Source organism: Grampus griseus (genome assembly GCF_964374135.1).
Source record: "Grampus griseus genome assembly, chromosome: 8".
In the NCBI taxonomy this organism is placed as follows: Eukaryota; Metazoa; Chordata; class Mammalia; order Artiodactyla; family Delphinidae; genus Grampus; species Grampus griseus.
In genome coordinates, this window is record NC_139002.1 from 97158285 (window position 1) to 97216656 (window position 58372).

At 47.7% G+C, this 58372-nt stretch overlaps 1 protein-coding gene across 1 annotated transcript; it reads right to left on the reverse strand.

The window, feature by feature from the left end:
- Positions 1-209: 209 nt before the first annotated feature.
- On the reverse strand, positions 210-37252 carry LRP4 (LDL receptor related protein 4). The gene is made up of 37 exons (XM_082660693.1): positions 37133-37252; positions 35872-35988; positions 35320-35433; positions 34847-34963; positions 34383-34511; positions 34027-34146; positions 33501-33626; positions 32759-32884; positions 32435-32569; positions 31960-32085; positions 31411-31641; positions 30389-30545; positions 28549-28766; positions 28212-28388; positions 27703-27825; positions 25592-25800; positions 25337-25418; positions 24450-24555; positions 23477-23678; positions 21634-21823; positions 21418-21549; positions 20347-20487; positions 19895-19981; positions 19616-19787; positions 18817-18979; positions 18469-18694; positions 17809-18112; positions 16229-16447; positions 15932-16066; positions 14991-15099; positions 9664-9808; positions 9280-9393; positions 8287-8422; positions 5681-5748; positions 5023-5110; positions 3087-3228; positions 210-574 (listed from the first exon to the last, which is right to left on the reverse strand). Coding segments are annotated over exons 1-37 (5520 nt in total). The 5' UTR covers positions 37134-37252; the 3' UTR covers positions 210-241.
- Between the last annotated feature and the right edge of the window lie 21120 nt (positions 37253-58372).

The window sequence follows — 58372 nt, forward strand, 5'->3', positions numbered from 1 at the left end:
GAGGTGAAGTTCGTGGTAAAATCCAGGTCTAAATTCTCAGGATGCCCCATCATTTCTTGTGCACAGGTAGTTACGAACCCAGGTGGAAACAGCTCCAGTGGAGGGCTTGGGAGCAGTTACGAGGCGGGAGGAGGCGGCGCAGGACGAGCACACAGGAAAGGGGCCTGCTGTATAAGCGAGCTCAGGGACTGAAGCCCACCAAGGAGAAGGAGCAGGTAGGAAGGGAAGGGAACATGGGCGTTTAGACTTGGCTCTCTGAGGAGAGCTTGCGTTCGTGTCTCCAGCCTGTGTCTGGCAGGGAGCCCCGTCTTTCAGGAGTGGCTGCGGTATGGACGCTGCTGCACTCAGACTGCTCTTCCTGCAACAGCTGCTCCGTCTCCATGTCATCCAGGGAGCCAGAGCTGGCCTGGATGGACACGGTGTCTGTCTTCATGCATACATGATCCCGAAGGAGGCCCCCTCGGGAGCTGCGCAGTTGCTTGAGGTCATCCCACTCAGCATCGTCCCCAGACAGGAGGCAGATCCCCTCTACAATCTTGACCTTCTCCTTGGTGTAGTTATGGTCAGGTCCACCCTAGGGTGGAGAGTGGAGAGACACGGTCAGTTGGTTGGCTCTCTGTAAAGGATCTCATGATGAACTTAGAAAGGAAGTGGATGGGCTAAGAGTGGGCATGAAGAGCGCAAAAATCCCACAAACAAATGGGGAAATTTAATCAGAGCAAATGTATGAGGCTGAGCCTAAAAGGAAAGGAGCAGCTGTGATGATTATTACCATTATCATACAGGGAGGAGGGAGAACCGTGACTTCCGTGAGCCACTCACTGGCTACATCACCTCGGGCAAATTACTGAACATCTCCCAAACTCAGGCTCACCTCTTTAGAGTAACAATGTCCGTACCTCATAACCAATGGCTGTGAGAGTTAAATGAGGCAATCCACGCAATGCAATTGGTAGGTGCCTGACGCATAACATGCACTAGATCATGTTAGCTATTATTACATTGCTAATGGGGTTTATTAATGGGACAGCATGCTAATATACATGATCAGAAGCAATTGACAAAAGCAACTAAATGTGCATTTATTCAAGATTTTAAACTACTTTGGTGCTATTCCTTTTTTTTTTGAAGTATAGTTGATTTACAATGTTAGTTTCTGGTGTACAGCAAAGTGATTCAGTTATATATATATATATATATATATATATATATACACATATATGGTCAGATTCTTTTCCATTATAGCTTATTATAAGATACTGAATACAGTTTCATGTGCTATTTTATTCTTAATTCTCTTCTTTCTAACTTTCTTAAGAAGAAAAGTTTTAGAAGGTAAGACAGGAGGGCTCTAGAAAACCCTCTTACTTGAGTTCTGTCAATCCACTGGGGGTACTGTAACCTATAAGCTTTTGTGGGAGGTTATTCTGGCTCTACTCCCAGGAGCCTCAGGGCCATTTCCAAGCAACCTGCGATCGTTCCAAGGACAGCCTTAAGTTCCACTCAGGCTTCTCCCTTTATGGATTCCTCAAGGGGTAGCCGTACTCCTGGTTTCTGGGGGATACCAACCAACATGCCGCCACTGCCAAGAGAAAATGGGCCATGGCTTCGGCTCTGTCCCTGGGATGGTGTTCCTGCCAAGAGCCCTGCGACTGCTGCTCTACTTCAATAACAGTTCAGTTCCACAGATATTTATTGAGCCCCTTCCCTTCAATAAGCAGGATACTTTGATGATTAAACAATATAAAATATGGTCCCTGCCCTCTGGGAGGGACAGCTCCCTTGATCAAGGCACGCACACACATGCCCAGTCAGCCAGCACACCCTCCAAGCTGAATTAGTGTCAGATAAGATGCAGACCACTCAGTGTCTTCATCACAGAGACACGTGGGGTAAGTCAGGGAGATGTGGGTGACGTGGCACTAGCAATTTGGGTGATACCACGCCCTCTACAAACACACAGCAACAGGTACCTGAAATCAAGAGGAAATCAGAAGAGAAAGGGTGAAAGACTATCAGAGGGGTGAAAGAGCTGCTGAGGAAAAAGCATACAACAGGAGAAAGAGTCACATGATTTTAATTTCTAACCTAGGGCCCTCACTGGGGTTCTTTTCTGGGGCATCAGACACTCCAGGAACCCAAGAAGCTTCATGAGTCTTTCTCTCAAAGATATTCACAGAGAAGGGGTCTACCATCCCTAAATCTGCAAGCTATCCCTGCAGCTTTTGTGTTGGCTTGTAGTGGACGCTTTGTTTTAATAGGGAAATTCATGGATCCTGAAATCACATGATTATTGTATGAAGTGTATTCATTATGCCCTATAGGTGTGAGGGCTGGCTTTGACTGTGCTAGACAGGCCAAGAGAGTAGATGGGTTAGGTCTCATAAGGGATAATTTCTAATGAAGGGTTACAGGATTTTAGAAAAAAACAAGGGTCATACCAGACTAGGAAAATCTAAGTCCCAGGCTATATTCCCTAGTCAAAACGGGACTATTCTTCATGCCTAAACATTTAGCAAATAAATTTTCACTGCAGCAACAAAGGAGTTAAAAGAACAAAAGCATATAAACTTTCAGAATTCTAGAGAAATCCCTCTAGATTATGTGATAAGAGGAAGAATAGCAGAACTCCAGCCATTCCCAACCACAGGTGCCAAAAGCTTGGATCAGAGGTTAGAAAGGGAGAGTCCAGGAGCTCTTGGGTTTTTTGGTGTTTCCTAGGAGTTTGGGGTTATTTCAGAGGGGCACAGCCTCACTGCTGGGGAATGACAGCTCCAGAAGGGAAGGAACCCCTGAGCCTGGGAAAATATCTCCTGGCAGGGAGGTGCACACTCACATGCCTTCAGACCTAAACCTTCTGGGATCTGCTTTCTAACCTTACTCTCACTAGGGCCCCTCAAGCTGGTCCCTCAGAAGTTATAGACCTCTCCAGAAACCCGAATCACATCCCATTCTTCTGTTCACTATAACTTCCAAAATGGTAGATGGACTACGCAGCATCCCTTACTGATCTACTCAGGCAACTGGAGTATAATCCACCCCCGCCCTCCAAAAACAAACTCTTGGATATAAATTTTAATTTTTACCTCTTTCTTATAGCACAGTTGATTGTACATGGCTGGTTTGGGGATTGCTTCAATTTTCACTTCCTGAGTGGAAGTTCGGTAGGAAGGGTTGCTGTAGGTCAGGTTCCCCATTGCAGGATCAGTTAACTTGGATTTTTTGTGTCTTTAGGAGAAAAAGTGATGAGAAATTAGTTCAGATCTGTATGGGGATAATATCTGGGGAAGCTGTAACCCAAGTTGTGGCAGGCAGCCTCTAAGAGGGCCCAGTGGTCCCTGCCTCCTGGTACTCACACCTTCTGAATTCCTGACCCGTGAGTGTGGGCTGGTTCTGGTGACTCGCTTCTAATGAACAGAACATGCAAAAGTGAGGGATACTAGATTAGGTTACAAGGAAACTCCTAACAAGGAAACTGGTTTCTATCTTAGTTTGCCCTCTCTCCCTCCCTCCCTCCGCTCTCTCTTACTCTTACTCTGGGGGAAGCAAGCTGCCATGTTGAAAGCTGTCCTATGGAAAGGCCCACAAGGCAACAAACTGCTGAGGGAGGCCTCTAGCCAACATCCTGCGAGGAACTGAATCCTGTGCTTGGAAGGGAATCCTTCCCCAGTCAAGCCTCGAGATAAGACCACAACTCTGGCTGATACCTGGATTGCTGCCTTGTAAGACACCTTGAGGCAGAGGCACCCAGCTAATCTGCATCTAGATTTCTTTTTTTTTGTTTTTTAATTTTATTTGTTTATTATTTTTGGCTGCATTGGATCTTCGTTGCTGTATGCGGGCTTTCTCTAGTTGTGGTGAGTGGGGGCTACTCTTCATTGTGGTGCATGGGCTTCTTATTGGCGGTGGCTTCTCTTGTTGTGGAGCACGGGCTCTAGGCGCGCGGGCTTCAGTAGTTGTGGCGCGTGGGCTTCAGCAGTTGTGGCTCGCAGGCTCAGTAGTTGTGGCACACGGGCTTAGTTGCTCCGCGGCATGTGGCATCTTCCCGGACCAGGGCTTGAACCTGTGTTCCCTGCATTGGCAGGCGGATTCTTAACCACTGCGCCACCAGGGAAGTCCCTGCATCTAGATTTCTGATCCACAGAAACTGTGAGATAATCAGTGGTTGTCATTTTAAGTTGCTAAGTTTCAGGGTAATTTGTTATACAGCAATAGATAACAAATACACTGAGCTTTAGAGTCAAAACAGACCTACGTTTCAATGCCACTTCTGTTACTTACTGGCTGGGGTATTGGTGGACATAATCTAAACTTTCTGAGCCTTAGATCCCCATCTGTAAAGTGAGGAATAATAATACCTGTATTACAAAGTTGTTGTGACATTGATACATATTCATTAAATGGTAGGTGTTACTATTATTGTTGTTGTTGTTAGTAGAAGCTGCTGCAGTAGCAGCAAAATCCTGACATTTTTGCTGCAAGCTGCATACAAAGCATTTAGGAGAAAATATATACAGAGAGGGTCATAAAAGGAAGATTCTAAATTGAATACTACACATTCCACCTTCCCAGGATGATCCCTACCGAGCAATGATGTATCTATCACCCCACATTGTAGTAAAGAGTTGTGTTTGTGTGAAGAGAAGATCATTTCCAGCTTCAGTGGTTTGAGGTAGTGTAGAGTGGTGGTAAAAGCAAAGATGCTAGAGTCAGTACCAGCTTTGCCTCTTGCTGTGTGAACTTGGGTAACACCCTCTGTGTCCTTAGTAATATCCTAGTCTATAAGGAAAATACCAAGCGTTGCTGTGGTCATGAAATGAGGAAACTGCTTGGGCTGTGACTGGGGAAGAAGGGTACACATTCAGGTTTCTGCCCTTCCCTTCTGCTGCTCTGACCAGGGACCCAACCTTGAAATGAGGCTGGTCATAGGTGGAATCAGTGAGCTGTCAACTTCAGGAGGTCCCAAACGTGCTGATGGGACATACAGCAAACATACAGCCACTGCAGTGGGGCTGAGGTTACCTGTACAGCATCAAAGCCGCGATCACCACCAGAATAAGCAGAATGCTGAGGAGTCCACCGATGACATAGCTGACATGAAGTCCTTCCCCTAGGAAGAGCAGAGGGACGCTAGGTGGGGACCCCCGACAATCTTCTAGCTGGTGTGAGGGGTGGGAAGATGGAGGGCTCCTTTTGTAGCTGTTGCATCCCATACCATCTGAGGATGGCTAGGGGCCTCCTTCTCAGAGAAGAGGCCACAGCGGGAGGGGGGAGGGGGCTGAGAAGAAACCTATCACTATGTCAGCATCTCTAATCCCACTTCCACTACTTACTAGCTGTGTGACTTAAAGCAAGATGCTTAACTTCTAAGCCTGTGTTTTCTCATCAGTTAAATGTAAATAATAAATTGCTCATAGGGCTGGTGGAGATTGAAGGTGAGTGTGTACATACAAATACATATACATACACGCATGCGCACATAAATATGGCTTAACAAGTGCCTAGCACACAGAAAGCACTCCATAAGTGGCAGCTATTATGGTTATTCTTTTTATGGATTTAGTCTAAGAAAAGGGTTCATCAACCCCAAAGAGTTCCCATGAAGGTTCTGCAAGATATCAATGGAGACTTAGATTCCTTACATCTTGTTTTTCAAAACAGTTGGGCACTGAGGGCTTACCTGAAGCAGCAGGTACGGCCTCATTGGAATACGTGCAGAGGCCCAGCCGGGCATCCTTTTCAGAGCATCTGTGGGGCAGAGAAAACTGAATGTGAAGGCTACTTATATTCAGCAAAGATCTTGCCTTCTGCCAGGAAATGGGGACAGTCCTGTGAAGGACAGGGCTAAAGGCCTGGGAGTGGGGCTTTCAGATATGAGACTATACCAGACAGGAGATAGCAGAAGCAAGGAGAGGGCAGGACAAGAAAATACAGAGAAATCAGCATGAGCCACTGTCTTCAAGATGCTATATCATGTTTAAATGTGTTTTAAAATGTGTACTCTTTTTTGTTGTTGTTTTTGGCCGTGCAGCTTGTGGGATCCCAGCTCCCTGACCAGGGATTGAACCCAGGCCCTCGGCAGTGAAAGCGTGGAGTCCCAACCACTAGACCACCAGGGAATTCCCTAAAATATGTACTCTTTAAAGAGGATTCTTTAAAAAGGAGAAGCAGGTTTGGGAGTGAGCTGAAAGAATACTAAGGACATCAATAGCAGACTTTATTAAGCTACCAGCCAAGCAAACCTTGGATTGGATCAAGATTATCACAAGGTCTAGAGAGACTTAAAAAAATATATTGTTTTTCTTTCCTTCATTCTTTCACAAGGGAATATGCAAGACATCCAGAGAGAGGGCTTGGATAACTAACTTGAAATGCTGAGACGGTAACTCCTTTGTGGCACGTTATGAGCTGGCAAGTAAAGACATGTCCTAAAAGTTTAGAGAAGAGCTACCTGCAGGAGCATCCGAAACCAAGATGTACTGAGTCTTCAGATGCAACTCTGATAGGAAGAAAATATCTGAGTAGGGTTCAAAAGTTTTCTAAATAAACCTGAATAAAATCAGATTAATAATGATTGTGCTTAAAATTTAGTGAGAAAGGTACACGTTTATATCTGTTTGCTTTTCTATATAAACTCTTCTAACGAGAAAATGGGGCATATAGAATAAGTTTGATCATGTACAAATCTTATCATTTTAGGGACGTTGAGTCTAGTGGTCTTATTTGGAATTATTACTATGTTTCTGCCTTCAGAATTGAAATCACGTGTTAATTATCTTTTAAGCTACTGTTGATATTAAAAATAATATTACAATGAAAAATGTTCTAATAGAAGAATGCCTGGGAAGATAGACATCAGTATAGTAAGAGTAGGAAATGAAATCACTGTCTCAAAAAGATATCTGCACCCCCATGTTCAATGTAGAATTATTTACAAGAGCCAAAACATGGAAACCACCTAAGCGTCCATCAGTGGATGAATGGATAAAGAAAATGTGGTATAGGTATACAGTGGAACATTATTCAGCCATGAAAAAGGACATTCTGCTAAGTAAAATAAGTCAGACAGAGAAAGACAAATACTATATGATATCACTTATATGTGGAATCTGAAAAAGAAAAAAAAACCAACTCATAGATAAATTGATACCATACAGATTGGCAGTTGCCAGAGGTTGGGGGTGGACAAAATGAGTGAAGATGGTCAAAAGGCTCAAACTTCCAGTTATAAGATAAGTTAAGTCCTGGGGATGTAATGTACATCATAGTGACTATAGTTAACAATATTGTATGTCTGAAAGTTGCTAAGAGAGTAGATTTTAAAAGTTTTCATTATAAGAAAAAAAAAAGTATATATGTGTGGCGATGGATGTTAACTGGACTTACTGTGGTAACCATTTCACAATATACACATATATCAAATCAGAAAAAAACACTAAAGGTAATTACACATGAGTACTTATTTCTTTTTTACTCCTATCTGTATTTTCAGATGATTTTTTTGCAAGGTGTAAATAAAAAACATATTTATAAGACTTTCTCTAAATGGAATATAACATGATATTTCATCAATTTTAAGATGTGCATTTTTTCTATATTCTAATATCTCTGAGATAGGACTGTGTCTTACAATTAATGGCATCTCACAGTTGCTGTTGGTCATTTTTTCAGTTTAATCTCTCAAATCAGGATGCATTTTAAATTGACAGCACCTTCAGTCTAATGAAATATAATGTTTTACACTTAATTTGAGAGCCGTTCATGGTTATGCTTGCTTATTTAATAACGGGGTGTGTGTGTGTGTGTGTCTGTGTGTGTACACATGCACATACATGCATGTGCGTTTGAGTGTTACAGGTCATTATAAACTAAGGCCATCACATCCCTGGGGATGTCCCAAGTTAAAAAGCCACAGCCCAGAGACCACTATGACTTAGTGGCTTCTAAGTAAACTGTAGGACAAGACCACGTGCTAAACTTGTTCTGTGAGAGCAAACGTCACTGAAAGAAAGGAAGAAGGAGGAATGCCGGGCAGAACCTCCTCCTGAGTGATTTCTCTCTAAAGCTCGTCTTGAAGCTTCTTGCCTTCAGAGCTAAAAAAAAGAATTACTTGCAACAACCTGCAAGTCTAAATATCATCTCCAGTTCCAAGTAGCAGGGACAGGTGGCTAATGATGTGATCTACCTCCCATCTGCCAGAATCATCAAGCTGGGCCTACGGTCTTCTGCTGGCAGGGCATGGCGATTTGAATCAAAGAGCCCCCAATTCCATACTGACCCACTTACCTCCCTTCCACCTCCTCCAGAGATGTGCGGGTCCAGCTGGTAGAAGAACGCAAGGTCGTCGGTAGCGTGTTGGGTAGCACGGGGCTCCTTTCACTTACGCTGGTAGCCCTGGGAGCTGGGGGCACCAGGCCAGGTACTGGAGAGAAAACAAGGACTGGAGTGGATCACTGGAGCCACAAATATCTACATATGGTCCAAGAGTAGCATGTGGAGAACTTGATAAAGCAATTTTTTAGCTGCCCTGATCCTAGGCACCCCTGTTAGATGTCCTTCTTAATACTGTACATAAAAAGGATTTGGTTTCCAATATATATTTTTTAATAAATTTATTTATTTTATTTATTTATTTGGCTGCGTTGAGTCTTTGTTGCTGCTCACAGGCTTTCTCTAGTTGTGGCGAGTGGGGACTACTCTGCATTGTGGTGCGCGAGCTTCTCATTGCAGTGGCTTCTCTTGTTGCAGAGCATGGGCTCTAGGCACGCGGGCTTCAGTAGTTGTGGCACGTGGGCTCAGTAGTTGTGCCTCACGGGCTCAGTAGTTGTGCTTCACGGGCTCTAGAGCGCAGGCTCAGTAGTTGTGGTGCATGGGCTTAGGTGCTCCATGGCATGTGGGATCTTCCCGGACCAGGGCTCGAACCCGTGTCCCCTGCGTTGGCAGGCAGATTCTTAACCACCGCGCCACCAGGGAAGTCCCAGTTTCCAATATTAATAGCTCCGGATGGGCTAGCTGGCCCACAAAGGGCAAAAGAGAGGATAGTGCACAGGTCACAGTAGGGATCAGGGAATCAGGAGACCCGATTTCCATCCTAGTAAATGCCAGAAGCCAGACAAACCTGGGTCTGTACCATCCCAAAGCTCAAACCCATTGCTCCCAGTCACTCTGCTGTAAGAACCCCTGAGGGGAAATCTCACCCAGAAGAACAAAGCTGAGGCTGCTGATCCCCTGCCCTTCCAAGGGCTCTGCTGTTCCAGGAGGCCAATTAGTCCAACTCACCAAGGGAGCAGGGCCGGCCATCAGGCTCGTCAGGACAGGCACATACAAAGTCTGAGGCTCTGGCAAAGCAGAGGTGGGTGCAGCCGCCGTTGTTCACACCACAGGCATTGGTCCCTGGGGGCAAAGCAGATGTGAATGTCTGGCCTGGGGCAGAATCAAGTCTCCTAATTTGACACTTCTCAAAAAGGAGGAGATTTGGGGCTACCTTACTCCCAGGGACCGTGGGGCAGGAAGGGTATAACGACAGGGGGCTGAAAGGTCTAAGAACTTAAGATGTGAACCAAAAGGCTCTCCTGTGGCTCTGTCTTGGTTATTAACAGTCCTCAGGGTGACCAACCAACCCCACCAATGGTAAGGAAGCAGGCTCAGGACCCTGGAGTCCACCTGTCTGCCGCTGAGGGGAAACCACGATGATATCCATGAGTCCCTCCACATTCGCCAACACCGTCTCCTTGTTCCGGCCTGAGTACTTGTCAACACGCTGGATTGACTTGGTCTGCCAGTCTGTCCAGTAGATCCACCTGTCCTGCTACTCAATAGGGAAACCCCAAAAAGAGTAACTATTAATAGGCAGACCCTGGTACAGCTTCCGTGCCTCAGCCCGTGTGTTCCCTCTGTCCAAATGCCCTCTTCTTCCCTTATCCATGTCAGCTCCTGTGCATCCCCAAATATGACATTATCCAGGAAATCTCCCCCAATCCATAGAGCATTCACCATTTTCTCCATGCTGCTCTGAGCTTGTCCTCACTTCCACAGGTGAGTTTCGACGCTCTATGGTCATTTGTTTACATGTCTATCTGTCCTGCCAGATTAAGTTCTTCAAGAACAAGAATGTGGTTCATTCATCTCTCAATTTCCAGCACTAACACTTAGTCCTCAGTCAGTTGACCCAGTGGCTCAGTGAATAAATAAATTCCTGTACCTAGCAAACAGGAGTAAATTGCGGGGGCCGGGGGGGGGGGGCAAGTCGTTCTAGGTCCCTGTTCTTCTGGGCCCATCACTCAGAGCCCTGGCCCAAGTCCTCTGGTTACTTCTGCAGGCAGCTGCCCTCTAATGTAGTGATCCTGAGATTCTCTACCAGGCGTGGGGAAGGGCAATGTAGGTGGTTCCCCTCCCATCCCTGCAGTATACATCAGAAACCTCAGGGGAAACTTGTAGATTGAAAAACTAAATTCAATATAATCCTGTAGTTTTACATTTGGAGTACGGGGTGGGGAAAAGCCTATCATTAAGTAAAGCCAGACAAAATCTTACTGGCCGGTAGGATACAATGCAGAATACAGGTAGAGTGCATGTTTGTCAAAAAGGGACAAAGATTTTTTTTAATTGTTTTTTTTTTTAATTTACTTATTTTGTTTATTCCTTTTTTTTTTTGGCTGCATTGGGTCTTTGTTGCTGCACGTGGGCCTTCTCAAGTTGAGGTGAGCAGGGGCTACTCTTCATTGCGGTATGTGGGCTTCTCACTGCGGTGGATTCTCTTGTGAAGCATGGGCTCTAGGCACGCGGGCTTCAGTAGTTGTGGCACGTGGGCTCAGTTGTTGTGTCTCGCGGGCTCTAGAGCGCAGCCTCAGTAGTTGTGGTGCACCGGCTTAGGTGCTCCGCGGCATGTGGGATCTTCCCGGACCAGGGCTCAAACCTGTGTCCCCTGCATTGGCAGGCAGATTCTTAACCACTGCGCCACCCGGGAAGCCCGAGGGACAAAGATTTTTTTTTTTTTAACATCTTTATTGGAGTATAATTGCTTTACAGTGTTGTGTTAGTTTCTGCTGTATAACAAAGTGAATCAGCTGTATGCATATGTATATCCCCATACATATCCCCTCCTTCTTGCATCTCCCTCCCACCCTCCTTATCCCACCCCTCTAGGTGGTCGCAAAGCCCTGAGCTGATCTCCCTGTGCCATGTAGCTGCTTCCCACTAGCTATCTATTTTACATTTGGTAGTGTATGTATGTCAGTGCTACTCTCTTACTTCCTCCCAGTTTACCCTTCCCCCTCCCCGTGTCCTCAAGTCCATTCTCTATGTCTGCGTCTTTATTCCTGTCCTGCCCCTAGGTTTATCAGAACCTTTTTTTTTTTTTTTAGATTCCATATATATGTGTTAGCATACGATATTTGTTTTTCTCTTTCTGACTTACTTCACTCTGTATGACAGACTCTAGGTCCATCCACCTCACTACAAATAACTCAAGTTCGTTTCTTGTTATGGCTGAGTTAATATTCCATCATGTGTATTTACCACATCTTCTTTATCCATTCATCTGTCGATGGACACTTAGGTTGCTTCCATGTCCTGGCTATTGTAAATAGTGCTGCAAGGAACATTGTGATACATGACTCTTTTTGAATTATGGTTTTCTCAGAGTATATGCCCAGTAGTGGGATTGCAGGGTCATATGGTAGTTCTATTTTTAGTTTTTTAAGGAACTTCCATACTGTTCTCCATGGTTGCTGTATCAATTTACATTCCCACCAACAGTGCAAGACGGTTCCCCTTTCTCCACAACCTCTCCAGCATTTATTGTTTGTAGATTTTCTGATGATGGCCATTCTGACAGGTGTGAGGTGATACCTCATTGTAGTTTTGAATTGAATTTCTCTAATGATTAGTGATGTTGAGCATCTTTTCATGTGTTTGTTGGCAATCTGTATATCTTCTTTGGAGAAATGTCTGTTTAGGTCTTCTACCCATTTTTCGATTGGGTTGTTTGTTTTTTTGATATTGAGCTGCACGAGCTGCTTGTATATTTTGGAGATTAATCCTTTGTTAGTTGCTTTGTTTGCAAATATTTTCTCCCATTCTGAGTGTTGTCTTTTCATCTTGTTTATGGTTTCCTTTGCTGTGCAAAAGCTTTTAAGTTACATTAGGTCCCATTTGTTTATTTTTGTTTTTACTCTAGGAGGTGGGTCAAAAAGGATCTTGCTCTGATTTAAGTCATAGTTTTCTGCCTATGTTTTCCTCTAAGAGTTTTATAGTGTCTGGCCTTACATTTAGGTCTTTAATCCATTTTGAGTTTATTTTTGTGTATGGTGTTAGGAAGTGTTTTTTTAATATTAATTTATTGATTGATTTTTGGCTGCACTAGGTCTTTGTTGCTATGCATGGGCTTTCTCTAGTTGTGCTGAGCAGGGGCTACTCTTCGTTGCGGTGCACGGGCTTCTCATTGCGGTGGCTTCTCTTGTTGCAGAGCATGGGCTCTAGGTGCGCGGGCTTCAGTAGTTGTGGTTCGCAGGCTGTAGAGCACAGGCTCAGTAGTTGTGGCACACGGGCTTAGCTGCTCCACGGCATGTGGGATCTTCCCGGACCAGGGATTGAACCTGTGTCCCCTGCGTTGGCAGGTGGAATCTTAACCACTGCGCCACCAGGGAAGTCCAGGAAGTGTTCTAATTTCATTCTTTTACATGTAGCTGTCCAGTTTTCCCAGCACCACTTATTGAAGAGGCTGTCTTTTCTCCATTGTATACTCTTGCCTCCTTTATCAAAGATAAGGTGACCATATGTGCGTGGGTTTATCTCTGGGCTTTCTATCCTGTTCCATTGATCTATATTTCTGTTTTTGTGCCAGTACCATACTGTCTTGATTACTGTAGCTTTGTAGTATAGTCTGAAGTCCAGGAGCCTGATTCTTCCAGCTCCATTTTTCTTTCTCAAGATTGTTTTGGCTATTCAGGGTCTTTTGTGTTTCCATACAAATTGTGAAGTTTTTTGTTCTAGTTCTGTGAAAAATGCCATTGGTAGTTTGATAGGGATTGCACTGAATCTGTAGATTGCTTTGGGTAGTACAGTCATTTTCACAATATTGATTCTTCCAATCCAAGTACATGGTATATCTACATCTGTTTGTATCATCTTTAAGTTCTCTCATCAGTGTCTCATAGTTTTCTGCATACAGGTCTTTTGTCTAGGTAGGTTTATTCCTTGGTATTTTGTTGTTGTTGTTGCAGTGGTAAATGGGAGTGTTTCCTTAATTTCTCTTTCAGATTTTTCATCATTAGTGTATAGGAATGCAAGAGATTTCTGTGCATTAATTTTGTACCCTGCAACTCTACCAAGTTCATTGATTAGCTCTAGTAGTTTTCTGGTAGCATCTTTAGGATTCTCTTAGTATCACGTCATCTGCAAACAGTGACAGTTTTACTTCTTCTTTTCCGATTTGGATTCCTTTTATTTCTTTTTCTTCTCTGATTGCTGTGGCTAAAACTTCCAAAACTATGTTGAATAATAGTGGTGAGAGTGGGCAACCTTGTCTTGTTCCTGATCTTAGAGGAAATGGTTTCAGCTCTTCACCATTGAGAATGATGTTGGCTGTGGGTTTGTCATATATGGCCTTTATTGTGTTGAGGTAGGTTCCCCCTATGCCTACTTTCTGGAGAGTTTTATCATAAATGGGTGTTGAATTTTGTCAAAAGCTTTTTCTGCATCCATTGAGATTATCATATGGTTTTTATCCTGCAGTTTGTTAGTAGCTGTATCACATTGATTGATTTGCATATATTGAGGAATCCTTGCATTCCTGGGATAAACCCTACTTGATCATGGTGTATGATCCTTTTCATGTGCTGTTGGATTCTGTTTGCTAGTATTTTGTTGAGGATTTTTGCATCTATGTTCATTAGAGATATTGGCCTGTAGTTTTCTTTTTTTGTGACATCTTTGGTTTTGGTATCAGGGTGATGGTAGCCTTGTAGAATGAGTTTGGGAGTGTTCCTCCCGAGGGACAAAGATTTTTAAATGATTGAGAATCCCTGTTTTGGCCCCAGGCTTGGTATACCTTTTTTCCTTTCTTGAATTATTATACAGGATTAGAACTCTAAAATAGTGACAGCTAATACTAAATAAAATGATTAGAAATAACACGCACTGAGTGCCAGATACTCTGCTAATGCTTTGTGTATATTTCAGGAGGATACTATTAGTTTTTGTTTTTTGTTTTTTGCGGTACGCGGGCCTCTCATTGTTGTGGCCTCTCCCGTTGCGGAGCACAGGCTCCGGACACGCAGGCTCAGCGGCCATGGATCACGGGCCCAGCCGCTCCGCAGCGTGTGGGATCTTCCCGGACTGGGGCATGAACCCGTGTCCCCTGCATCGGCAGGCGGACTCTCAACCACTGTGCCACCAGGGAAGCCCGATGCTATTATTAAACTCATTTATTTTATAAGTAAGTGAAGCTTAGAGAAGTTCACTGTCTTGTCAAAGTTGCATAGTTACTTCATGACACAGGCAGAACTTGAACCCACAGAGCTGGCTCATGGGAGGTACTCACTCAGTAAACACTTACCGACCGGCTACCTGCCTGAAAACTCTGGCTTTCAGCCACTCCACACCTCTGCCCACTAAAGTAAGCTGCCTGAGCTTGCATGCTGGGACCACAGCACTGGGATCAGCTGGGGAACTTGTTAAAATGAATATTCTTTGCCCAACCTTCAGGAGGCAGATTCTTTATATCCAGTGCCCGGGAATATGCATTTTAACAAATTCCACAGTTGACTCCGTACAGCTGTTTGAGAGCCACTGCTTCGAATGTTAGAACATGGGACAGCAGGAGCAGCAGGGCACATAGTGGCAAGGCTTCAGTGTACAAGAATCACCCCTAAAATGAGCTTCCATAGCAAACCTGTTCAGTAGCACCTGGGGCTGAGGCTGCTGATGCAGAACCCCGAGGAAACACCCCTGGTCAAGGAGGTTTAGTTACCTCTCTCCTGAGCCAGTACCTGAGTGAGAGCAAAGGGGTGCGACACGTGGCTGACCAAGACCTGCCGGAGCTTCCCACTGAGGTCGGCGCTCTCAATCCGGTCCAGATGGGCATCCACCCAGTAGATCCTGTAAAGGAAAGGAGAAAAGGCAGCTGCTGAAGACACTTGCCAGGTAGCCCAGCCCTGCCCTCAGGGAGCTAGCTGTCCCCTCCTGAGCTGAACTGGCAGGTGCTGTGAGCAGTCAAGTTGACTTGATGAGAGGTCACTGGGAATCCCCCCAAGCTGAAGAGCAGAACTTGGTTGGTGACTCATAAGTGGGGAGGCCAGGGCTGTTCTGCGGAGGGTAGAAATCTAGTGACCTCGGAGGAGCCAGCCCCCAGTCTCATCTTCAACGACTTGATAACCCTTTGACTCCTACCCAAGAATCAAAGCCCAAATTCTTGTGAACGCCCTTCAAGAAGAGACTCAGTCTACAAAGAGCTCAGTGAAGTTAACGGAAGAAGGCATTCCTCTCCTCCAGTCCAACTCTCCAGGTGACTTTGATTCCCTTCCCTTCTTCTGAGAGCAGAAAGGAGAATTGACTGCTTTGGAGCCTCTTCCTCCCTCTTCTCCTGCCCTCCAGTATTTTTAATCTAGATCAGGAGTTGCAAATTCCAATACCTGATGGGATCAGGAGAGCAACAAATGCAAAGAATCGGTTAACTGGATGGGGGTGGTGGGATCTGCTCTGCTAAAGCATTCAAATGAAAAACATGAAAACCAGATAATCCCCGCCTGAGGGTTGAGTGCTGGATTCAGCAACACCTGCTCCAAGAATTTGTGCCCTCATACTTCTCACTGCTTGCTTTTCCCTACCTACCAAGGAGCTTTCTACTTGTTTGTTTTCACTACTTCAATCTCAACCATCCTCTCCTCTGCCCACCTGATTTCCAGGAGGCTGTCTGGGACAGGATTCCCACCTGCGGGTATCATAGTCCAGGGTAAGGCCATTGGGCCAACCCAGGTCTGTGTTGATGAGGACCTTCCGCTCAGAGCCATCCAAGTTCGCCCGTTCAATCTTGGCAATGTGGCCCCAGTCTGTCCAGAAGAGGTACCTGGGACACAAGAGCGCCATCAGCAAGGCATGGGAAGATGGCATCCAGAGGTCGAGAGAATACAGGGACACCCAGATACCATTAATATACAGGCATCTTTCAAGAGCCTCTTCATCAGGCCCTTCTTCCCTGGGTCTCTTTTCTGCTGGCCAAAAAACTTACCCCTTCCTGGGGAAAACGGCAATGGCCCGAGGTTCATCCAGGCTGTTGTTAATCAGCACTTTGCGGCAGGAACCATCTAGCCTCGATGCTTCAATGGTATTTCGGCCTGTATCTGTCCAATACAGATTCCTGGCCACCCAGTCCACTGCCAGCCCATCGGTGGTCTTCAGCCCACGCCCGATCACCGTCTCCATGTTGCTGCCATTCAGATCTGCTCGCCTTGGGGAACAGCCCAGGGTTGGATGACTGACCAGATCAGCAATAGGCTGATACCCCTTTCATCCATGTTCCCATAATTGGATTCCCACTACACTGTAAGCCCCATAGGGGCAGGGACCAAGTATGTATAAGTACATTCCTCAGCATCTAGCACAGTAGGTATTCAAAGTATCTGCCAAACTGAATAAATTATTGGGAGGACAGAGTGTTTCCTGCTGTAAGTAGGGGGCATCTGGGCCCACGTCTTGCCAAAAGACAGGTTAATAAACCCCATACACCTTAAGGAGGAGACAAGGATTGCTAGATAGTGATTATGAGAAAGGGCAAATTTTTCCAAAATCTACTGTGCATTTTTATAGCAGTCCTACACCAGGGAATTCAACCTCAGAATGGGGGGCATGTCACAAATACACGGGGGACTTTTGTAAACTACATATGCCCACCAGCTCCCAGATTCTAATACACCCCTCAGGGAGAACAAAAGGGAATGCTCCTGTTCTTCCACGTGAGAATCTCTGCCATGGTAAAACCCTCTAACTAGTGACAGGGTACCACATTCCTCAGCTGTGTCGGGGTAAAAAACTGGAATAATAATAAATAAAACAAAAAATATTAAAAAACAAAACCCAACACAACCTTGTAAATAACCATAAGCCTTGGCATTTGGCCAGCGTTCCTGCATTATAATACAGATACTTGGTTTGGCTACACGGCCAACTGATCAATGAGTCTTAGAGGATCACTGGAGCTCCTGCAGAGCCCAATGGTAGAGGTAGAAAGCTCCGGGTCCCCAGCCTGACTTTATCTGTTTGTTTTACATACTGGGCTTCTATTAATCTTTTTTTGTTTAATATTTATTTATTTATTTGGCTGCGCTGGGTCTTAGTTGCGGCATGCAGGATCTTTTTTAGTTGCGGCATGTGTGTGGGATCTAGTTCTCCGACCAGAGATCGAACCTGGGCCCCCTGCACTGGGAGTGTGGAGTCTTAGCCACTGGACCACCGGGGAAGTCCCTATTAATCTTTAAATAGATAAATTCCCTGGCGGTCCAGTGGGTAGAACTCGGCACTTCCACCACAGGGGACACAATCCCTGGTTGGGAAATCCCACAAGCCAAGTGGCGTGACCAGAAAAAAAAGAATCTTGAAACACTTCATCATCTTTAAATAAACAAAAGAAAACAAAAGTTTGAAACTCTGCTGTAAGTGATAACACTATAAAGCATACAGTTCAGGGTCAGAACTCACTATCCAAGTTGCGGAATCACTTAGTCCATTTAGAGGTCAACACAGACCATAACCTCACCCATCAAAGGTCAGAAGCAGGTCTGTGTCTTCTGAAGGTTTCGGGGACCCTCATACCTGATAACATCCAGGAACACATCTGTGTAATAGACCTTTCCATCCACACTGTCATAATCCAGGGAGATGACATTGTTGAGCTCGGGAACGGGCACGTGCACATCTGTGTGGTCGCTGGTGTCCAGTGAGATACGCCGGATGGAGCCGCGGCTGGAGAAGAGCAGGTAGGTCTCAGGAGAGGGGTCACAGGTCTTCCCATCTCCCTTCAGCTGGATGCCAGTGGGGCAGGCACAGGAAAAGCCAGAGGGCCGAGGCAGGCAGAGGTGAGAGCAGCCACCATTTCTCGAGCTGCACTTGTTAAAACCTGAGAAAGAGAAGCACGAGTTTTGACACCCAGCCTGGAATATGGTCTGAATCTTATAAAGGTCCTAGTTTTTTGTGCCTGATTGTCTGCTATTCTACATAACAGGATTCGGTGCCTGGCAGGGAAGAGGCAGAAGGAGCAGGGGTGTCTCCAGGAGTCCTTTGAAGGTGACAGCACCCTGCTGTTGCAGTACCAGCCATACCCAGAGGGAACACAGCCTGATCCTGCAAGGGGGCTTAGGCAGGTCCCTGTCTCTCGGGTTGTAAAGGCATCTCTGTGCTCTGGATATATCTCTGATGTTGAGATACCCCCAGGAAGTCAGAGGCTCTGGCGTACAGCCCTAGGGATCTTCTCACCCAGTGGCTGTGCCCTGTCCACAGCCTGGATGTCCATGAGGCCTGGCAGGTTGGACCTCACCAGGATGACATTGCTGCCAGTACCCTTGTCGGCACGGTGGATGCTACGGGTCTGCCAGTCAGTCCAGTAGATATAGGAGTCGAGCAGGGTGAGGCCGTATGGGTGCTGCACAGGTGACACCAGGGTGTGCCGACTGGCACCATTCAGATCAGCAGCCTCAATTCGCTGTAGAGGAAGGAGAGGGTGCGGGGTGGCTATCAGAAGACTGGGAGCCCTCAGCGGAGCTTCCAAATAGGCCTCTCCCATATCCCCAGGCTTCTGCAAAGCAGCAGGAGCAGGACCCTCACCTCCGTGTGGGCATCAGCCCAGAGCAGCTGGGAGCTGGCCTTGTCCACAGTCAGTCCATTGGGCCACCCTAGGTTGTTGCTGATGAGCACGGTACGGTCTGAGCCATCCATTCCAGACCGCTCTAACTTGGCATTCTCCCCCCAGTCTGTCCAGTACATGAACCTGGGCAAGAAACAATACTAGCTGGTTATTTCCACAGTTCCTGTCTACTGTGAGTACTTAACAATATGCCAAACACTGTGAAAAGTATTTACATGCACAAAAGGGAGTTGTTGCTTAATGAATACAGAATTTCAGATTTGCAAGATGAAAAAGTTCTGGAGATCTGTTTCACAATAATGTGAATATACTTAACACTACTGAACTGTACACTTAAAAATGGTTAAGATGGTAAATTTAATGTTATGTTTTTTACAGTTAAAAAAAAAGTACTTTCCATGCATTATCCCACTTAATCCTCACAAGGTCCACAGGCATGCATTTTCATTGTCGGCTCCATTTTAAAGGCAAGGAAGCTGAGGACCAGGGAGGTTAAATATTGGACCCAAAGTGACAGACGCAGCTAATAAATGGTGAAGAAATTTGAATCCTGGATTTCTGATTCCGAGGTTCATGCTTTTAACCTCTACACTATACTGCCACCCTGAAAGAAGTCACAAGGAAGTGGAAGTGCCCCAGAGAGGTCAGTCTCAGTGCTCCTTTGAAGCATGCTTGCTCTCCACTGCCCCCCTTCACCCCATCCTTCGCCCCAGCTGAGCCAGCCCATCCCGCAGCCTGGAGCCACAGAGCTGCTCTCACCCCATCTCGTGGTACAGTACAATGGCACGGGGGCTGTCAAGGTTTTGCCACACCAACACCTTCCGCATGGACCCGTCCAGGTTGCCCACTTCAATCCGGTTGGTTCCCGTGTCTGTCCAGTACACTTTCCGGCCAACGGCATCCACTGCGAGCCCATCTGTGGTCTGCAGCCCTGCAGGAAGTCAAGACAGCACACTGGCTCCTGCCTTAAAACAGATGGGATATCTCCCCCAGCTCTGTAGCCAGACAGGTGGTCCCTGGGCTGGGAGCAAGACCCACCTGTGGTGATGATGTCCTCATGCTGTGAGCCATCCAGATTGGCACGGCTGATCCTGTGCAGCGTGCTGTCTGACCAGTACACTTTTCCTGGAAAGGGAAGCCTTGGCTCAGCCTGGACTTTCACCCCGCCCCACAAAGGAACACACACAGCTAACATGCCCTGAGACACCAGGGCATGTCAGAGAGCCCTATACCCCTGAGCAGAGGATATCAAGGGAAATATAGAAATATCATAGCAGGATAGCTCTTGGCAGAGATGAAGTGGAAGGCTCCCAAACCCCATGCCCTCATAACCAAAGAGAAAGTGCTATAGAGATGGGGCAGGGGTCATGCCAGAGGGAACGGGGAGCCCCCAGGCTCTTACCAGGAGGCAAAGATGGTGGGAAAGCAAGGGCAGCAGTTGCTGTAAGGCAGGGACAGTGGGCCAGGAGAGAAGGGAGGGCCACACAGACCTTCCTGGGGATCCACTCCAATGGCAATGGTGTTCTTCATGGTAATGTTGATTGGTACCACCACATCGGCAAAATAAGGGATGTCCAAGGAGACCATGCGTATGTCTATCCTCCTGGCGAAGATGAGGAAACTGTTCATGCCTGCCCAGGTGGGGAGAGAAGGAAAGAGGACAGTCATCCTAGCACAGCCATTAAGAACATTTGGAGTAAGGCAAACTGAAGTTCATGCCCTGTCTCCATTAGTTTCTAGTTCTGTGATCCTGGGCACATTATTTAAATTGTTTAAGGCTCACTTTCATCATCTGTAAAATGGGGACAATAACAGGGTGGCTGTAGGAATAAAAGAGATCACGTACAGAAAACCCTTAGCATTGGGTCTGATACATAGTCATCACTTTATTAATATCATGAAAATGAATCTCTTTGAAAGACCTTTTACCATGAAGTTTAAGAAACTTCATGTTAGGTGAAGGAGGGCTTTACCCACAACCTGAGAAGCACAATTCAGAGCTTCTTTCTTGCTCTAATTCCCCAGGAAGTTAGGGTTCAAATGCAGCCTACCATGCAGCAGCCCCTAGGGAGAAACCTCAACATCCAACATCTGGGCAGCCAGGTCCTGCTTCTGAGACCTTTCAATTAAGGTTATACGAAGGTTGTGCTGGTTGTGTGTACTCACAAAAGTGCCATTTCCAAAGGAGGTACCATCAAATTGTAGATATCATATGTTCTAGTATTTACTATACCGATTTTGGGCAGAAGGAACAAAACTGACTTGTTCTAACCGAACCAGTATATTATGACAATTTCCCAACAGATAAAAGTAAAGTGTCTGAGAAAGGAGCATCTTTTTCTAATATGCATGAAGACACCATGAGACCTAGTTGGATCCTGCTTCTAATCCTGTCTACCTGCTCCTCTGGACCTCTTCTTTTTTCTAAAAGCTTCATCTCACCCCTAAGCCTCTAGAAGCTTAGGTTTCTCAGACCACACCAGAGTCCACTTGCAGGGAAGAAAGAGAGCCACTGCTCCTCCCAGAGAGGCTCTATCTAGGTCTGTGATGCTTAGACCTACCTGGTGAACAGGTCTTGCCATCAGGCATCAGGTTGATGCCTGTGGGGCAGGTACAGCTGAAGGCACTTGGATTTGGGGACCGAAGACACAGGTGGCTGCAGCCGCCATTCTCCATAGCGCATGGTGTGGACACTGGGTGGAGAGGAATGGGTCAATGGGAAGGACCATTGCAGAGGGAAGCAGAGGAGAAGCAAGTGTGGGCCAAGGGCTGCTTACCTGGGGGTCGCCGCCGGTGGAAGACGTGGATGTCCATGAGGTTTTCCAAGTTCTCCTGCAGGGTCTCCCGGTCCAGTCCCGTCAGCCGGTCGGCACTCTGAATACTCTTGGTCTGCCAGTCAGTCCAATAGATGCGCTCTCCGTAGAGGGTCAGCCCAAATGGGTGGGGCAGCTGGCTTCCAATCAGTACCTGCCAGGGACCCAGCACTTGTGTCATGCCCCAGCAAGTCCTGACAGTACAGAGCAGTGGTCAAGGGCTCAGGTGAGGAGGCAGGATGCAGCTCTGCCAGTACCACCTGCTGTGTAACCTTGAGCTAGAGCTGGTTATAAAATCTGAGCCTTGGTCAGCCAATCTGATATGATCGTGACAGTGCCTGGCTCCAAGGGTTGCATGATGATTGTAAAAGATCATGTATTATTTACATAATCTCAAAGTGTCTCTGCACAAATTACTTATTAATTACAAAAGGAGAAATAGCAACTTTACAGTGGACACCACCTTAACTGTACCACCAAAGTTGGTATCACAATGATGGGACAAGCTGACATCGGTGGCTACTGATAAGACACATTGAAAACTCAGGACACAACTTTACTTACCGTAGTATTTCTGCCCCAAATGCATAATCTGAACTTAATAATAAGGAAACATCAGACAAACTGAGGGACATTCTACAAAATAACTGGCATTTACTCTTTAAAGATATGAAGATCAGGAAAGACAAAGACAGGCTGAGGAAATGTTCCAGATTAAAGAGACATGATTACTAAAAACAACTGTGATCTGGGATTGGATCCTGGACTAAAAAAGAAAAATGAAAAAAAAAAAAGCTATAAGGACATTATCGGGGCAATTGGTGGTGAAATTGAATATAGACTGTGATTAGATAGTAATATTGTATCAATGATAAATTTCCTGGTATTGATCATTATATTGGGATTATGCAAGACAATGTTCTTATTCTTAGGAAATATGCACTGTACTATTATGGGTTCAACGGCAGGATGTCTCCAATTTAATCTCAGATGGTTCAGAAGAATTGTGTGGTGTGTGTGTGTGGACAGAGAGAGAATAAGAATGATATAACAATGTGGCAAAGCACTGAGTAGAGTTCCCTGTGCTATACAGTAGGTTCACTTTGCTGTACAGCTGAAACTAACACAACATTGTAAAGCAACTAACTATACTCCAATAAAAATTAATAAAAAATTATCTTCAAAGTTGCTATCAAATAGAAACAATGTGGCAAAATATTAGTTATTGGTTTTTACTATTCTTTTTTTTTTTTTTTTGTGGTACGCGGGCCTCTCACTGTTGTGGCCTCTCCCATTGAGGAGCACAGGCTCCGGACACGTAGGCTCAGTGGCCATGGCTCACGGGCCTAGCTGCTCCGCGGCATATGGGATCTTTCCGGACCGGGGCACGAACCCGTGTCCCCTGCATCGGCAGGTGGACTCTCAACCATTGCGCCACCAGGGAAGCCCTCTTTTGACTATTATTACAACTTGTCTGCAGGTTTGAAATTATATCAAAATAAACAAAACAAAGAGAGAGAGAGGTCATGGGCCCAATATGCAACTGGTGATTAATTAGCATTAGTGTTGATGGTTATCGGGAAAGCACTTATACCCTCAGCCCACAAGCCACATGATCCCTAGTTTCCTTTCTTCATCAAGGAGCAGGGACCCCGGGCTCTGGAGCACAGCCGCAGTTTCAGAGAAATAGCAAATGCACCATGCTGGATCACCCCTAGGCTTCCCTGGGTCCTGTTAGCTGCCAGCCAGGAAGCGCCACCCTGGAGGCTGTCAGGGCCGTGGGAGGATGCCTTAGCACCACCCTTACCTTCCTTTTGCTGCCATCCAGTCCGGCAAATTCAATCGTCTTCATGCCGGCATCAGCCCAGTATAGCCGCTGGGACCCATAGTCAATGGCTAATCCATTAGGCCACGTCAGATTAGAAGAGATGATGACCTGACGACCTGAGGCATCCATGCCAGCTCGTTCAATCTTGGGGCTTGCACCCCAGTCCGTCCAATACATGTACCTGGGCACAGGCAAGGGAGGTCTTACAAGCCTTCCAGTTAATACCCAGTGGGGATTCAGGGTTCCTAGGGTTTGAGGGTTTCTGCTTGCTATAGCTACCCCAGCCTCTTGCCTCAGTTCCCAGCCCCCTTCTGGGTTCTGGTCTTGTATCTCACATCCCTATCAAAAAGTACCCGAGGATCTTAATAAATGTTTCCTTGACTGGATGGGTTAAATAATTATGGTATATCAACTTAACAGAATTCTATATAACCACCAAGAAAAAAAAAATAGATCTATATAATCAAATGGAAAGATAGCTAAGATATATAGCCAAGTGAAAACCCAAGTTACAGAAGAGTATGCCATTGTTGTCAAACCAAAACCATCACCTCCACCGCTACATGTATGCGTACACATAGAAGAAAATCTGGAAAAAATACCCTAAACTGTTAACCTCAGTTATTTTTGGAGAGTGAGATTATAGGGAATCTTCACTTTCTACAAACTTTTTTTTTTTTTAAAAAACACAATGGATTACTTTGGTAAGCAGACCAAAAAGCCAACCAACCAACCAAACAAAAAAACAGAAAAAGAAAAAAAAATTTAAATGTAAAAGGTTTCCTTGTCCGTGAAGGAGACAGAGTTGTCACGATGCTCTGTGGTTTCTAGAGCTGCTCTTGCTTCCTTGGTGCGCCCGTGAGATCTAGCCACTCTCTCTAACCTCCAGACTCCCCCCTAGTACTCAGATCTGGGGGTGGGGGGAACTTGTTCCAAAGGGGCTGGTGCTCACCCGCCCATGGGCTCCACTACGATGTCCCGGGGACGATCAAGGTTTTCCCAGATGAGTACTGTTCTCATGCTGCCATCCGTGTTGGCCACTTCAATCCGGTCTGTCCCTACCAAGAAGTAAGGGGCAAAGACATTAACTAGTCTTGGTCATTCACCCTCTTACCTCCCATGCCCAGCACAGAGCATGGCATGCCGTAGATGCTCAAGCAATACTTTGTGATAAATGCGCAATGGATATTTAGTGAATTGAATTTCAAGAAGAAATTCAAGGAAGTGATCAGTTCCATTTCGTGGAAGAGTAAGGCTTCCTCAACCCAAGCAACCCACTCTGTCCTATAATTTTAGGCAATGCTTCTCAAACTTTAGTGTGCACAAAAACCAGAAGAGCTTGTGAAAGTAGAGATTCCTGAACCTAACCCCCGAAGATTCCAATTCAGCAGGTCTGACGTGGGGCCCAAGAATCTGCATTTCTACCAAGTTCCCAGGTAATGCTGATGCTGATTCTGCTGGGAACCACACTTTGATAGCTCTGGTTTAAGGCATTCCCCTTACCTCCCACATTTAACTGCCTAATAGAAAATGCCTCTTTTACCAAGACAGCGATGGAAGGAAAACCACAGGGCGTAGGTTCCTTATCTGAAATGACGCAAAGCATTCTCAAGCATCAGCTGCACAGCAGAAGTAGCCGCCACTTGAATAGCAAAGGCCCAACCCTCAGATGTGAGCGGCTAACTTCAGCTCTGCAGCAGCCCAACCACTCCTGACCTACCAAGGACTTCAGGTCAAGACAGAAATGGTCTAGGAGGGGCACTGGGCCCTTTGTACCCGAGGCCAGGGGTTTAAATAAGAGGATCCCAGAGAGCCAGGCCATAGTTGCCCTCTACATACCTGCATCTGTCCAGTACAGCTTGTTGGTGACCCAATCAATGGCCAGGCCTGCCGGGCTCTCCAAACTGGTATCCACTACCACCTAGGCAGGAAGCAAAGCTCTGTCACCAACTGGACTTACACCCCAGCTCGGGGGCCCAAACTCCACCAATTCACAGGCTGGCAAAGGTAGGGGAAGCCCTTACCCAGGAGAAGGTGAATTCCATCCCTCAATCTCTGCCCTCCCCAAGGGCCTGGGCCCACGCTGGGCCCTACCTCCTGTCCTGTTCCATCCCACTTGGCCCTGCTGATGGTGTCAGTGCTGACATCCGTCCAGTACACGTGGTCATCCCGGGAGTCCCAGTCAAGGGCCACAGCACTGCGCACGTCAGCCAGTGGGATGACATCATCGGACAGGTCCTCTGTGTCGAAGCTGATCCGACGGATGTCCATCCTTCGGGCAAAAAGCAGGAACTTGTCAAGACCTGATCAAAGGCCGAAAGGGGTCTTCTTTTAATGCTCTAAATCCAATAACAATGACAGACACAGACGCTCACCTGTGTGACATCTGGTTCAATCACACTTCCTGGGGTCTGGTGCCCTTTGTCCCCTACTCTTCACACCTCAGGCCCCCTTTGAGCATCGGGCAGCCCGTGCTGGCACAATCAGACTTTAAGATCCAATGGAAGTAGACTCGACCAGGGCCCAGAGGTGCATCCTGTTTAAGCGTCTGTCAGCTTCATCTCAGCTTGCCTCTCCTGTTACTTTGCTCAGGCTCCTCTGGTGTACTGGCTAGGTCACTGTCAACCCCACCCTGCCTCTCTGCCTCCGTGTCCGCTTCAGGACTTCTGCTCCACTCCGTCATCTAGATCCCTTCTTCTTGCTCTTCATGACTTCAGCCAATAATGACTATTTGCAGAGCACTTACTCCTTGCCAGGCACCAAGCTTGGTGCTTTTCTTGCCTAGTCTCCTTTACCCTCATAACAACACTTTGTGGTTCATGCCATTTTTATTCCCATTCTCTGGATAAGCAATCCTGAGGCTAACAGGGGCCAAGTAACTGGTCCAGGATCCTACAGCTACAAAGCACCGAAGCAGGGACTTGAACTCAGGTCTGACTCCAGAGATGGAGCTCTGGCCACACCTCTATAGAGCTTCCCAGCTGGCTCTTTTCCATCCCCTGCCCCTATTCTGGTCTGTCTGAATATTTCCCCATATACTATTCTGCTTGGAAAGGCACTTCCTACCTAACTTTATCAGCTATCTTCTTTTAAGCTCTGGGAAACCTTTAAGGGGAAGTTCCTTGCATCTCATTAAGACAACCTGGGAATAGCTGGGCACAAAAGAAGGCAAGGAAATGAGGTTCTCAATCAAAGTGTTGAATGACCACTGCCCCTGTTCCTCTGAATAGTTTTCCTAATTTCACTCTCTGGAAAAGACCTAGATCCCAAGAGAAATTTGATTTTAACCAGAGATAAGAGGATCAGTGGGCATACAGCAGTAAATGAGAAGAGCTGTGATGTGTGAGGAATTACCCCAGCCCCTTGCTGGTTGTGCTATACATCTGGATCACGCTTCTCTGGACTATTCTTAGGAAAAAGCACCTGCACCACCGAGCTAGACAAGGCCACCCTCTCAAGGCAATACACCTTCAGGAGCTCAAAGGAAGCCAGAGTAGCAGTTCAGGGAGCCCCCTGGGAATCCCATTATCTTTCACTCACTAGGCACTTATTTATCCAGGGCTCATGTATGCAGAGCACCATCAGAAGTCCTGATCTTACTCTATGGTTTAGGGGCTGAGAGAAAGTCTGTAACAGGGTGAGGCTAAAGGTAAAGAGCTAGGAAGCCATTCCCCTGCTTTGTAGAAGGGCCTGGAACCCTCTTGCTGCCTACAGACAAAGCGTCCTGGGTGAAATGATACACAAGCCTGGCTGCAAGAGTTCATACTTGACTGGGTGGTGTCACTGAGCCTTCAGGGACTACTGCTGGGCCCTCAGCCCTCAGCTTTTTTTTTTTTTTTGTGGTACGTGGGCCTCTTACTGTTGTGGCCTCTCCCACTGCAGAGCACAGGCTCCGGACACGCAGGCTCAGCGGCCATGGCTCACGGGCCCAGCCGCTCCGCGGCATGTGGGATCTTCCCGGACTGGGACACGAACGCGTGTCCCCTGCATCAGCAGGCGGACTCTCAACCACTGCGCCACCAGGGAAGCCCAGCCCTCAGCTTTGACATGGGAGCCCTCAGCCTCTTACATTCTTCCTCTCCAGGGGCTACCTGAGGAGCCCGGCTCCTCCCCACAACTGGCAATCCCTGAACTCCTATCCCTTGTTCCTTCCACCCACCCTCACAAGGCATGTCCATTGAGGCAGGTGCCCTAGACCCACTTACTCTGGGCACAGGCGTGGCTGCTGATCTTGCGGAAGCCAGTGGGGCAGGCACAGGTGTAGTTCTGTCCACTGGGAAGACACAGGTGGGTGCAGCCTCCGTTGTTGTCCCCACAGCGGTTTTTCCCTGCTCAAAAAGCCCAGAGCAAGAAGGTCGGGTAAGACCAAAGGTTGGGAGAAGCGGTCCCAAGACTAGTGAGTAGTGGTTTAGCAAGGGTATGAGTTCCCTCAAGGGAGGAACTATGCCTTATTAGTTTTTATATCTGCCCCACCTGTAAGCAGAGTGAATCCCTGACACACAGGAAATGTCTGCATGAATTAGATGGGGACAGTGAAATTGAAAGTCCTTCATGAGTCTCAACGTTGTACTACCCTAAATTTCCAGCAGAGGGAGGGATTCGCCCACATCAGTGCTAATCTCAAATTTCCCCCGCGAGAAACAACGGCAACTGTGACAGGTGCAAGGAAGGTTCTCAGAAGCACTGGAGGCCCACCAGGTGGGCGGTTTTTTACCTGCAGGCTGGCGCTGGGGGTGCAAGGTGTGGATGTCCATGGGGAAGTGCAGTTTGTTGCGAATGATCTCCTGGTTCTTGCCAGTAAACTTGTTAGCACTATTGATGCTCTTGGTGTGCCAGTCTGTCCAGTACAGGCTATCTTCAAACACGGTGATGGCAAAGGGATGCGGGAGGCCTGGGGGAAAGCCCAGGATGACCTCAGTCTAGACATGGCCCGCCTGGCCCCTGGGCCCAGGCCCAGCAACTGTACAAATCTCACCCTCTGCCACGGCTCCTGGGGGCCGGGACAGTGGAAGTAGGATGAGAGATAAAGGAGAGTGAAGGGAGGGCCTCACCCTGGCTAATGACAGCCTTGCGGTGACTCCCGTCCAGATCGGCCCTCTCGATGACGTGGTGCTTAGCGTCCACCCAGTACATACGACGCCCGGCATAGTCAATGGTGAGGCCGTTGGGCCAGAAGAGATGGGTATCGGCGATGATGCGGCGTCCAGAGCCATCCATGCTGGAGACCTCGATGCGGGGGGTGTTGCCCCAGTCTGTCCAGTAAATGGTACTGGGAATAGAAAAAAGCACATTGCGAGGAAGGCAGTAGAGGGTGGGTAAGTACCCAGGATAGTAATCAGGCAGGGGGCTTTTATTGGTTTAAACCAGGTGACTCCAACTGTTAGGAGACACATTGTTTGGTCTGCAGAGCATTTTTTCAATATTTGAATTTAAATGTCTCTAGACAGGGCATGTATTCATTTAACAAAAAAAATTTTGGAATACCTGCTACGAGCAGGGCATATCTATCTTGGGTATTGGGAGTGCAGCAGTGAACAAAACAGACAAAAATCCTGACCTTGTGGAACTGACAATATACTAGGGTGATACGACTTAGGACAAGCACTTTCTTCTTCGTCATAATGTCTACCACCGCCTTTTGTAATTTCACACATGCGCACGCACGTGCGCACACACACACTGTGTTTCTAAAACAGCTGACCTGCAACTGTAGGATCTTAGAGGACACCCCCCTTGATTGACTGCACTTAAATTTTTCTTTTTAATATTTATTCATTTGGCTGCGTGGGGTCTTCGTTGCGGCACACGGGAGCCTTCATTGTGGCGCTCGTTCGGGCGCACGGGCTTCTCCCTAGTTGTGGTGTGCAGGTTTTCTCTTCTCTAGTGGTGGCGCACAGGCTCCAGGGCGCATGGGCTCCAGAGCGCGTCGGCTCTGTAGTTTGTGGCACGTGGGCTCTCTAGTTGAGGCACGCAAGCTCAGTAGCTGTGGCGCGCGGGCTTGGCTGCCCCGCAGCACATGGGATCTTGGTTCCCTGACCAGGGATCGAACCTACGTCCCCTGCATTGGAAGGCGGATTATTTACCACTGGACCACTAGGGAAGTCCCTGCATTTAAGTTTTAAAATCCAGAGGCTAAGAACTTGCATTTCAGGAGACCTTTCTTCTAATAATAAAATTATTAATTTTTATTTTATTTTTAAAGTAATGCCAGCTTCTTGCCATTCAACTTTGCCAGGTTTTTTTTTTTTAAGTTATTTTATTCTGATTTATTTATTTTTTGGTTGTGCCGGGTCTTAGTTGCAGCTCGCCAGCTCCTTTAGTTGCAGCACTTGCGCTTTTTTTTTAGTTGCAGCCGGTGGGCTCCTTAGTTGTGGCAGGCAAACTCTTAGTTGCGGCACGCACGTGGGATCTAGTTCCCTGACCAGGGATGGAACCTGTGTTCCCTGCATTGGCAGGCAGATTCTCAACCACTGTGCCACCGGGGAAGCCCCCTATTAATTTTTATTAATTAGCTCAACCCTATGAACTAATAACAAAAATACTAAACATCTGCCACTTATATAATGTGTTATGCCATTTAAAATGCATCATCTCATTCAATCTTTAATCTTCACACAGCTGTGAGGTAGGTATATTTTCGATCACCAGTTTAGAAATGAGTAAAATGGAGGCATAGAGAGATTAATTAGCCCAAGGCCATACAGCCAATTACTGAAGAGCTGTAAATCCAGGTGTGTCTGAGTGCACAGCCAAGGCTATTAACATCACCCTGTGAGGATGCCCGCCCACCCCACCCCCTTCCAATAAAGTCTGGCCCAGGTGGCGGGGGGCGGGGAACTGTCCCTGGAGATTGCATGAGGAACCTGGGAGCTTGAGCCACAGCTCACTCACCCCTCCATGGGGTGCAAGGCAATGGCCCTGGGCTTCTCAAGGTTCTGCCATAGAAGCACCTTCCGGTGGGCCCCGTCCAGGTTAGCCACCTCAATCCTTGATGTCCCTGAGTCGGTCCAGTAGAGTTTGTCATGGACCCAATCCACAGCCAGGCCCCCTAGTGGAAAGAAGCCATGGGAAAATGTCAGGGGTTCAGCCCAGGCTCCTCTGTGCCGTAGAAGCAAGGGCAGCTCTTACACAAAGCTGCTTCTTGGGCCAGGTACTCTTCTAACCATGTTACACACACTAACTCATTTAATCATCACAACAGCTGTGTGAGCTAGGTACTATAATGCCCATGAAGGTGAGGATATTGAGGCACAAAGAAGTCAAGTAACTGTCCAAGGTCATGCATTTCCTCCTCGCAGCCAATCACATTCCACTTCACGAATCCTGGCTCCCTGACCCACACCCAGGGTCCCCGACTGCACTGGCCCAGGGGTTTACAAATTGTGGCTCAGGGGTTCACAGAGGAACATCAGAAGTCCCATAAGCATTTGAGTCAAATGTGCTCAATACCAAATTCTAACCCACTTCCCTTGCTTGTAGAATGGCCTGAGATTGCAAAGTGAGCTATTGTTTTTCTAATCTGCAAACATTTGGATATATTTATCTGGGTTGATCAGAATATTCCTAATACTAAGCAATCAAAAGTCAGAATTTAATTGGATGCAAGGCTGATAGAGAACTGTTAACGGTCATCCACACATCTCTGATTTCAGGTGGTTACATTCATCAAAACGGTCTCATTACTCTTGCTGATTGAGCTCATGTTTGCTTTACAACCAGCAGATGTTATAAACCTGAACCTATAAAATGAAGGTAGACTAATGAATGTTTTCCATATTAGAGTTCCATCCAAGATTTCACTGCGAGAAGAAGATGTTCCGCTGCCTAAGGTTTGTAGCCACTCGCCTGTTCTTTCCTCGATGGCTCTGCATGTGGTGTGGCCCTGCCCCTCCCCATGGGGCCTCGTTCCCTACCTGGGCTCTCGAGCCCTGTAGACACAACCTCTTCCACATTGCTGCCATTGAGGTTGGCGCGGAGGATCCGGTCCAGGGTGACATCGGACCAGAAGACAAGCTCACGCCGGTGGTGGAAGTCGAGGGCGATGGCGTTCTCCAGGTTGTTGAGCAGCAGTGTGTACTCAGAGCGGTGCGGCAGCACCTGCCGGATGTCGATGCGGTTGGCGAACAGTAGCACAGGCTCCGGCCCTGGGACGTGGCATAGAAATGGGGCCCCCGCCAGGCTCCAGAGCTGCCCCTGGCAACATCAGCATGCACCCCCAGCTCCAGGGGGCCCCTAGCCCTCTAGGGCACGTCCCAAGCTGTTAGCATCAGTGCTAGAAGGGTGGGAGCCTGCAAAGTGCACATCCCACCCCAGCAGGGTTTTGCTTGGGGCTCAGGATGCAATTCATAGCTCCATTTTACTGCAATGGAAACAGCTAACTCTCGGCAAATCTCCAAGCACCGGAGCACCTGGCTGCCAGGCTCAGTCCTCTGCCCACCCAGCCAAATGCCAACACCCCTTACCCAGAGCCTTGCAGCTGCGCCGGTCAGGCCGGAGTTCGTAGCCTGCTTCGCACCAGCACTGGAAAGCCCCCTCGCTGTTGGTGCAGCCCTGGCTACAGTACCCCTCCTCGGCACATTCGTTCACATCTGTGAGGACGGAACGTGGTCAGGAGATCTCTGTTCTGCCATCCTCCCACCCCAACTGCCCAGCTGATGAGCTGCTTCCCTGCCCACATACCCATCTACTTTCCAGGCCTAGTGGGAAGACTATATAACAAGCGGTCAAGGGCTTTGAGTTCACTCCGAGCTGGGCTGGAATCCCAACTCTGCTAACTCACCTCTCTGAGCTTCCGTTCCCCCACCTTTGAAATGGGAGGGATAACAATCCCTACCTCCCAAGGCTATTGTGATCATGATATGAGGTTACGCCCATCAAACGCCTGACCCATCGGAAACACAGCTGCCTGGCCCTGCTCCCACCCAGGCCCCAGCTCACCCTGGCACGTGCGTCCATCCTCGATGAGCCGGTAGCCTGTGTGGCAGGTACACTGCACTGCCCCCCGCACCATCTGGCACTTCTGGGTGCAGCCACCATTGTTAACATTGCAGTTCTCCTCACCCGTCCGGGGCCCTGTGCCAGGCAGGCCAGAGATGGGAGTTGAGCCCAGAATCCTCCCCCAGACAGCCAACTTGGCATTCCACCTGGACCACGAAGAACAGCTCCTGAGGCTGCAGGAGTCACTGGGGAGGCTTCTCTTTGAAGCACATGGGCGGGGCTCAGCCACAAACCACGGGTGGGCGCGCCCGGGGGGACACTCACGGCAGCTCTGCTGTGGGCTTTCGTCGCTGCTGTCCCCACAGTCATTGACCCCATTGCACAGCTTCCTCTGCCCGATACAGCGCCCATTCCAACACAGGAACTGGTCCGAGGCACAGTGGGGGCTTCCTGGAGAGGGAGGGAGGAAAATGGGGAAGGAGGGAGGGAGACCCAGGTCACATCAGGGCAGGGCTTGGGTCAGCAAAAGGATGGGAGCCTGTCATTTTCTAGGGTGAGCTGGAGACAGATGAGACTCAAGGTGGGAGGGTCGGGGTCCAAGGCAGGAAACAGCTCAGACAGGGCTGGCTGAATGTCTGCATGTGTTTTCTCCCCAGGACACCGCAGTGGGATGGTGAGGGGTGTGGGACAGAATGAGAGAGCACATCCATGTGTCCAGCACCAGTGTGGCTAGGGGAGGGGGCATGGGGGCTGTCAGCCAGAGAGCAGTCCTTGCTCACGAGGCCAGAGCACTAGGCACCAGCCATGTGTGAGTTAAGATGTGAGAGGCCATTGAAACTCCCAGCCCTGATACTGTGTTCCAGGCCATGAGACTGCAGGTCAACAGATGCACCTGGATTTGACACTGGTAATTGAGAAGAGCAGGAAAAATCCAGGTCATGGGCAAGATCTGACTAAAGCATCACCTTGGCCCAAATGGAAAGGCAGCAGTAACACCCTCTTCCCACCCCTATCCTCCAACCCACCTATGGATTAACGGGCCTGGGGTACCCCTGGGAGACTCTACCTGTGTTCTCACAGTTCTCTTCATCGCTGTTATCCGCACAGTCGTCCTCCCCATCACAACGCCAGGACAGACGGACGCAGCGGCCTGACCGACAGCGGAACTGTTCCGCCGTACATATCGAGGTGGCTGGGCAAAGCAAAGGTCTAATGAAAGCCGGGCCCCACATCAGCCCAAAGCACCACGCTGACACCCCAAAATGCGCTTTATGCCAGCACCCACGCCACTCTTCTTGACAGCAGTGTCACAGCTGGTCTATATGGCATCTCTGTGGGAATTGGAAAAAGGTGCCTTTTCCTCAAGACACTTTACTGCCATCTGCTGGAAACTGCCATGATGACTATATAAATCTACAGAATCAAGGAAGATATGCCTACTGTGGGACTGGCATCCTTTGCACCTGGCACCTCTGGGCCATGCCCAACCTACACGACTGTACATGGTGGTCCTGTCCTAACTGTCTTCAAGCTTTGCCGGTGGTGGCCTCTCTCTACTTCCAGCCCAGGCCGTCGGCACCGCCCCCACTCACTGCAGTTGCGCTCATCAGATTGGTCATCACAGTCCGCGTCGCCATCACAGCGCCAGCCCGCGTTTATGCACAGGCCACTGTCACACATGAACTCCCCAGAGCGGCAGGGCTGGTGGGAAGCTGCGGAAACACGATAGGCTTCTGTCTCTAGCTAGTCCCTGCACCCAGTGTCCCATGGCAGACCAGAAAGCCCCAGCCCCAGCACCCAGGCTCTTCTATCTTTGCTCAGTAGGGACCAGGGAAACCAAAAGCTTGTCCCCTGAGCTCCTGACCCAGGTGGCACCTGTGCCTTGCCACACCAGGAGTTCCTCCCAGCCTGGCCTCCCCTCCCCCACCCAGCTGGCCAGAGCGCTCACAGCAGTCAGACTCGTCCGACCAGTCTCCGCAGTCATCATCACCATCGCAGTGGTAGATATCGAGGATGCAGCGGCCGTAGGCACACTGAAACTCCTCCAGGTTGCAGGGGGGCACTGGCACTGCCGAGGCTGGAAGGAGGGCAGGGGCGGGGAGGGGAATACACTCAGTCCTGGACAGAGGAGAGGGGCCCTGACTCCTCAAAGGAGCAAGATGCTCAGACAAAGAAACCAGGTTTCATTTGGGATGGTCCTTATAGACTCCCATATTCTGGTGGACCAAAGGGAGACCTCCCTTCCCACCTGGGGAACCTGTTCCCTCCCTGGCTCAACCTAGGAGGAGCCACTTCTTAAGAACCCACACTCCTTGCCCACTGTTCATGCACTCCTCAGCCTGGCCCTCAGCCCATGGCATGGAGCTCTCTGCCCCATCCCAGCCCAAGAGCCTGAGTTCTGGGGCCACTCACGACAGCTCTCCTCGTCAGAGCCATCTTTGCAGTCAGTGTCACCATCGCAGTACCAGTGCTCAGCGATACAGCTTCCATCGCTGCAGCGGAATTCCTTGTCGGAGCACTTGCGCATGTCTGGGGGGACGCAATGGGACAACAATCCTGCAGGAGCCCCACCGGCAACCCTCCTGCAATCCTCCCTGACTCCCATCCTCACTGCCCCTGGGAGTCTGACCCAGGCCCTGCAAGACACCACAGATTCGGTGCAGACTCCCAAGGGGAAAGCCGAAGCCCTGGAGAGACTGGGCCTCAGGCTCCTATTCTGTGGCTCCGGGGGGGTCTGGCTGCTCTGCCCCTCCTGCTCTCCTCCAGCTGCTCCAGGCACCTGGGCAGTTCAAGGTTCGGGCAGTGCTAGAGCCCCTGCTGCCCTTTCTCCCCATGGCCATGCCATTCACCAGCCACCTCGCCTGCCTCCCTGGAGCACTGCTCACCACACTGCTCATCGCTGTTGTCACCACAGTCGTTGTCACCATCGCAGTGCCACAGGCTCCGGATGCAGTAGCCATTCTGGCAGGGGAACTCGTCTTCCTCACACTCCCGCGGGGCTGTGGGCACAGAGCGGTCAGGCTGCTACAGGCAGTGGGGCCAGCGCCTGGGAGCCCAGCAGAGAGCCTTGCAGAGCAGAGCAGCCAAGCAGTTCTGATGCTTCCCAAGGGAGCCTAGGAGGTGGCTGTCTCCGGGGGCTTATCTGACCAAGAGAAGAGGTGGAAGGACAAGAGCCAAAGACCACGGGCTGGGGCATCATTTTCAAGTCTTTATTGAATTTGTTGCAATACTGCTTCTGTTTTATGTTTTGGTTTTTTTGGCCGCGAGGCATGTGGGATCTTAGCTCCCCGACCATGGATTGAACCTGTACCCCCTGCATTGGAAGGCCAAGTATCTACCTCTGGACTGCCAGGGAAGCCCCTGTGGCATCATTCTCTGATTGAAAATTGTTTCCCAGCAGAGCTTGATGGAACCTGCCCAGCCCCGCCAGCACTCACGACAGTCCTGCTCATCGGAGTCGTCCTCACAGTCGTTGTCCCCGTCACACACCCAGGAGCGGCGGATGCACTTGCCATTGTCACAGTGAAAGTCAAGAGGGGAGCAGGTGGGTAGCACTGAGTCCCCGCAAAAGAAGGGAAACGAGTGTCAGTCTGGTGCACTTACTCAGGCAGGCTCAACCGGGCCAGAAATCCTTTGGTAACTCCCTGTCTGAATTACAGTCCTTCCTCACAGACTCCTACGCCTGCCCCCAGCTGATGGAGAACCAAGCAGAAACAGCAGTTAAGAAGCCAGAGCTTTCTCAGGGAGTGGTGGTCAGGGATTCAGAAGGCAGAAGAGCCCAAGGAGCTCAAAACCACTAGGAAAGCAGTTAAGGAAAACATGAAAAGACAAACAAAAGTATTTTTCCCCATTTCCTCTTATCAAATGATGATTGACACACCTGGGCTCAACTTCAAGTTCGAGAACTCATCACTTATCACACAAACCAGTTACCCTCTCTGAGCTACAGGTTCTTTGACTGTACAATGGGGATAATTATAATCGACTCAGTGAGGTCTTTTGAGACCTCCAAAGTGCTACATGAAAGCGAGCCACTTACCATCATCACAATTAGCTAAACTGGTTAGGGTTAATAAGGTCCAGGTTGCAGCTTCACTCTTCTGAGACTAATTAGCCTCCCTCAGATATAGGTGCTGCAGGGTGGAGACTGCAACCCTGAATCCAGACAAGTAACTGGCTCAGGAGTAATAATACTACATATCCAAGACAGGATACCCTAGCCTGTTGTGCATGTTACGACACTAGGGGAAAGGGGAGATTTCATGAGAATATGTGATTTCTTACAAAGTTTATGTTATTTGAAAAGGTGTGATTACAAAGAATACCAACATAAGAAACAAAGAAATACTCGGCATCCACGTATAGTATGCACATTTTAAAATGCACAAATATGCAATAGATACACATATTCACATAAATACAGAGAGATCTATTTAATTAAAGAGACCACCTGTAATTTCAAATGTTTTCTCCTGTACTCGTTTCAAAGTTTGTTTTATTGGCCATACATGCATGGAAATATGGGAGGGCTGAAGCCATATATATTGTGAAGAAACCACCCATCTGTTAATATCCGTCACCCTCGAGAGAGTCCAACTCTGAGTCCGACACAGCTGATGCACAGAACAGGCCATCACACCTGTCCTTGCTCCCTCACACCTTCTACCACTTCCCAGCGTCCCATGGGGAGGTTCTTACTACATCCATCCTCATCGCTGTGGTCCCCGCAGTCGTTGTCTCCATCACATTGCCACTGGGCGGGGATGCAGGTACACTCGCCGAGGGCACTCACTGCACACGTGAAGTGGCTCCGACCACAAGCACACTCAGGGCTGCTGGCTAGGCCTGGGAAGAGGGAAGAGGAACCAGTGAGGGCTCAGCTCCCACGCAACCAAAGAGCATTCCAGGGGGGCAAGGTAGAGGAGCCATGTCTAGGAGCACCGTCACCTAGGAGGCCACAGTGATGCTGCAGGGAGGTGTGGACCATATAATCGTGCCTTCCCCCTCCTCCAAGGCACAAATGGTCAAGAAGATACCCTCTGACTTTGGGCTCACAAACAGTCCAGTATCCCTTCTATGACAGGGTTTTTTTGCACACACCCCCAAAGGCCCAGGGACAAATGATGCCACCTAGAGGGCTGGTGGTCTTGAGGAAGGGGAGCCAGGGACAGCACGGGCGACGTAGAAAGGTTTCCATATCCTTCCCTCCAAAAGTAGGTGGAGTTATGGGTGCTTTTGCCTCTATCCAGGACCAGGACATTGGCCAGGGAGAACAAGAAATAAGAGTGGAATTACAATGCTGGAGCCCCTTTAGGGATAAGAAATCACACGAGGGAGCAGGGAGCAACAGGCGCTGCTGTGAGTCCCTGAGTTAGAACTCGCTTTAAGGAGGGTGACCAGGAGAAGCGGGACCAGGAAACCAGGCTGCCTCAGGGCAGAGCGACTGGGACCAGTCAGGGCCTTCTGGTCTGCGGGACCGGCCACAGCCTGAAGGAAGGATGGCAGAAGCAGCCCCTCCCGCAGCCTCCGCAGCACGCAGCTAGGCTTCCCTATTGAGCATCCAGCTATCTGCCTGGCCAAGTCCCATGACCGGCTGCTGTGCCCCCTCCCCAGCGTGCCCAGCAGGATGCCCTGGGATGGCGTGTGAATGGCTCGGTGCCCCCGCTCCAGCCTCAGCTGGAACAAAGGGTTCTGCCAGGGTCACCCTCCCCCCTCCCAGCATTCATCTAACCCGCTGGGCTGCTGCAGCTGGGAAAGAAGGGGGTCACCTCTCCCTTGCTCATCTCCTCCGCTTGCTTTCTCCTCCCTTTCCTCCCCTCAGCTGGGCCTTGCCCTCAGGCTGGGCTGGAACAGGGAAGGAGTCAGCTCCCGAATTGCCATCCCGCTTCCTTTCCTGTTTACAGGGCCCAGCTTCTCTCTCAGCTCATCTCCTTGACTACATCCTCACCTTGTATTATATTACTCAAGCCAGCTTAGGGTTTAGGGCCCAGAATGAAAGGGTGGACTGTTATTCCCACCAAAAGCAAAAGGGGAGCCAAAGACCCCTCCCTCTCCACTTCAACCCCAAGGATAAGTGTAAGCATAAAGCAAGGGCCCCTAACCTGCAAATGGATGGGAGGGACGGCCAACCTTTGGTATCTGTGAACCCCTGAAACAACAGGCAAAGTGTACGTTTCTGGAGTGAAGGACCACAGCTTTCACCCGATCTTCAACTGAGGCCTTGCCCTCCCCCTCCACATGCTAAGGGAATCAGCTGCCCTAGAAAAGATGCAGGATTTCCTGCAGAAGCCACGGGAATCCATCTGAAAGGGGCAGCATCTCTATACTTCATAGGAAGGCCCCACTCCAAGCCCAGCACTCCTGTCTCTCCAGATCTCTCTGCAAGTACAGGACAGAGGATTCTTCCCAGGGAAGCACTGAAGACCCAGTCCCATCCTCTTGGGCCTGTTCTGAGAGCACTGAGAAGGGATGAGGGCTTTTTTCACTCAGACCCTGGACACCAGAGCCTGAGGAACCTTTGTAAGTTTGACCAGCTCATCACAGCGATAGGCACTGCTTTAGGGAACTCTGGCTGGGATGAAAGAGCAATGACTAAGTATTCCAGAGGACTCCATGCCATGGGGCTCACCACCAACACGCTGACCTCTTTCTCGGGGAAGAATGGTGAAGAGGAAGAATAAGGCTAAGAATAAAGCTAAAAGTCATCCCAATGAGGGATGATTTTTCTCCTTCATTGAAGACTGGCCTCAGTTGAAGATTGGGGGCATTTGGCAATGCATGATGACGTTTTGGTTGTGATTGGTGGTACCGGCAGCATCTAGAGGATAAAGGCCACAGATGCTGCTAAACATCCTACCATGTACAGGGCAGGCGCCCACAACAAAGAAGTTATCCAGCCTGGAATGTCAACGGAGGTTGAGAAATGCTGCTAGCCACGCACAGCAGGGAGCGGGGCCACACCAAGGAGGAGATCAGGGTAAGGGGGTGACAAGAATGGAGAGGAAGAGGGGGCACTGGGGGGAGAGGAGGAGGAAGCACTGGACCTGGAGCGCACAGAGCTGGGTCCCACTGACCAGCTGTGCCCCCTTGTACGAATCCCATAGCCCCTTAGCCTGTTTCCTTGTGTGTAAAAAAAGCCGCAAGGGTTGGACATGAAGATAAACGTGAAAGAGGCTAACCTCCTGCCTGGGAACACCAAGGATGCTCCAGAAATGCATGCTGGGGGTGTGCAGGCATGAGGATTTGGGGGCTAGCTTTTTCTGAAAGGCCTTGACTTTAAGAACCTCAGTACGAGGATCAGGAGATCAAGGACAGCAGCATTTCAGGCTGCATGCAAGTCAAAAGGAATCCACAAGGTAAAAGCGGAGCCTTCAGGGTTTTGTTTAGCCTCCCCCCAGCCCCCTTTTAGCTGAGTGATAGCAGAAGTCCTGAGTTTCCCCTGCAGACTTCACGAACAAAGCATTCCATCCAGTGGGCATCAAGTTAGTTGCTGAAGAGTCATGACTTCCTGCATGTCAGAGCAACATCTGAAGGTCAGGCAGCCGGCGACAGGCAAACTCTTGGCTTGGGTGTTCATACAGTAAACAGACACATTATACTCCAAACCCCAGCTCTTCTGGACAACTGCTGCCCCTCTGGGATCCTGGGAGGTGGAATTCTGCCTTTTCACTCAAGTCCTGGCTGTGATCATAAAGGACAGCTTTTAACCCTTCTTAACTAAAAGAACGGTGAGTGAAGAAAGGATACAAATGACTGCGGGTGGCAAAACGCGGTCTTCATTTTAAGAAGTGTTCAGTTAGAACACTCAGCTGTGCTTCTGGCCTTGAAAGCTATTTGCCAGCCACACTGCAAGCTACCGTGGCCTCAAAGGGCATGGAACCTTCAACCTAATGCAATTCAACATGGAAAAGACCTCCTCCCAAAGTGTTCACTATCCCTGATCATCAAGTTATTCAGCTTTTAGGATACATGGTAATGTGCTCATAGGGCCTTCCTGGGAGGTTAACCAAAATCTCAGCCATCTGATCACTTTCTCACTGCTTTCTTCGGAAGGAAAGCAGGGAAACGCCCATCTGCTTACACTACCAGACACAGTGTAATACGTGAGAGAACACAGATTCTTGAGTCAGAGAGGCTGGAGTTCAAGTCCTGGTTCTACACTAACTCTACAGCTTTGAACAAGTTATTTAATGCCTCTGAGTCTCAGTTTCCTCATCCATAAAATGGGAATAACAACAGTTCTACCACAAAGGGTTTTGTAAAGATTAAATAATCCATGTAGACTGCTTAGCGCAGGGCTGGCACACAGCAAAAGCTTCATAAAAATACAGCCATCATTTACTGAGTACTTACCATGTGCCCTCCAAATACTTTTCTAAGTGCTTTTCTTATGCCACATCACTGAATGCTCTCAACAACCCTGGGAAGTGGCACTGTTATTATTATCACCACCTTACAGGTGAGGACACTGAGACACAGGGAGGGGAAGTCTGTTGACAGGTCACACAGATACTAAGGGTTGGAGCCAGCATTCACACACAGGCAGGTCAATTCCAGATCCTCTGCTCTTAATCTCTTCATGAATACTGCCTCCTAATAAGCGGTATTGCTATTATGAGAATTTCCAATACCCTGAGATCAAAAAAGGGGATTTATAACACTGGGATTTTGGGGTCCTTCTTTCTGCATTCTGGATTGGCAAATGTGCGGTGAGTTTATGGATCTCAAGCAGTGACCTCTCCTTCTGGCTACTGCTGAGGCTAAAGACCAATTTCCTTTGCGCTAAGGTAAAGTAGTAAAGCAAGGAGAGTATGGAACCCTAGCCCTTCGAAAGAGTGCCTTGGTACTGTGTTGGTCCAGAAAAGGGCAGGGCTTCAGACAACAAATGATTATGTTTTGCAGTTTTTCTTGACAGTTTGCAAGCTACGTCTGCATACACACTTGCGTTCTCATTTAATCATTACAGGACTACCCATTTAATTGGTAAGATCATCTACTTTGGCCCAGGTCATGGGGTGAGTAGGAGAGCCAGGATGGCAGCCCCATTCGGACCCTTAGACCAACATTCTTCTCTTAATATGATCTCAGAATCTGGACTTTCAATAAAGCTTCCCACTGATGCACACTCAAGTTAGAGAGGCACTGCTGGGAATTCCCCTGGCTATCCAACGGTTAGGACTCTGTGCTCTCACTGCTGAGGGCCCAGATTCGATCCCTGGTCAGGGAACCAAAATCCCACAAGTCACGAGGCACAGGCAAAAAAAAAAAAAAAGAGAGGCACTGCTCCCGATCGCCCCACAGAAAGCTCAGCTTAAGGTGGACCACACCTGTCACTTGGAGGCCCAAGGTGTACAATGACTATACACAGCTACAGAGCAGCTTTTTCAAGTTGAACCAGAAATGAGAAGGCTTAAGGGGTGTTCTGTGAGTGTTGGGATATGACAGCTACCCCAACGTGGAAGGGATTACAATGGGAAAGGGAGGAATCATCACTCATATAAGTGAAGGATGTTTTATTTCATAACATACCAAAGCTCTCTTCTCTTCTCCTAACAACTGGCAGCAACGGTGAAGATATAAACCTTATTTAATGAGGATAAGTTATTTGGAATGACTTTGAACTACATCCAGGCCAATCAAGGGACCAATCCACTGATTTCAGCTCCTTGGGCAGCTTACTCAGTAAGCGTCTCTCACTGAAAGGGAAGCCCATGCAGCCAGACAAGACTGACACAACTGAAAGGGGTGACAGCCAAAAGCCATATGGAAATGGATCTAGTCTCACCCAAGAGATACCTGCAGTCTGGAGAGACTCGGGTAGCTATACAGCCACTGTTTGAGAGGACAGAGCCTGCACAGAAAACATTGGAACCAACACCAAACAAGGTAAATGGCTGGCAGTAGAAGGAGGCCAGAACATGAACCTTTTCTTGATGCTGCCCCACCTGGACCCACAAAGCCCCAGCTGAATTGAAAGCCCCTGCTGCGTGCCCCAGAGGCCCTTGGTGTCTCCTCTTACGGTAGCATTTAGCTCACTGTGGGACCATTGTTCACTTACTAGACCAGAAGCCTCTTGATGGTTGGAATTGTATGATATAGAGCTTTGTATTTGTTTTCAGTGCACAGTTCAGGGATTGGTATGTAGTGATGATCAATATAAGTTTGTGAAACGAATGAATGACACATTCCATTAGAATCTTGTGACAGTTGGGAGTCATAGGAAAAGAGAAGCCCAGAATATGAGAAATAAAAGTGGTTATTTCCTACCTACCCTATACTCAAGAAAACAGGAATCTTCTTTTTAAGGTGGCTTCCTAGTTCTATCCAGCTTAAGTTCACTCCTTTCTCCAACAAGAGTTCCTTTCACTGGCTGTATTATCAAGTTGTGATACTGACATGCCGTGACTCTCCTTATTTCTGTCCCTAGATCCCTAGAGGCCAGCCTTACCTGGTTTGAAAATCTATCTGATAAAGTCTTCTCCTAGTGGGCCCTCTCTAAAGTGATACCATAAATCACATGATTATTGGTCCCAACAAGGTCAGCCTTCTCTTGCCACTTTTAAACACAGAAAAGAAGTCCTTAATGGTCAGCTTCCAAAGTTATGAGACAGAAGAGCATAGTGTTAAGAACATGGAAACAAAACTAAGCTAATTCCTGGCCATTGGACCAGGTATAATCTCTTTATACCTTAGTTTTTCATCTGGAAAATTGAGATAATAAGAGCCCCTACCTCCCATGGATATTATGAGAATTGAATTACTTAATTCATAAAAAGCCCTTAGCATAATGCCTGGCATATACTAAGCTCTTGATAAATGGTAGCACCTACTATTGCTATTATAGAATTTGACTCATCCAGACTGTCTTATCCATCCACCCCATGATTAAGTCCTAATATTTCAGGGCTTGAGATGTCGAAAAATCCAACTGTGCGCCAAGCTGCAGTGCTGTTCCCATGGGTTAAGCTGGTGGCATGAGTGACCACAGGAAGAGGTGGGAGAGAGTCTTGTGGCAAGAGTCCTGCTTTACTGCCCTTCTCTGGAGGAGCTTGAAGTACATGGTATCCTTTATCCTTACCTAATTTATCATCAACCAATTCTTAGGAGGCAAACATAGAAAAGAGCATTTAGAACCTAAATTACAGAGCAATTTAGAAATGGATTAGTTTCCTTTTTTATGAATCGGGGGTAATAATAGTACCTATTTCATAAGGTTGCTGGGAGGTTTAAATGAAATAATACATATAAAGTAGCTATTATACATAATACATACGCAGCTATTATTGTTGTTGTTGTTGTTGTTATTAACCCCATCATCTTCATCTGTGTCCTCTCTCTCAACCCAGTAATGTAGCTACCTCGCCATACAGGCTTCTTACCCTGCCTAGAAGCTTAGTCAACAGATTTCACAAATCCAACAGGGATTGAATGTGGCTGTGCTCTCTGAGGGGCTGCTCAAAGTACTGCTTTCCTCTCCCCTTACATCTCAAAACCCAAGGTCCACAGAGTAACATGTGGCTTCAGGGAGCAACAAACCATATCTCCCCTTCTGGGAGCTTTTTTAAGCCTCACTCCATCAAGAAGCACCTGAAAGGTAATTCTCATAAAGAATTATGAGAATTGGGATTCCCTGAGACGATGAAGACCGAAAACACAGAGGAGAGGGCAATCTAAGATAAAATACAGACAGTCCCGACCAAGACATTCTGGTATAGCTTAGATACAGAAGATTCTATGCTAAGAGGCAGTATGGATTAGAGAGTTAACAGCTTAGGCTCTGGGTTCAAATCCTAGGTCAGTTACTCACTAGCTGTGTGATAGCAAATGGCCTAAGCCTTAGTTTCCCATCTGTAAGACAGGAATCTAACAGAATCTACCTTATAAGGATATGGTGAGGAGTAAATGTGATAAAACACGCTAACACCTGGAGTGCCAGCAGTACAGCAAAAGACTCACAAATGTGAAATGCCCCAGAAATACATTTGTAATTTCTAGACCACACGTCCCCAGCTTGTTGGGCAAAAATGGTCACCAGAGATCACTCCCAGAGGAGCAGAAATTCTCATTTGGGGGAGGTATATTTTAAAGTCATTCACTTTTACTGCTTCTCTGAACCTGTGGTTGAAATTTCTCATTTCAACTGACAGTGAGTGTGGCAGGGGAGTGGAAAAAGGAGGGAAATCCCCTTTCTTATTTACTAGGCTTATGGATATTAGAACCTGGCATCTGTATTTGGTTTCCAGAAGGCTGTAGTCCCTAACAGTGAAACTATCTCTTGTCCTCATCCATGCCACGGTGACAGTCGGGTTCCCAAGGCTGGGGCCAACGAAGGGAACATTTGGAGCATTTCCCCCCCACCCCTGCCCTGCAGGCCAGGCAGGAAGCGGAGCTGCAGAGCGAGGAGAGATCACTGGAGGTGCTTCCAACCTCAAAGCTTCTTTACTTCACGTGCTAATCAGGTGTTTCTCCCAATACCCTAATCCGTACCTGCCTGGCCCTACACCCAGATGGGACAGGGGGAGGGACCCTCTCCTCCAAAAAGGTGCTGCCTGGAGCCAGGAGCTTCCCGGCCCCAGAAAACCTCCGGTGATAAATTATGCAGCAGCACCTTTGTGCTGCCTCTCAGCCAGATGGGAGGTTTGCTCCCAGTCTTTTGTTTCCGGCTTTGCTCGCAACTCCGATCCTCCCTGGCTCAGCACAGAGGTGAGGGGGGAGCTCCTGTAGGCCATGTCCGGGCTTGCAGCGAGTCCCGAGTCTCCGGCAAGGCTTTTCCCGGCTGGGGCTCAGGCAGCGCCCTTCCCCTTCTCACTCTAACCTGAATGGGCAGGGGAGCAGAGCATTAGGGAAGCTTGCAGGCAATCCACTCAGCTGTGAGCAAGGATGGGAATGCCTACGTGCCGTGAAAGAATAAAGTTTGCTCAGTAAGAGGTGCCCAAGGGCACCAAGGATGTTTGCTTCTTGCTAAATCAAAAATGCAGAACAGAAAATGGAGTCAAACGACAGCCAGGGAAGCTAGAGAATCAGCTCTTTTGAACGGCTGCTCTTGGTTATGGTCAACTTGCCGCAGCCCCCAAAACCATCACATCTCTGGCACCAACTTAAATGAAAGAAACAAAGAGACAACAGGGGTCAAACTTGGGGGTGGAGGAGCTGGGGGCTGGGTGGGGGGAGGGAGGAGCGAGTCTTGGGCTTGAGACCTGAATCAATTATCCTTGCACGCTGACAGGATTCCTGATTGAAGACAGTAGTCATGAAGGAAGGCAGCTCCCCAACGCCCGGCCCCCAAATTGGGGCAATTACTATCTTATGAGCTCTGGGGCCTGACTCCTTTCCCAGGCCAGTGGGAGGGAGAGCTTGGAATTCTAAACTGTTCCAGCTACAAGAGACCTCAGCCAGCACCTCTCACCCCGGGTCACAGCAACCTTAGGGTGAGATGCCTGGCTGCATCCCTGACCACAGGGCTTTTAACAGGGAAGCTCTCAGAGGAAAGCCCCACATCCCAGGCCCTCTCCCAGGAGAACTAAGGCAGAGTGGGTCCCCTAGACTCATGGTATCGCTTAATCTCTTTTTTGAAGTGTGGACAGGAGGGAAATATGCTTAGGTTTCATTAGGTTTTCAAGGGGGAAAAGAAAGGGCAAGATCTTTAAAAAAAGAAAGCAAAAAACCAGCTGAAATGAAGGGCTGAGCCTCCATTTTAGCACATGACACTGTAGTATAACTACGGTTGTCTGGTTCCCGTAGTCCAAAGGCAAGAACCGTCTCTAATCCACTTCTGCAAGCATGCTAACAAGCAACTAACATTTACCCAGACCTGTGGTAACAGAGTAGTTGTCAGATTCTGTGCCGAATGGTTTGAACATACTATTATTTCATTTAATTTTTACAATATCCTCACATGATAATTTATTACTACTCCACCCCCGCCCCCCACTTACAGATATGAACCCCGAAGTTCAGGGTGATAAAGTGTTTTGTACAGGGTCACAAAGATGTGGCGAAGCCAAGATTCAAACCCAGGCCTGCCTCTGCTTCTTGATCACAGAGCTATGTATGCAGTGATTAGATTAGCACTTGACAAATGTGTGTCTGGGGAATGAATGAACAAATGAATGGGTGCAGAGCCCAGTTTAGGGAATGCTCCTGAGTGTGCTGGGGACCCTGTCAGCTCGAAGCTGGAAGGAGAGAGGCAAGTACAGGCATTCATCAGAGCTATTTATAGGGCCAAAGCCTGGCTCTGCCAGCCAACCAGTTGGCAGGAAGGCTTTCCTGGGATATTGAATCCCACCAGGCTGAGAAGGGGAAAAGGTCTTCCAATGCTGAAGCTGAGATGGTAATCCAGACACAGTCTGGGGCCAGATGCCCCATGTCCAGGCAACTGTGACAAAACTCATGGCTAAACTGCGTCAAGGAATGTAGAGACTGTGGCTGGAACAGGCTAACAGACCTAGTCAGCCATGGGCATGGAACTGTCTCGAAATTATGAGATGTGTCCAATCACAAAAAAAGACAAGACTACTTTTTAAAGTAGTCTCCAAAATTCTGTTCCTATTTTGGAAGCCCCTAGGATGAATCTTCTCTTCAAAGGAGAAGCAACATAGCCAGTCTCTCCCATTTTCCTTCTTCTTAGGGATCAAGATTAGCAGTCAATCCATAGAAAGAATGAGAAAGACGTGTAAAATATCCTGTCCTCTGTGATTTCCTGTGTTCTCTGTTGGCCCAGAAAATGGACATGCCCAACGTGCTCTGTATCAGACATGGTCATACTCAGTTCCCTTGCACCTGTCATTCTTAATACCATGTGCCAGTCCCAAAGATGTTATCTGATATGCAACAGGGGACAGAAGAGGAAATCCAAAGTCAGTGACAAGCCAAGCATCTTTCACAAGTCCAGTAAGATCAGGGACAAGGTCAACCAAGCACCATGAAAACACCAGATGGAAAAGAAACCAGTCTCAGCTCCACTCATTTGCACTCATCCTCAGATATAACCCTCTATCTACCAAAGCTTACCTGGAAGAGATCTCCAAGACAAACAGGGTTTCCACTCTTCAACTGGTGGTGGATTGTCTGAGGCCTCACGTCAACCCTCAATAGGCAGATACCCAGGGCTATTACCAGCAATCAAGTTCCCTTCCAAAATCTTTAAGGTTGGAGTATTATATAGGCTCAGGCCAATCCCACAGGCTCTAGGAAAAGCCCCAAGTACTAGCAGCATCCAAATAAGCACCTTATATCTTATTGTCTTGAATTCATTCCTAGCGGAGGTCAGATCTGCCTAACTGATCTACTATGACACACTGTCTTCTCCCTGAGCCCCTGGAACATAGTGCGGGATCCTTGTGGTGATATTTTTGGTTGAGCGACTGCTCAGTCTCACTGGTTGATGAACCATGAATCTGTCCCCTCCAAGCCTCTGAGGATGGCTCAGTATCAGGCCAGGCGAAGTTTAGATCTTGGTGCCATGGAGTGTCCTTATTCACATGCACAGAAAGCCTGCCATGCTTAGAAGTTTCCATTAAATATTTTGTCCTTAAAAAGAACCCAAATAGTTACCCAGAACCCTCCCAACCTTCTTCTGTGAAGCATAAAATATACATAATCTTCTACCCCCGTTCTCAATGCAGATGTAGTGTTAGGCAATTTTGACAGCTCTGGAGCGATAAAATCCTCTTGGCCAGTCTCAGCCCGGAACCTTCCAGCTCCCCTTTCCCTAGGGCAGAAGGCGACAATCTCCTCTCTGGCTTTGTTGGTATCCGTTTTGGCCCTTTTTTTTTTTCAGTGCCGTGCCATTTCCCTTGATCTTTTTCAAAACTTCCTCCAGGGGGCCGAGAGGAAAGTTCCATCCTCTTCCCTTGCAGCCCGAAGGGGAAAAGCCCCCAAAAAGCATAGCTGTCCCTTTAAGGGGCCCATGCGGTGGGAAGAGCAGCTACATTCCTACCCCAGTAGGGCCGCTGTCCCGACACGCCAGAGAGGCTGCAAATAACCTTCTAGGAGAGAGCTCGGGAGGGGGAGAGCACGGTGCAAAGAGGAACGTGGGTCGCCCAGGCTACTACTCCGAGAGGAAGAGTTAAGAGCTCGGTCGGGTTAGAGTGGGCATGGAAAAAGTCATTTAAAACCCACGGGGAATTTAAATAACAGACAAGAGAACTCTGTTTTGGATTTGGGAGGTAAACACCTTTAAAACAAGTGCTCAGGCATCTCCACGCCCCGCCAGGCAAGTTCCGAAATTTGCATTATTTCCACACGAGCTCCCTTTACGTTAAAGAACTGGCTCAAGGCCGTGGTCTACAGACCCCATTATTCTGAACCCCACCGCCTCATCCCAGCAGCGGGGAGAATGGGAAGATTCGTGTCTCCCCCGGCTGAACAGCGGTGGGTGAATAGCGTTGGGATTCAAAGATCAAAGTTCTTTGATCTTTGGGCACAAACTAGAGGCAGCTGCTAAATCACGGAGTGCACCCACGGTCCTAGCCGGCTGCGGAGAAACAGATTCCACTGGAGCCCTAATCACACACACCAGTTGCGTACCGGTACCAAACAAGTTATTAATAAGGAGCAGATGAAGCAGCAGTCCTGCTGCCATCCCTCCAGCTTCCCCGAGGGTCACCGCGCGGGCCGCGAGGCTGCCTTCTGAGGTTCGGCGATACCCGCCCAGCTATCCCGGCCAGGGCGGATCTGCGGGAGCCTTCCAGCAGTTTCTTCCCTATGTCCCTCCTCTGCCCCTTTTCCAACCCTGTTTCCCCCTCCCCCCCTCCGGGAAGGATCCAGGGCAGGAAGCTGATTGGTCACAACCAGGAGAGGGAACCCAAAACACCACTAAGTGAAGATGCTGCGAGCAGGCAGTGCCCAAGGACCCTCGGCGGGAGCATGGTCCGGGGTCCAAGGAACTGTTCCTCGAGTGGAGGAATCCCCAGAGCTCAAGTATTCAGATTCCTCTGGAGCCTCTCCGCAATCCGCCCGAGACCCCCAGCCCCTGAAAAGAGGGCTATTTACAATTTATGGTTTAGCGACCATCCCTCCCCGCCTCCCTTTCTTCGCCCACATTCATTCGCACCAAAGACACAGAGACCCTGTCTAAACCTGAAAAGGGAAGCACCCCAGCTCTTCAAAGAGCAGCGAGGGAAGGCGAGCGAGCGCCTCGGACCTTCCCCCCAGCCTGGCCCAGACCCGAGCCCGGAGTGCTCCTCCACCGCTGTCCCGTCTCGGACTGGAGGAGTTGTGGGAGCTCCCGGTCCCCTCCCCGGAACACAACCTCTGGGCTCCTGCTTGGAGTGAGGGCGAGGGGTCCCAGGCCCCAGCCTGCGCCGTCCCGCCCTCGGGAGGTGACTCCTGCCGCGGCCGGACCCAGGGAAAAACTTTCCCGCTGGGCCGGTCGGCGTAGGCGCGGCGGCGCCGCTTACCGTGTGCGCAGAGCAGGGCACCAAGCAGCAGCGCGCCCCACGGTCGCCTCATGGTGCCGCCGCCGCCGCCGGCGCTCCCTGCCGGCCGGGGGTCCCGCCGGCTCCTGCGGGACGGCGCGGCGGAGGGTGTCGACGGAGGGTCCCCTAGGGGAAGCGTCCCGGTCCACGGTGGCGGGCGCGCCCCGCAAGTCTCCCTCCGGCCGCTGCCGCCTCCAGTGCTGCAGAAGCCGAAGCCGCCCCACCAGTGGATCCGGAGGGGGTGTCCCGGGCCGGGCCGCCCCGCCCCGCCCCGCCCTGCCCCGCCCCCAGCGCCGCAGCCCCCGCCACGGCCACCACGCCTGGTCCCGCCCCCAGCGCCGGCCCGGCCCCTTTCCGCCCTCGGCCCCCGCCCCCCGGTCCCCAGACCCCAGCCGCCGGCGCCTGCAGCGCTGGCCCAGCTCCTCTTCAAGCCGCCCCCACGTTCCTAGCCCTCAAGAGAGCCCCCCTTCACTCTCCCCTAGTACTACTGCTTTAAAGTCCTTAACTTAGAAAAGGTTTTATCCTAGCAGCAACTCTTGGATCCCGCTCACTCTAGTTCTGTGCCAGAGAAGTGCACCCAGGCTGACCCAAGTCGCCTGGACGTGACCCCGGCCCCCCTACCGGCCCCAAGTCCAGACTTTATTGATGTCTCAGAATACACAAGGCTTGCTAATGCATAATCCTCTCGGTCTTTATGGACATCAAACAAGGGGCATCAGGGGGCCTGGAGTGCTGTGTCTTAACTAGCGTTCTCACTGTCAAAATTCCTTTCCTGAGATTTTCTCCACCCCTCCCCCCACCCCCGCCTAGGCAGCGTTGTTCTAGAGCTAAATAATTCTACGACCTCCCCTTTTCGTTTACTCGTTTCCTGAGGTGGTTGTCTGGGTCCTGTCGCCCCCGCTCGGACGTCCAGAATTGGCCCAGACGTAGTTCCTCCTGGCTGTCTTTGTAAATCAGCGTAGTTAGCCTCTTCACCTTCTTTGACTTTAAGATCCTGGCAAGAAAGGAAGGGGGTAAGGAAGTAAGCCCTCGCTTGCAGTTGTATTCTCTCAGAGACCTCAGCCTCCTCCCAGCTTCAGTCTCTAGGGCCTTCTAGCAATATTTAACCTTTGGGTTAGTACATAAAGTTATAAATTCCTCTCTTGTCTTAGCTTTGTGGCCTACGCCTCTCCCCAGTGCATATTAATAATATGGATTAATTTTGTTACCACCTGCCATTTTCTAGGTTGAATTTTGTCCTGCTACTTTTGTCCAAGTCCCCAACTTCCTTAGAGTCCTGTATATCGCTTTTCCCTCCAAGCTGGTATGCCAACAGTTTCTGGCTTTGGATCATCTTCAATTTTGTTAAACCACTTTCTTCTCACTAGTAAATAGAATGAGGAAGCCCCAAATGCGCCATGTTAGCTGAGGGGAGAGTAATTTGTTACAGTGCAAAGAGGATATTGGGAGATTTCTCCAATGGATTGGTTGCCATTTCATCCTCGCTCGTCTGCAATTTTTCAAAGGCTTTCACTTCAAATTACCATCTTTGACCAAAGCTAACGTTAACTTTGCAATAGCAAGGAAAAAATGCGTTGTTAACTGCTTCTTAGCCAGTATTTCTCTATTCTGTTTTGCCTAAAATTTTTATGCAGATGAAATGTTGAACTAACGTCACCATGGTAACAAATACCATGAGGCATTTTCTGTGTATGTAGTTCTTTTTGCCGACTGAAGGCGGCAGTCGAGTCAGGTCAGGCTTACTTGATCTTACTGCTAGGAAAAAGTCAACCTTTAAGGCCTATGTCATCTTAGCCTAAAATCCAAGGAGAAAAGGGTGAAAAAGTAGAGGCTGATTCTCAATCCCTCCTCCCCACAACGTTTTGATGCAGCCTTCGTCGGTCTCAAGGTTTCAATATACGTTGCTTACGACGACTTGCTTTTTGACCTGTTGAGGAAGACCTTAGGATTCTGGAGAGCATTTTTTTTTCCCACAATGAAAACTAAGGACGTGTGGTATAATGAATACATTTGCCCCAAAAAATCCAGAACAGGCAGTCACCATACTTTCAATGTCAGGGGATTAAGAATTTATAAACAGTTTCCGCTCTGTATTCAAAAGACAGGTTCCTTTCCAGAAGGCATGATTTGTGTTGTTTTTCTGGGATTGAGGAGGAACAGGGAAGCTGGCTGTCCCTGTCTGACTCAGGCTCAAGAGACTGAATTTTCTGTGTGCATCCCGAGTCCTCCTCCTCCATGGTTCAGCACAGTTCTGGTGCACAGAGCAATCCCAGGCTGCTGTGAGTCACTGGGAATATCAATAGGGAGAAATGAACTTCATGCATAGTCCCTGGCTGGGTCACCCCCTAGGGTGAGTTAAGTCTTGGCTGTCAGAAACTGCTCTTGTGCCAGGAGTGCTAAGCCATATTTATTTTTACCAGGCCTCTCAGACTGTCTTGTTTAGAGTGAGAGATCCTGAAAAGCATGCCAGAATGGGCTGTTTGTCTCCCTTTTATTGTCCCCTGGGACATGCCCCTAGGAAAGTTGTAGGCGATTGCCAATTCCAGAAGTGTCTCAGAGACATTCGTTTCCTCAGAAACACCACCCCTTTCCTCATCCTTGAAGGACAGACCAGGGGACTGAATTTCTAAGATCAGAATATTGCCCTGAATTAGACCATCACTAATGGCCTTTTCAAAGGATACCCTGGGGGTGCTACAGAAACAAGATAGAAATGGGCACTATTTTGATCCAGTTGGGTTGGTAGAATCCTCTTACAACCGAGGCATCATTCAACAACCTGAATTCTAAACATAATTCTTCTAAAAGAGTAAAAGGTTTGACATTTCCACACTTTAAAACAGTGGTTCTTAATCAGGAGTGATTTTTGCTAACATGGGGCAATGCCTAGAGACATTTTGGGGAGTAGGTATTACTGGCAAATAATGAGTAGAGGCCATGGATGCTGCTAAACATCCTACAATAAGCAAGACATCCCTCCCCACAACAAATAATTATTCAGCCCAAAATGTTAATAGTGCTGAGGTTGAGAGACCCTGATTAAAAAGTTAAGAACATGAGTCTTAAAAAAAGAATCGCTCCATCTCTAGGATCACTTTCTTGTGTGAATGGAGGAAGGAGTTCTTAAAGCTATAGAATGGAAAACAAGAGAAACAAGAGAAAGCACAGCTAAAGGAAAGGAGCTAAAATAGTCCTATACCTATCTGCCTAGGGATGCCTATTTCCAGTATTAACTCACTTAGTGGGAGTAAGTATTTATTATGGGTATATTATGTGCCAGACACTGTAGAGGCAGTAGTAAACAGATATATTGGGTCCCTGGAACTTACACTCTGATGGCTGGGGAGGCTACAAGTATACAGAGGCATTAAAAGAATGATCTCACAAATGAATTTAAAGCTACAAATGATAGGGGTGTTCAAGGAAAAGTACAGGGTTCTATGAAAGGATAGACTTGATTTAGATTTGGGGGTTCAGGGAAGGCCTGTCAGAGGCACTAACACTAGCATGCTGAGTAAGATTCATCAGGCTAAGTGTGGATGAGGTGGGTCTTCTAGGCAGAAGGAACAGTATGTACAAAGGCCCTGAGCCAGGAAAGATTTATAGAAAAATATAATTAACTTTTAGCAATGGTATGCTTTTATCTAGGTTCAGGGGGCTACTACTGGAGACCAGGAAAAAAGAAAAAACAAAGAAAGTATAAGGAAATAGTCTGATTTGCATTTTTGTGCTTCTTTAATTGCAAACCCTCCATACCACCACCTCAAGTACCAACACTTTTCACGTTCCAGCTCAGCAGTAGTATTTGAGCCAGGATCTGGGTACCATGGCTGATTCAGTTCCCTGGCATAACTTGGGACACACCCTGAAAAGTGGGACTTCCTAGATATATTTTTTTAATCTCCTGGAAGCTTGATAGTCACACACCTGGCACGTATAAATAGAGCTTTTGCAGCAAACATGTCAGTATGTCTTGCTTATTTCAGTAGTAAAGATGAATTTAGAACGGTGGATAAACAAATGGATCAATGAATAAATACTCATTTAGTAACAAACATGACTCAAGCATCTATGTAAATGGTCTGTTTCACACATGCCCCTTTATAATTCACTTTCTACACAGCAGTCACAGTGACTTCCTAAAAAACAAATCAGGTCATGTTATTACCAGGCTTAAAACCTTCCAATGGATTCCTACTGCACTTAGAATAATAGCTGTACTTCTTACATGTCCTTTGAGGTCCTTCATGAGCTGGCCTTTGCCTAATTCTTTGACCACTTTTCCCCTTACTCATTCTACTCTAGCCACACTGGTTTTCTTTCAGCTCTGTAACATGCTATCATTTCTTACAACTTTTGCACAAGCTGTCTCCTCTGTTTAGAATGCTGTTTCCCCAGACCCTTCCATGGCCGCTCCCAGTTCAATATCATAGCCTCAGAGCTTACCATCTTGCATTTGCCTTGTTCTCACTCAGCCTTTACCCTGTTTTATATAGGAGATTGGATAAGGGTTCCTGGAAGTGGTACCATTTTGCCAAAGTCTTAGAGGATGTGTAAGAGTTTACTAGGCAGAAAATGTGGGAGAGGTACATTCTAGGCAGAGAGAAGAGCTTATCCCAAAGCAAGAGGGTGTGAAAGAGCTCAGTATGTTTGGGAATAGTGAGTAGAAAGGCATAGCTAGAGAATTAAGTGTGTAGGGAAGAATAAATGGCACAGTGGCTGGAAAAGTAGGTTGGGACCCAACTGTGAAGGAATATATATGTCTGCATGTTAAGGAATTTTGATTCATCCCAGTAATGGTGAGTTAACAATGTTTTTAAAGTAAGGCAGTAACATGGTCAAATTTAACATTTAGAACAGTAAACTCTTGTAACAATGTAGAGGATGGCTTGGGGGAGAAAAAATAGACACATAAACTGCGGCTTTTTGTCCTAAGAGTCTAAAGCTTGGGAACTTCCAGTTCATCCAGTTCATATCCTAAGTTTATTTAATGATTCCAAGTAGATTCCCTCTCATCTTCCTGAGCTAGTTACCTTAGCTTGTCTACTTGCAGCATCGTCTCTATGCCTTTTGTTGAGTTAGTTGCTTTTTTTTCTGGGTATTTCTTAATATGGTGATCTGTCACACATAGTATTTAGGTGTAAGGAGGTGATGCCAATGCTTTCTGATTGATTTTTAATCTCCTTCTCAATGATGCCTTGCCATTTGCTGGCCTTTTTATTTAATAAATTTGTTTCATGAACTGGTTCCTGTGAGGCAACCATAAGTCCTGTGGATTGGATGGCTTTCATTTTCTAAACTTTTAATCTAAAGTGGGGAAAAACGTCTATTTAACAGGCACGTATTCTGTCAGGGACTGTGTATGATTCTAGAAACTTAAAGATGAATGAAGACTGTCTCTGACCTCCAGGAACTCAGAATCTAGTAGGATAATTCAAATTGGGTTTTTTTTTTTAATGACATAAATATTTTTTAAGTCTACTTTTAAAAATATTGGTTCAATTTCATTTCCAGTCCTTATCCACATGCATAACCTGTGTACATTAACATTTATAGAACACTCCACCCAACAGTAGGGTATACATTCTTTTCAAAGAGCACCCAGAACATTTACTAAGGCATATTTACTAAGGTAGTCCATATTCCAGATCATAAAACAATTCTCAATAAAGGCAAAAAAGATTCAAGTCATATAAGTTTTCTCCAGGTATATCTGACCACAGTGGAATTAAACTAGAAATCAGGGACTTCCCTGGTGGTCCAGTGGTTATGACTCCACATTTTCACTGCCAAGGACCCTGGTTCAATCCCTGGTCAGGGAACTAAGATCCCACAAGCTGCACAAAAACAAACAAACAAAAAACCAGAAACACCTTTGGAAAATCCCCCAATATATGGAAATTTTGAATAATACACTTCTATATAACCCATGGATCAATGAAGAATTCCAAAGGAAAATTAGATAATGTTTTCTATTTTAGTTTATAAATTTAAATGTTTATAAAAGTACAAAATCACATTTTTGAAGATTGGAGTTCTTTTTGTGGGAAGATTTTTAACTAAAAATTCCATTTCTTTATAAATATACAGCTTTTCAGGTCGATCTTTGTTGCTAAGTGCAGGCTTTCTCTAGTTGCGGCGAGCGGGGGCTACTCTTTGTTACGGTGCGTGGGCTTCTCATTGCGGTGGCTTCTCTTGTTGCGGAGCTCTAAAGCACAGGCTCAGTAGTTGTGGCACACGGACTTAGTTGCTCCGTGGCATGTGGGATCGTCCCAGGCCAGGGCTTGAACCCGTGTCCCCTGCATTGGCAGCCGGCTTCTTAACCACTGCGTCACCAGGGAAGCCCCCCATCTGTTTATTCTTGAGTGAAACTTGTTAGTTTGGGTTTCAAGGAATTTTTCCATTTTACCTAATATGTTAAATGAGTCGTGTTGTCCTACTATTTCCTTAGTGAAAATGACACAAATAGTTATCGCTGTGCATGCTCCAGGACAGAGGAAGGCACAGCTAATTTTTGTGGGCTACCAAGAAGGATCAGAAAATCCTCCTCCGTTTTACACTACATGAAAGTGTAATTCCCAACTCTTTTTGCAGCACTGAAAATATAAAATAACAAGAAGGTAAAAGTCTGTAATTGTCTTTGAGCTCCAGTTCAATTTAAGCCATGTCCTCTTAACCACTCTCTCAAAATGCATTAGTTTTCTTTAACTGCCCAAGAAATGGGAACATTTATTTTTCCTTGCAAATTCTCCCAAAGCCCTGGTCTGTTGACCTGTGGCAGTCCAAAATGATTGGTCTGTAAATAGCATTTTAAACTAAACATGTAAATCTCATACAGTGGCATCACACATAGTTTCTGCTTTGCTTTTATGGAAGATAAGTCTTTGAAGAAGAGCCTAGTAGCTCAGCATGAATTTCATGACCTGCATTTCTTAGTAGCTACTTCGCCTTTAGCATCTTTCTGCTTGATGAGTTGATAAAAGCTTGTCCTAGTTTCTTGAACCTGCTTTGTAAGAATAAGTCATACTGCATTTTTTCTTTCTATTGTTTCCTTGACGTTTAAAACTATTTGGTACATTTATATTTGCTCTTCTGTGGTTTTCAGTAACAGGGAGGATTTTCTTCCCTATCAGTCTCTTCATAGGTCCTCAGCAGAGCCAGAGATGTCTATTAATTTTCTCTTTAAAATTAGGAATTATAATCTGATAAATTGGTGTCTCAGCATATCCTCTTTTGTGGATATTTTTCCTGTTGTTTTGAGTTTGATGTTTCCATTCCTTATGCAGTAGTACTGTCGCCTCTCAAGCACTCTCTCTGTTTTGACTAATTTCATAATACTTGCTTATTTTCAGGATTGTGGAGTTGATTTCTGATTTACTGGTCAATCTGGATGATTATTGTTTAGATAAAAATTTCAGACGTACGTAATGATAATTTAAGAACCTGAAAAGCACATCTAAATTGAAGGCTGACATGTTTTCCTTTTCTTACATTCAACAGGGTCACAGAAATACACTTGACTTTAACAATTCTTGTGTATTTCCCCTTTTCTTAAGACCTGATGTTGTGTATGTTTCACTGAAAAACTTCCTTCACTACTGACCCGTTGCCAAAACTTATTTGTGTAATGTACTGGCAGAAGAGAAATCTAAAAGTAATGGCTCCTTCTTGGGAAAAACAAACACTATATGGAATGTCATCACTTCTGCTAAAAAATTTTTTAAAGATTTTTAAGCCACTCATTTATTGTTTGTTTGTCTTCAGGTTATAGCGCATGCCTATTATAGAAAAAATTTAACAATATGGAAAAGTATAAAGAAGAAAATTGTAAGCAGTAATTCCACCACCATTAAAAAGGCTACCTGCTATTTCTGTGCAACCCCAAATTTTCTTGAAGCCTTAGCTTAACGACCACCTGCCCTTTTCTAAGTCTTCCTCCTCAATAGACTGTTTAGGACATTGAGTGGAAGACTGACTTTAAATATAAGGGCCCTTAGGATTTTTATGGAAGGGATGGAGCTGTAGGAAAAACCTACAAATTGCTCCAGAGATGACATCTTGTTCTTATTTAGCTTTCTTTGAGTCATTAACAGTCGGGCGCCACTGGTGCTGAAACTTATCATTATTATAACCACAAATGGGTTAATCCCCAAACAAAGCTATATTCTTGGGGCTGGTTCCCAGCTCCACCACACAGACCCCAACAGCAGCACCCTCCGAGTCCCAGGATAATGCCCCACAAATAAGGGGATGTCAAATGTTCAGCCTGGACTCAAAATTCTCTTCTTTTGTCTGGGAGCTTCCAGTTGCTGGCAGGGCAGAGCAAAAAGAAAAATAAATAAATAAAACCCAAGCCAACAAACCCTAAAAAAAGAGGCTGTGTGGTTTAGCGGTCAGACCACTAGCCTGGAGGTTGAGATCGCTGAGATCCAGTTCCAGCTCTCCCACTGACTGGCTGGATGATGCTAGACAAGTCATTTTCCTGACATGTTCCTCGGTTTCCCTACTTAGAAAAGGGAGA

What these genes read in the sequence shown, in the direction of transcription:
- LRP4 (XM_082660693.1), bottom strand. An exon ending in CAAGGCTGTCATTAGCCAGG is followed by an intron (nt 28,389 to 28,548) that starts GTGAGGCCCTCC and finishes GCTTTCCCCCAG; the next exon opens with GCCTCCCGCATCCCTTTGCC. An exon ending in GCGGCTTTGATGCTGTACAG is followed by an intron (nt 3,229 to 5,022) that starts GTAACCTCAGCC and finishes TTTCTCCTAAAG; the next exon opens with ACACAAAAAATCCAAGTTAA.